The sequence below is a fragment of the Gavia stellata genome, chromosome 4 (assembly GCF_030936135.1).
Source record: "Gavia stellata isolate bGavSte3 chromosome 4, bGavSte3.hap2, whole genome shotgun sequence".
In the NCBI taxonomy this organism is placed as follows: Eukaryota; Metazoa; Chordata; class Aves; order Gaviiformes; family Gaviidae; genus Gavia; species Gavia stellata.
In genome coordinates this window covers 32302514-32374602 of record NC_082597.1, presented here as the reverse complement: position 1 = coordinate 32374602, position 72089 = coordinate 32302514, and the positions used below count along the sequence as shown (strand labels likewise).

General features: G+C 38.4%; 1 protein-coding gene across 1 annotated transcript; it reads right to left on the bottom strand.

Annotated features, from left to right (window-relative positions):
• Nucleotides 1–16381: 16381 nt before the first annotated feature.
• PNPLA8 (patatin like phospholipase domain containing 8) lies at nt 16382–57561 on the bottom strand. Its single transcript, XM_059816555.1, has 10 exons — nt 57527–57561; nt 55581–56796; nt 54592–54741; nt 53207–53358; nt 51363–51457; nt 45839–46010; nt 41101–41158; nt 38683–38877; nt 19388–19583; nt 16382–17265 (listed from the first exon to the last, which is right to left on the bottom strand). The coding sequence occupies exons 2-10, from the start codon at nt 56703–56705 to the stop codon at nt 16991–16993; spliced, it is 2418 nt and encodes an 805-aa protein (XP_059672538.1). The 5' UTR covers nt 56706–56796; nt 57527–57561; the 3' UTR covers nt 16382–16990.
• Nucleotides 57562–72089: the final 14528 nt, after the last annotated feature.

The following is a 72089-nucleotide window of genomic DNA, read 5'->3' as shown; positions in this document are numbered from 1 at the left end:
GCTTGTTGGCATAAATAATGATAATCAGAAGTTGTGTGGCTGAAGGAATATTAGCTTTCAGAGTTCTTCTGTGCTGCCTTGTATCCTTTCTGCAGTCATCATACTACTTTTTGTAGCATTTCTCCTCACTTTGCCTGCTGCAATTATATCCATGGATGGGCAGTTCCAAACATAGTGGTTTAGTCTTCATGTTGCTTTAATATCAACCTTGATTCACTTAGCTATCTACCACCTTCTTCTTTGTTAATCTGTTATGTTTTTTTGTAGTCTTTGTTTAGGGAAGCATTGATCAGGTACACGACACATTTATTTGATACACAAAATTGATACACATACACATAATTACCGTATTGTGACACAGGAAAAGCTATCAAAAACTTGTCTGTGATGGGTATCAGTCATGACTGGAACATTTGAAAAGTGCTTTTAGGAAGAGGTTGTCAAAATATTCAGAAGGCTGATACATTGGAAAAGGCTAGTTTTAGCTGAAAAGAATTCTTTGATATTTTGTCCCTACGCCAGACTTTTTTAAGGGATATGGAAAGACATCTTGGGTTGTTCATCTCACCTAACTTTAGATGTCTACTATGTGAACATCTGCGTCTGAGCTAGTCACTCTCTCCACTGAGTATAAAGGGAACCAGAAATAGGCACTTTTAGTGCATGATTCATCTAACCTATTTTAGATGTCTACATCAGGATAAGCTTAGTTGCATCCTAGAAATGCCTCTCCATTGACTGTAACAGGACCAGCGTGTGTCTCGTTCAGCTGCAAATGTCTACATCATATGAGTCTGCATTTACTCAGCTGAATGCCACCCATGTGATTTTAACATGAGTTATCCCACTGTCCCACTGTTCCACGTGTTTTGAGGTCTTACAGTGGTGAATGGAGCACGGTATAGCATGCAAAGTACTTTACACAAAGTAAAACAGTGAGGAATACACCACTGAATATATTGGAAGTCAATAAAATTTAGGCTAATAGTATTCAGTAGGTTATGGGGCCCTCCCCAGCAAAAACTGAACAACTTTTCAGATTAATTTTAATCTAATTTATTTATTGGCATTTCAAATTTCTTTTGGAGAATCTTCTGATACCATAATAGTAAAGTAAATGCACTTACTGCTGGATTAATACTTTTCAGAAGCTAGTGTTTATTTACTATAGCAGCATACAATGTGACTATTTCTAAGCAGAAGAGACCAAAGGCAAGACCAAAAGCTTAAGTGATAATGTCTAATGTTAAAAGCTGCGCTGCTTGGTATAGAGTAACAGAATCAGCTTTCACAGAGAACCAGGCAGAGGATGTGTTTTGATGTAAAATATATTAAGAACTAGGCTAGCAAGAGAATCGTACAGCTAGGTACTGCCATGCCTCATATATAAGCTATCACCTAAGCTCCCCTTACAAGAACTCAGAGTTCTTCTAGCACCTAAGAGGGCTAGCAGCCTAAGCAAAGAGCCAGTTAGTAACAGCCACACGGAAATGCTGTGGTTTTAATCTTGCCTTTTTAGGACTTTAGAGATTCCAAGCTGCTGGGAGACACTGCCAGAGATTCACAGGGTTGAAACTTCCTTCAGGAATTAGGTGCTTGAATGCAAAATGGAAGGAGAGGATCCTGTTCTTCAAGGAGCAGCTGGAGAGGAGGAGCTGCTGGTGCTATCACCTGTCTCATCTTCCATTAGCTTGATCATCAGAGTGCTGAGAAAGGAAGTAGGAGGTCTGGGTTCAGTTGTTTCCTTTGCTTAATGAACTTCAACTTCTCAGGGCACAAACCTTACAACAACATCTAGGAAAATCTGAGTTTTCAATCCACCTTATTGATGCTCTTCCACCTGTACAAGGATAGTTAAACACTGAGAGAAAGTAAGATTACACACGTAAAATACATCTCACAAACACACAGAAACTCTGTAATTGATATATTTGCATATGTATGGGGAAACTTGAGTTCTAACCCTATGCCTGCACATATTTCACTGCTTTTTTGTGTGTTTTTTTTTTTTTAATTAGATTTGTACCTGGCCTCCCTTCTCCCCAATAGCTTGACTACCCAGACTAATGATTAGAGCATTCTCTCTTGTGCCTATGAGTATTTAATAATACCATGTAAAGTGAAATGCCTTTGGAAGGAGAGATGACAGCACCATTTTATTTTGGAATACTCCATTTCTTAGCTGCTAGGTAGCAAAGGCTGAAAAAGGAGTTAAACATACGTCTCGCACACCCTGGACAATTCTAATCACAAGAAGATACTACCATCAGCTTGGTTTTGTGTCAGGCTTTATCAATCAGATGGATGTGCTCTGAGAATGCTTAAGAGATCAAGTTTTTCAGGTAAAAGAGAGAGGTGAACTTTTTAAAACATCCACAGATGCCATAGTACGCAGACCATAGTACTTTTGGCCATGGTCAGACAGTCATCTCAAGGAACATAAAGGACCCTTGGAACTTGTCAGAAACCTGAGACAGAAGGATTATATAAAATATGTATTTAATATGATCTGTGGCATATTACAGAAACTACATCCATTTTTGACAGCTATATTCAGCATGGTGAAATGGCTCAAGTCAATGGAAATTTGATAATGATTTCAACAGGACCAATGTTTTATCCGCTATATAAATAAAGGAAGGAAGTCCTTCACACATAGCAGATTAAACTGTCTGCAAACACCAAACAGGTTTTGTGTGCATGATTAGAGTTCACATTTTTCCATTAGAAGAGATTGGCTGAGACAGTTAAAAACCTCTTACAAGCGTAATTCATGGTTCAAGGTTCTTGCAAAACTGCTCCAAGAAGATCAAAAGTCTACAGACACCAGGCAGTTTATCCAAAGGACTTCTAAAGTGCTGAATACTAAGCAGCTCTATTTTCAAAACTGGAGCTTAAAGTCAAGCTTGACCTTATGATTTAACCTGTTAACATCTTTCAGGTCGGTGTTTCACAGGTTACGAGTTTGTCTTTAGTGGGGAGTTTTCCATTATGGAAATGAGCTAGGAAGTAACTCCAAGATTCTGGAAAATGCTGTAACTCTTGCTTTAGTGAAACTTTATTCCAACCCACCAAATGTTCATGCACTTTTTTGTTTTGCATATGTGTAATGTGAATGATCTTAATGATTCACACACAAAAAAATTAAGCACGTACTTAAGTCTTTTCAGATGACAGAGAAAAAGAGCAAAGTTGGTGAAAGCGTAAGGTCTGCTCCCTTTCCCAACACATGAATATGAATTTTGATCACATGTAGTAAGGCTTAGAATGAAGGAAAGGCTTTGCCTAGGAAACTGAGAAGAAGGAGAGGAAAACTGTGGGGAAAAATTACATCAGTTAAGTCCTTTTGAAGTTATCCTTTAGTCTTGAACTAGAAAAATGCCCAAAGGGCTTTTCTAGTCTGCTTGCTTAGATACACCTTGTTCTCTAAGTCTGTTGGACCTTCTAAGGATGAGATTAGTTTTAAATTGCAGAGAATTGCCCTAATGGCTTATGTTTGTATTTCTTGAAGCAGTTTAAGTGAGAAAATCTCTGGATAAATTGACTGGCTCTACTAGGTTCCCAGAGGAGAGACGTCAGTTCATGGTCCTTGTAGCTTTCTGAAGCAGATGACAGTGAAAAATCATCAGCTTTATTTTTTTCTGCATAACCAAACATATTTCCATGATTGTCTTGTATTGGTCACCGTATCGGGATAATTATGTATTTTTAAAGGTCCATAAAACTATAATTACGTTAAGTGAAAGGTTTCACACTTCTTTATTTTTTTTATGTTAGTCCAAAATACCAAAGACCCTGAAAATGTACAGTTCACATAGGCAAAACACCCAGGACAGGAGGAAAAGCAATAACTGCGCAGCCCATCACCTCAATAACAACACATACTCTAATGCGGTATGTGAGTATTCTCAGCTTTAACTGACAGTGAGGTTAGTTAATAATTCATAGGGTCTGTCATAGTCCAAGCACCAAATGGTGTTTAGAAGATGTGATTGATGATCACCGCAATAGCTAATCACTAATCCTTGGGGAAGCCTGGAAGAGGAGCTGAGATCCCCTGGGAATGATCTAGTTGTGATGACCTCTAGGTATGAATTAGGAATTTAGAAGAATTCAAGAAATCTGCCCCAGATGAATCAAATACTTTGGAGGACTCAGAAAAAAAATTACTGAAAATGTTTAATGTGGAACACAACAAATGAATTAAAACCAATGCATTCATGCATCACAAGGAAAGTAATATATACATATTTAACAAAAGAAAGGAATTTTAAAATGAAAATATGCTGAGATGTTCCAAATGCTGACAGGTGACATCGTGTTGGAAATAATTTTCCCCATGCTTTTGAGATTAAATTGAGGTGCAGCAAATTTGCAAAGGTCCTGTTGCATGTGCAGGTGGGAGTCTCAGCATAAACGGAAGGAATACCTTTCTTTTATTTTCTCATTCCTAATAGAAAGTTCCACTGATACATAAACAGCAAGCAGATCTATTTAGTTTTACCATTCTGTCTCTAGCAGATGAGCTTCTGCCTGTGTTTTTGTATTTTGTTTGATCATTTTCATTCATGGTATACCAGCATAGCACTTCTCTGTAAAGCAACTGAACACTTCACTATGTCCTCTTCTGCTTGATCTCCCCTAACCCCCTGCCCTTTGCTGCATAGTCCCTGTGCTTCATTATTTTTCCATTCTTTTCTGGCAAGAGCATATAATTTTCCTTTCACAAACTGAAGGGAAGTGACACAATTTCTGAGAAGAATAATGGAAATGAGTCTTCTCCATCTCATTATTTATGCTTTACTGAAAGAGCTCATATCACATACAGCAATTATCATGACGTTTGTGTATCTTCCATCTATGTGCTCTATCTCACTAAAATAAATGAAAAACCTTAGTTAATGGTGTATGATCTCTGGTGTTCATACTTTCCTCTCACTGGAAGTGAGCCCTTTTCCAGTTCACGTTTAAGATTGTCGGTCTTTCATTCTGTAACTACCCTTGCTCCTTCCAAAATGCTCAGGCAGGGCTCACGTTTAAAGGATAATCACTCACCTCCTCCGGTGCTGGAACCCACTTCTCTGCTTGCTGTGATGCTGACTGCTACACGAGTCCAGCAGTTTCCTCAGCTCAGGAGTTCCCTTCAATATTTTGAAAATACTATAGTTATTAGCTATATGCCCTCAAATCGGATGGCTGAAATGACACACAGAGACTATGCGATATTTGCACCACCAACAGTGGTGCAAAGAAGTTTTCCTCGTTTACTCAACTGACTAATACCAAGTGAATTTTTCATTTCTTTAATAATAAAGGCAGAGTGGAAGCAAATCTAAAAGGGTAAAGCATGCAGTTTTATTCCTCGTTGGTGCTGTAAATCCCAACTGGTGACAAGCAATGTGGTCCTTAAACTGGTGCTAGCCCTCAGAGATGTAGCTGGTGGACTCTGATGCTCACAGCTGGAGGCAAGGTGGGTCAACCATCCTTAGGAGAAGTGGTGGAAACCTCTGGATCTAAGGGACTGATCCACTGATGTTTTAATCTAATACGGTCCCTAAAATGGAGCCAGGAGAATGCCTATGCTCCTTACAGGGAACTTCTAACTGGATGTGGATACATCCAGGTTTTGTCTGTGTGTGTGCACACACCTGTTCACTATTTTCCACTACTATGGATCAAAGAAACAGCTTTAAGTCTGAGTTCCCTCAGATATTTAAATACACTAAATAACCATTTTATTTAGCACATTCAATAATAAATTGCATACTTGATATAGGAATATCTGCAATCAATATACAGATGAAGTTGTGGCTTACTGTTTCAATCTGTGCCTTCAAGCCGAATCGATTAAACTGTCGTCTAGACTTCTTTTCAAAAACATGGTGTATATATATTACCTTTGACATAAAACTTTGGTTTTTGTGCTAACCTCCACTTATTTTCTGAAGTTATTTTTTGTTGTTGTAATTAGGGAGGAACCTTCTACCATACCCCAAATTAATCCTTAGGCACCGTCTATGATCTTCTGTTATTTTAGCTATGTAATAATGATTTTTTTCATTTCTCCAATCATCTGTTGTTCTGAGAAGCATTTGTGCTCTGCTCAAAGGTTTAGAAATGCTGTAACACTGACATTTTTAAGCAGGAGAGACAAGGCTATTGCTTTTTTTGCTGTAACACTTCTATCATTCTTTGTTTGATGGCACAAATTCAAGAAGTAACATGAAGAGAGTACACTCTTGTCCAGAAAAAAACAGAGAAATAGATAAGCACAAAGACTGTTCTATAAGCCATTTAACAATTGTTTGTAACAGCAGCATTAGGTTTCAAAATTAGGCATGTGATCAATAAAGACAGTACTTTAAAACACAGCATTAGACGTACAGGGGTGTCAGAGGTCAAACTAGACATAGACAGGTCCACAGGGCAGAGCTAAAAAAAATTAGTTCTTCAGAATGAGGAACAATGACACAGAAAAAATTGATCTTTTCTGGGAAAGAGAAAGGGAAGATGTTGAAGCAGTACCAGGTAGGAACTTATGTAGAAATGCTATCATAACTTTTGTCCCCGAGGAAGTAAATCTAGACCTTAATTCACAACAGCTATTGTTCTAGACCTTGAAAGCAAGGTGAGAATAAGGCAAGACGACTTGTCTGAGAAAGCCTATGAAATCCTAGATATCTTCACAGAGATGTGGGAGAGTAGATGCAGCTGAGTGCACAGCTGACTACTTGCCACCATCTACTGCAACATCTTGTTTTAGTAACGATAGAGACATACGTGTAGAGATCAGAGATACACAGCTCTGACACATACACCTGAATAAAAGCTCAAAGATGTGAGATACCAACATTGAGCCTTCTGTGATCTGATTTGTTGACCTTCACAGTAGGTGACTGCAGACAAGAGGTTAACACTAAAATATAGACTAGCTGTAGCAGGTATTGTTTAATTCAAGCTAAATGAAGGCTGCAGTGCTATATCTCTATAAAGCTATTTGAGCATGTCTGTATCAGATGATTAGAAAATGAACTACATTCAATCATTTTCTAATCTGCTGTTTACTGTTGTGGTGAAGGGGTTTATGAGATTCAATGTGTTTGTTTTTACAAATACAGTCTGACAGGGTGACTTACCTTCTGAAGAAGCTCTTTATTCTTGTTTCTTTTTAGGTAACTAGCGAAGAAAAGCTGTCCAGGAACTGTCATGACAAACAAAGTACATACTTCTGAGCACCTAATTAGAAGCTCTGTTTGCTACATTGTACAGGCTTTGGGTCTGCTTTGCGCAGTTTCAGATTCTTTCGTTGTCATCCCTTAGCGTGCCTCTGGCAGCACCCGTAATGCTTTGGGGCCCTGGAGAAAGACTCAGCTGATGTCCAGGGACCATGATCCTCAAGGAACAGGACTCTTACGCTACCATTCAGATCACCTCCTCACATGGTCTGCGGTGAGACTGCCAGCACATATTCCGTGCCATCTCCATGGTGCATGCTTTTGCCTACATAGATAGCACATCTCTGCAAAAGCTTGGCACCACAGACACATATTGGGACCAATTATGTTTTTCCACCACCAACAGGAGAGTGCCCTCTCACTTGACATTTGGAATAGCAGCATGCCCATCCCCATGTCACCCCATGATGACAACAAAAATCATAGAAGTGGCTTGGAGGGTTAGCAAAGCAGCACCCTTGCTTATCCTTTTGCTTGCTGAGGAAAGATGCTCCCTTCCTCACACACCTGAAAACCTGCTTTAACACCCCTCAGCCCAACACTGAATCTAGCCTGGGAACTTTGTTGTCTCATTGCATAGTAGATTTCTCTGGGACAGAAGGTTGGCACAGGAGTCTTCTTTCAAGGAACTGTCCTGGGCAGAAAGGAGAAGGCTTGGCACCAGCTCTGTGCTAAGAATAACTTTGCCCATTTCACAAACATCCCTACATGTCAGCTGGGCACTTGATACCAGGTCTGTCAGGTATGGTCTTGATAGAAAAGGTTGTCAGAGCAAAGTACCTACTTTGCTATCATAACTTTTGTCCCTAAGGAAGTAAATCTAGATCTTGATTCACAACAGCTATTGTTCTAGACCTTGAAAGGTCTAGAAACTCTAGCTGGAGTTTATTTGTTCTGGGGACTCCACACCTCTGAAGTGCTTTTGCAATGGGGAACTTACCATGGGAACCTTCTGCAGAAGGACGTCTTGACTCTGCTAGTCTTTCACAATGCCTTTAGGGTTTGGTAGTCTAAGCCCAACTGGAAATCAGACATTTAAAAGTATTTTGGGGACCTGAGAAATAGTCCTTTCCAGTGCTTTTAGTGACTTTGAGCTGACTGTGTGCTATTGTGACCATGGAATATTGTTTTCTGAGGCCTGGCTGCAAGAGCTGCTTCTTTATAAGTAGCTATTGTGAGGGAGGAAAGCAAAGGCATTGTCCTGGACAGTAATAATGATCTAAGTCTTCTTCTTCATTATCTCCAGAAGGAAAGAGAAGTATCTTTTTCTGCGTGGTTTGATTTTGTAAAGGCCTGACTGGTCAGAGTGTCTACTAATAATGAAGTGGCTACAACTCTAATGTGACGCAGGAGAATATCTGCTGAATAACTGATTGCTGCCTGTGTACAGCTGCTGCAGTCTCCTGTGCCAGCAGGGCCATTTGCAGAGTGACCGAGTGACCATGCAGCAGAAACTGCATGGAAGTAATGCTGCTTTCTAGTACCTTCCAACCTTTACAGTATCTTTCAACCAACTCATACCAGCTGCTGACAAAAGACAGTAGCAACCCCTCAGTTTTGATCTAACACATGCTGGATATATTCGGTTCTGGAAACGAGTCTCTTTTTTAATAGTATTTGTTTTAATATGATGTGCCTTCTGTAAATGTATTGGTTTGAAAAGAGATGATGTTTACCTGAGAGGCTGCAGTGTGCTGAGCCCTGAATAATAGATGAGAAAACACTTTGCTTTTCTCAAAAACAGTCTGAAGTGAATGCGCTCTACAGGCCAGACAAAATACATAAGAACAGCATCATGCTGGAAATATTTTGTCTTGTCTTTTTCTTTACTATCTCTAATATATACAACCATTTTTATATATATAGATATGAACCCATGCAATAAACAGCTGTCCAGAGCACACTTGCTTCCTGATGATCTCATCTATGCTTTCCTTACTGATCTGTAGCTCTTCCCAAGGATTTATGACATATCTAGTGCAAATTATTTAAAACTCAGTCTGCTATAGAAATATTGCCGTCTTTCCTGCTGTATTCGTACTCAGATTTGTCTAAGCATTGTTCAGACCTTCTTGGTGATGGTTTTAAATCTAAGCAAGAAATAAACCAGCTCACAGTGCTCAAGTTTTGAGGTTATGACATGCTTATGTCTTAGTAGATTTTGTAAAGTAATGCTTTGAAGTCAGATTTAGCAGTGCCAATGGTTTTGTCCTTTGACTCCACACTTCAAGCAGTACCTGAGATGTCTGCCTTTCCTTGTAGAAGGATAGCAATATTCCCTACTCGGCTTTTAAACTCTCAAACATTTCTGCTTTTTTCCTCTACAGTATACGTCTCGTCATTTCATTGTTAGAAGCACTCCACAACTGCCTGACTTGCCTGACTGAAAATGTACTCTAATGAGGTGTGCAGAAGGACAGGACAGGACAGGACAGGACCATCTTTCTGAGGAAGCATGGAAGAGCAGTTTTGCTGAAATTATGCCCCAAAGTGAACACAGACCAGGTTTTTAAGAAATTACCTCTGGGAGTTTGCTACCAAAATTTTGAGACGTTCTGGAAGACTGTTTCCCTATAATACTTTCTGTGATGATTATTATCTCATTCAATTATAAAATAATGGTGTGAGCACAAAAAGCTGTTCCTTTTCCGGTTTACAAGGTTTTGAAAATGAAAAAAAAGCTTTTAAATGCTAAAATCGCAAGTTTGCTGAACTCAGCACTGCACTTTAATGGTATTAACAATCTGTCCAGGTTGTCTCTCTGGTTTTACATGAAAATACTATATTACAGCTTCTTCCAGAAAGGTAAAGATTTCAAAATGCTGCTGTGTATTTTTTATGCTATTGCAACTATATGGTAAAATAGCCATTGATTATATTGTTATGAGAAACCAATAAATTAAATGAAATTTTAAATAAAAAGCAAAATTGCATTGCTACTAAAGATTAAACATGCATTACCAGGGATGTAGGTACTGGAGTGTTTTAGTACTTGTTTCATTTTAATATTATGCTGAAAATTGCTAATGGTTCCCCCTTACTAAATTCTGCCAGTTTTATTAAAATAAATAATAGAATTGTCCTTGTTAAATCTTGAAGAAAGAACAACCAAAAAAAATTGGCTTTGCTATGTAAGTAGCTGCAAACAGCGAAGGACATCAGCAAAGTATGGAACCAGGTGGCGCACTGGTATTAACTGGTACGTACCAGGAGCATAGGTGACTGCAGGTATGGGAATGAGGAGGCCAGGAGTGAGGAGGCTGAGCAGCTAACAGGGGAATCAGGGGACAGCAGCACCTTGAGTTCACACCTCAGTGATGTGGGGCTGGAGCAAGGAAAGAGCCTACTCATCTTGTTCCTTATTTTTCTTTGTAAATGGATATGATTACAGTAAGAATATACCTTACTTTTAGCACCGAACTGTCCATCAGATGGAACAGTTCTGCAAGGTCTGAAAATTTGACTCACTTTTTAGGCCAACAGTGCAAAAAAAGAAAGTGCTTTTGCCTTCTTGCCTTATGTAGTTGAGTGTAAAAGACTGCATACAGGTTTATACCACAGCTGTGCCTTTGAGCGCAGTCCTTAAGCAGAAACAGGAAGCCTTAACACAGCCTCTCCTGCAAAAGATTATGTCTGTATTTAATAGTTGTGATTTTGACAACAGTCTTTTAATGGAAGAAAATCAGCACTATTTGTTGACCCAGCAGCATATAAGTATTTTAATCTCTGATGAAAAATTGATGGTGCTAATGAGTAGTAAGCACACGCCTCATTTTTCCTTCACCTGTCATGTGTCTTGTATTACTTCAGCCCCTGTTAGGTCCCTTTACCAGCTAGGCAAGGAAAGCAAAATAAATGAAATGCTCTGTAAGTGATGGATCGAAGACAAGACATAATACTTATATATTAGGCCTAATGAGAAGGAGCTGTTAGAAGCTTCCATAAGCCTATGGATTCTGTTATATATAAGGGGTTAACAAGTTCTCACCTGCTGCATAGGTTAGAAGGGATTCAGTTGGCCGTGGAGACTGTAGCCATTCTCATAGTGCATTATTGAACCCCATTCATGAGCTCAGGTTCTAAAACTTACACTAAACCAGGTTCTTTTGCTCTGTTAATTCTCTGTATAGCTTTCTGTAATCTTGCTCTTTGGGGCTTTAGCACCTTTTTACTTTCTGGCTAAATTTATTTCTGGTCAGTTTAGCACCTTTGGTTTTATTCAAGTGTTGCCCTTTAGCTTAGTATCTTTTCCTTCTTGAAGTATTTTTAAACAGCAGCATGTACCCGCCTTCCAGCCTTGTTTTGTTAGATGAAACAAACCATGCTCTCTTAAATCTTCCCTTTGGCAGCCCTTCTTTGCATCTGTTTTAGTCTGAATATCTCTTTCGCTAATAGCAGTGACCAAAACTATAATTATATTCAACTGCTGCTGCCTGCGCCTTGTGCAATAAAATTGGTATCTTCATATCACTGCTGGAATGGACACTGACAGGAAATACCCTAAAATCAGGGATCACATTTGAAAGTTTTAGTTTCTTTCCTTTGGTAATGAAACCTCCTTCAATTAAGATCTCTGTCTGCATAGATAAGTAGAAACTAAGAGATGGTTTTTTCTCTTTCGGACTTTGCATAAAGGGAGATTATTTTATGTCTATGCCTTTTAATTTCCTGGTTTGGACTCTTTCTTCCTGCATTTCAAAATCAGAGCAAGGGCTTTATGTCAATTTTGCAAAGATTTGACATTATCACTGTATTGGGTCTGGCTGAGATGGAGTTAATTTTCCCCACAGCAGCCCTCATAGTGCTGTGCTTTGCATTGGTAGCTAGAAAGGTGTTGATAACACACCAGTGTTTTGGCTACTGCTGAGCAGTGCTCGCACAGCATCAAGGCTGTCTCCCCAACATTCCTCTCTCACCAGTGGGCTGGGAGTGGGCAAGATCTTGGGAGGGGATGTAGCCAGGACAGTTGACCCAAACTGACCAAAGGGATATTCCATACCATATGACATCTGTTCAGTCATAAAAGCAAGACAAGGCAGGGGGGGCATTTGTTATTATGACATTTGTCTTCCAGAGCAACCACTATGCATACTGAAGCCCTACTTCCTGGGAAGTGGCTGGACGTCGCCAGCTGATGGGAAGTAGAGAATAAATCTTTTGTATTCCTTTGCTTCCGTGCATGGTCTTTGCTTTTGCTTTATTAACAAACTGCCTTTATCTTGACCCACGAGTTTTTTCCTATCTTATTTTCTCCCCCCGCTGTCCTGCTAAGGAGGGGCATGATAAAGCAGCTTGGTGACACCTAGCATCCAGCCAGGGTCAGCCCACCACAATCACTTTCAAAACTAAAGCATGAACTTCCTCATTTTCTTTCCAGGATGCAAACCTGGCACATTTCAAATGGAAATGCTCATCTGGGCAGGTAAACCTTGTTGGCTTCTCTGACTTCATGAGTAACCTGGAATGGTTGTCTACTATCTTCTTGTGATTTCTTATTCTAGATTCCAAATTCACATTGATACCTCATTTTTTTCAGGTTTGCTCACATTTTTCTGGACAAGGAATTTTCTGGTGCATTGATACACATCCTTATTTTTGTAGCTGTGACTGCTGACTCAATTTCAGTTTGATAATTGGATAACCGTACAGCATTCCCAAGGGTACTTCTTCAAAGAAGGATTCCTTTAATGTGATGTTCTGCATTAGATTATTCCTTCTCCCATTGCTAATTTTACATTTTCATTCTTCAGAAGCGCTTTTTTCATTCTAGCCTATTTTATTCTCAAATTCATGCTGCACTGAAATCCCGTTGTTCAAAATGTTCATGCTCTGTCCTAGATTCACCTATGAATTATCATGTTCTTCAATCCATCCAAATGATGTTAAAATATGCTAGTATTTGACCCAGCACTAATCCCTCTGCTCCCTATCAATAAACCCTAATCTAAAATTCTTTTTACTTATTTAGCCAGTTCTGATTCCTCAACAGTTCTCCTTATTCCATTTTCTTCTATTGAAGTATCATGTGGGATTCCACATCTAATGCCTCAATAAACTTCCCGAAAACAGTTTTACTCTATACGCAGTGCTGTAGGAACACATCCACAATAGCTGGGATTCCTTGCAAACTGCTAACATTTTTTTTGAAGTAACTAAAAACTAATTACAGCTAGAGTGATAAAACTGTTGCGCCTGCACATTTTAAAGTGGTTTAGAGGGAAGAGCAAACTCCTCAGTAGTGCCTGATAGACAGTGCAGCACTTGCAACACTGAGGATCAAAGAGTGCCGTTTGAAAGGATTCAATACATTTTTCTTCTGAATTTATACACACAGTGGCCTAAACCAGTCTGAATTAATTATTCTATAGCTCAACTCAATGCCATACTTTTAAAAACCACACCTAAGGAAAAATAGTTACTACAACAAAGAAGAGGAAAAAGTGTGAATGAAGGTAAGATAGTAGCTTCCAGCAAAAAGCGTAATCACAAATCCAGATCTTGCCCTAACTGAAATAAACTTCTCCCTCCCTCTCAAGACAGCAATATGTAAAAAATCAGCAATACTTTTAAACTGAATCAGAATCTTTTCAAGGAATGAACCAATTTAAATACAGCCTTTTCTTCTTGCTCTTTATATGTAGCCTTGACCTCATCGGTTTAAGAGCTATATTTTTACACTCTGCAGTCACGAGTGAACCAGTGTTTCATGAGACATTTACCTAGTGTTGCTGCTATCACTTATCTTTGCATGCATGTGCTCTATCTCAAATATTACTATTTATGCAACTCAGAACCAGACTTCCTTTAGTGCAAACCAAAGATTAATATCAAGCTCTACAGAGGTCTAACATGAAGCCCATGCTCTTCTCATGTCCTAGTTTGCGGGCTGAAGCAACACACACTGGGATTTTGCAGAGAAAGCAACCAGCTGCAAGTACCATTTTGCAAGTACCCTTTTGAAGGCAAAACAGTACTTGCCTTCACTCCCGTGAGCTGATTAAATGCATTCATGCATATCCACTTGGAAAAGCCATCTCAAGTAACATGGAGACAACGTAGATGTCTTCGCAAGTATATTGTAATTTCTTAAATACGGGATCTAAAAAGTCAGCCAAAGAGCCGCACCCATCAGCCTAGAATATGTTCGATGTAGCCTTCTGGAAGGCAGATTAGAAAAGCCAAGGCTCCATACAAAATGACTGTTTTTTCAACAGAGCTGTAGTGGAAGCTTTGTAGGCAGCGCATAAAGAACTAGAAAAAACCCTGATATTTAAACAAAGCTAATTTGAGATATTCTGTAATCATTCAAAAGACGGGTAGCTTTCCTGGTTTACATTCTCTAATCAATTCCTAGTATAATGCTAAATTTACCCATGAGAAGAGTACAGAGTACTTGGAGAACTACTCAATGACAGCAAACAGGAATGACATTCCACCTGCAAAGCCCTGTTCAGTGTATGCACTTACCCCACCATCTGAACATTAGTAACTTACAGGTTTTATTTGTATAAAAATTAAGAGGAAATGTTTTCACTTTGTTCACTAAGTAAATGCTTATCCCAAAAAGCTATGACTGTAAACTTACGAATTCAGAATAATGCCTTTGACAGCCTTATGAATCATGCCATGACTTTGCTCTTCGCCAGGGGAAGAAGTAGCGTGTTACATATGTTGTTACATGAAAGTATCCTATATTGTCTATTTTGATTTAGGATGCTGGTAACACAGCTTAACTCTATACAAGCTGCTTTGATCAGAATAATGTCAACATTTCTTTTTTATATGCTTAAACTATCTCACACCACTGGGAAAGGCTTGATCTCGTTATTCTTTTACTCAGTTCTTAGTAACTGGAATGAAGAAGGGAAGTTGTATGAAGTACAATTGCACCAAAATCGTAAAACTTTTTTTTTAGTAGTTCCTATTCAAGGAACTACTTCTGGTGTTCATAGTTTTAAAAAAAAAAAAGGGGGGGAGAATGAACAACATACATCGTTTCACTTATCTTTAAATTGCTGTAGCTTTTTACCTTTTCTTTCTCTCTGTTCCTCCTCATTTCCCTTCCTCACATACTGAATGGCAAAGGTTTCTTTAGTCCTTATGCACCTAGAATTTGTTTGCATTGGGAACAATTTAAAAAACGTGAAGGCTACAGCTTAGGCACTAATGACATTTACTAGCTTCACTGGCAAAAACAAGCCAGAGAACTGAGGGAGCACCAGAAAAGTATAGGTATCTGAGTAAAATGACATAGGTAAAAATTAAAAATACATCAGATTAAAAAAGGAACAGCCCAAATCAAATGTTTTCTTGCACAGTCACAGAATACTATGTAACAACTCCTAAGATAACAAAGGATTCTCAGCTTCTTCCTCAAAGTTCCTTTCCTAAAGGCAGCCTAATAACATTTTCAATGTTTTAAGATGACAAGTACAGAAGGTGACTATCAAAGTAAATGTTATTTTTAGTAGATAATGCAATGGCAGGTGATTAGTCCCAAAAGGCAAAGTGACAAATGCACTGTTTTTTGGTGAAACTGGACATTTCATCTACTGCATAAAACACACATTTTATCTAGTAAATATTTTCATGTACTGTTGCTGTCTACTGAGGCAAAAACTCACCCAGAAACCTGTCAAGCAATCTTATTAGTGGGTACGTGCCTAGTGTGTGACAGCAGCTGTGTCTAACTCAAATTTCACTGCAGTCACACTGTTTCGAAGAACTCATGTGTACCTTCCTGTTGTTGAAAACCTTTCATTGATGTACTGTATTGTCATAGCTTACTGCACCACCCTTCTTGACATGAGCAGAAAGTTGCAAAGGAATGAGCAGTAAGATTGTAGTAAGCTCTAAATGTTAACTTCACAACTCTAAGGTAATTTCAAGAGGCTAGAGAAAGTTACAAGACAAAAGGAAATGCATAATTTATTATTTCAACTGATAATTTTCTTCTTGACTAGAGACAGCTGAAGATTGGCATCCAAAACTGAAGCTTCTACAGTAAGCTTCTCACTCGTGAACTATTTCAAGATTGTATTTCCTTTATCATGTGACAGGAATAGCTGCTCAAGTGAAGTTTTGGGGCTTGGGATTATTTTCAAAAAATGAATGAATCGATCTGAAGTTATTCCAATAAAAACAATAAGCAGCAAGTCCTAAAAATATCAGTTAGTTTTCATAATTTAATATGCCATTTATAGTCATCCAAACATCTTACTCAATACTGTTACATACAAAACCCACTGAAAATAAAAAAAAAATTAAATGTTATCTTTCAAATGTAAAAGTGCAATTAACACAGGCAAAGTTTTTGTAACAACGTTACATTTCTGCTGAAGTCACTGGCTACATAAAAGCCTAACAGGTATATTGCCTACACTAAAGTGAAAGAGGATTTTATTTTTTATTAATTTTGAATAAGCCTGGTAGTTGATAAAGTTTTACTGCCACCATAAATATGGTACATACATCCAAAAATGCATAGCACAATTGTTTTCATAATTTTCAGTTTTACTGACTTAAGGAACTTAAGTAGAACAACAGTAAGATCCGTAAAGTTCACAAAATAATTAACACCGTAAAACCTTGTATCAAGTAAGTGTGCACAAAACAGCCATCCTGAATTGCTTTCTCCAGAATTCTGATAGCTTTCCAAAGATGTTCTTTAGCCCCAATAAACATTCTTCCTTTACAGTACTGAATAGATTTTCTGGAACAAGATTTACATTTATGATCTTTCATGCATTACATATTCACAATTTGGAAAGAAATGGAAGGCCTTCATACATGTCAGCCTTTAATCTTATCCAGTCCTGAAGTCTCTGAAAAGTTGTTTTTTCTTGTGTTAATATTTTTGCAGCTTTTCTCAGTTTTTCTTCATTTCGTTCTAAATAACGAATTCCATCTGTCTGCAGCTGACTGAGTTTCTCTTTACGACTTTCATCCAGAGGTATGTCTTCATTCATAAGAGGGTTAAATCTGAAATAAGTATCTGGAGGTAACAGCGCATCCAGCATGGTGTGAACTTCTGTATTGAAAACAAATGAAGGAAACAGTTGTATTTACATGAGACAGACAAAGAGTCCTACAGTCTCTGAACAAGTGCTCTGGAGTGACACAGTAAGTGTAAATATGTGCTGCTTTGCTGAGTAAACGTTTTTTCCCCGCTATTGCCTTATCAAAAACCCTTTCTCATTAGAAGGTTTGCAAATGACCCTCTAGCTCTGTTTACTCTGGAAAAGCTTCATCTTTTATTCTAAGACAACTTCACTGGTACGACAATTAAGAAGGCTTTGCAGCTCTCCAGATTTGTAATTACATGTACATTCCATTCCTTTACAAGTGAGAGTGCATTCTGAAGAGCAGGAATGTAACTTACATATTCCCATTCAGGATACCCATGATTTGTCACACTCAGTACTAACAGGAGTGGGTATTATGAAAATGACAGCTATATGTTTTTCTCTAATCTCAAAAGACTGCAGTGAAAAGTATGTAGGTTTAAAGCTTTCTGTTGTTTGCAACTAATTCATTTTTATATATATTATTACAGATTTTGGGTTTGAATTCAACGTTCATTTAATTTAAAATGTTCAAGTTAAATTGTAACAGTTCAGTTAACTAGCAGAATAATAAACTGGCTATGTAAAGTATTTGTATGTTCCTGTCTTCTCTTCCTTTTACAACTTATTTTCTCTCTTCTTTTATATCTCTCTTCTCTTTGTTGGCTCCATTAAATTCCATTTCCATGACTTCATCTTTCATTCTGTTTCCATCTTCTTTGTATTCTTACCACTCTCCTCCATTCTTTTAAACATCTACTGTTATATAAAAATTGTAAAGTGAAAAAAATACCACGGGTAAGACTACAGCAAAAGATTCTTGTTAACTTGAAATCTTCCCTATTTGGTCCCTCCTCCTCGTAAATTACTCAGCTATGTCTCTGTTCTTTCTCACCACATCCAGTCTTTCTTGCCCTGTTTTATACTCTCCCCTTTTTCCTTCATAACATAACTTATCATTTGCTCAAATCTACTCTCCCCTCTTTCCATTCCCTCTCCTTTGGTCTCCACAATGAACTTTCCTTTCATCCTCTTCCCCACCAAATTTCTTGCCCGATTTTTCAGCTGCAATGGAACTTCTTCTTCCCTTGATAGAAAGTGGACAACACATCTCTCCTTCCCACAATTCCCACTGTCTTTCCATGCTTGTGCAAAAACCAAAGGCAGCCCAAAATCTAGCTGCTTCTTACTAATGACAGTCAGTTGACAGAGATCATGCAGCAAGGGATCTAGACCGTAAAAGTATTTCTTCTTCCCTAGCTTTTTACAGTATCAGTTTCCTTTGTAAGGGGCGAGGGAATTATCTGCATCTCAGTATTTCCTGTTTATAAAAACAAAACAGATGTAAACTGCTAGTGATAGAGTTCCAGTGTACCCCCATCCTAGGAACAGAGTTTATTTTGGAAAACACATGCTTGGCTTCTCCTGACAGCAATGGAAGTCATGACCATTGGCAGATACAGTCTAGTCCTTGGAAAAGCACATGTATAAAAGCATGCATAGAAAAGAACAGAACTAAAATGCTTTTTCTGAAGCTGTTGAAAACCAATCAATGTTCTATATTAACTATTAAGCACTTCTGTTAATAGGAAAAACAAACCAAATATATGAAAATACGATTTTTCTACTGAAATGAATTCCTGAGTATGCCTTTATCCTGAAGCAACAGTAAAAACATACCACTTCGTATAAATCCTGTTGGATTATCATTGTTATTCTGATAAAAGATACCTTAAAATTTATCTTTAGTATACCTATGTCATCAACCTCATTAACAGTTGAGAACTCATAAACTAAAAGAGCTTAGCAACAACATAGTGAAGCTGAAGATTCACAGTTCACAGAGATAAGGCTAAGAAACGCATTCATTTTATTATCTCCAAAAAACCTGTAATACTGATACTAAAACATCAACTATACATAATGAGTTACGAAGAGACATGTTTCAAGTAGCTTCAATGGGGCAGGTAGAGCAGAGAAGGGGAAAGACAAAAGGTTGCAGATTGCTCTCTGAATTGGAACCATTAATTCTAAGAAACATAAAAAACTGAAAACAGTCACAATACAACTGTATCTTAAGACACCAACCTTCTGTATCAGTTGCGCTGCTGATAACATTTGTGAGTTTGGCTTTCAAACTGGTGTATGTGACATTGGTCTTTCCCTCGCTTTCGTATCGACCAGTGCCCAAAGATATTAGACACTGCAATGGAACATTTGGCCAAAGACACTTGCACTCATGAACTGCCAGTGCTGAAGGATTATTTAGAAGCAGACCTCCGTCCTGTAAATTAAAAATAAATACAAATGTTAGTACTGTATGTAACATACAGTCATAAAAGAAACTGCAACTATAAACTAAACTAGCATAGCACTAATATACAAAATCAATTACATCAAGCAAGCATTATTTTCCATCTTTTGTGCAACTGTTCTGTTTGTGCTATGCAGCAGCTGCGGAGCTAGGCTTCCTGGGCTTATGGACACTGCCAGAGCAGCTCCTGGGTCTGTGGTCAGGTCTGCTGTTGTGAGTATTGTATAGAAGAGGTAGGCTGAAAGAGCAGCATTCACTGGAATATCTGCAAAAGTTATGACTTCATCTTCTGAAGACCTTTTAGGTAAGACAGATATGCATATTGACAATTTCTTACACAATCAAAAAGTCAGCACCTCAAAATGCTTATTACTGGCAATACAACGATATATTCTATAACAAAATCCAAATCACTACCTGCAGATTACAAAATTAAAAAAAAAAAAACCCACACACAAGAGCTAAGCTTGGCCAAAGCTGCTTTATAAGCACAGTCATTACACAGGATGCCATAAACCTGGATTTAAAACTTGGAAAATCACAGAATCATTTAGGTTGGAAGGGACCTATTGAGCTCATCTGGTCCAACCCCCCTGCTCAAGCAGGGCCTGCTAGAGCATGTTGCCCAAGGCCATGTCCAGTTGGGTTTTGAGTATCTCCACAAATGGAGACTCCAAAACCTCTCTGGGCAACATGTTCCAGTCTTTGACCACCCTCAAAGTAAAAAAATTTTCTTGTGTTCCAATGGAATTTCATGTGTTTTCACTTACACCATTGTCTTTTGTCCTGTCAGTGGGCACTACTGGGAAGAGTACAGCTCCCTCATCTTAATTCCCTCCCATCCTTTATTTGTACACATTGGTAAGATACCCCGAGCCTTCTCTTCGCTGAACAGTCCCAGCTTTCTCAGTCTCTCCTCATACGAGAGATGCTCCAGCCTCTTAATCATCTTTGTGGCCCTGCATGGGACTTGTTCCGGTATGCTCGTGTCTCTCTTGTACTGGGCAACTGGACACAGTACTCCAGATGTGGCCTCAGCAGTGCAGAGAAGAGGGATCATCTTCCTTGACCTGCTGGCAACACTGTTCTTAATGCAGGCCGGGATGCTGTTGGCCTTTTTTGCCACAAGGGTGCATTGCTGGCTCATGTTCAATTTGTTGTCCACTAGGACCCCAAGGTCCTTCTCTGCCAAGCTGCTTTACAACCAGCCAGTCCCCAGTGTGGGTTGGTGCATGGGGTTATTCCTCCCCAGATGCAGGACTCTGCCTTTCCCCTTGTTGAAATTCGTGAGAATTCTCCAGTGGTGGCCCAACCATCTGGTGTACCAGCCATTCCTCCCAGGTTTGTACCATCTGCGAACTTCCTGCAGGTACACCCTGTCTCATCAACCCGGTCGTTACTGAAGATGTTAAATAGTATTGGCCCCAGTACTGATCCCTGGGGTACACCTCTAGTGACTTGCTTCCAACTAGACTTTGTGACACTGATCCCAACCCTCTGGGCCTGGTCATTCAGTTTGCAATCCACCTCACTATCTACTTATCTAACCCACACTTTGTCAGCTTGTCTATGATGTTATGGGAGATAAATGTCAAAGGCTTTACTAAAGTTGAGGTGAACAACATCTCATCATTGCAGAAGGCTACCAGGTTGGTCAATCATGAGCTCCTCTTTGTAAATCCATGCTGACTACTCATGATCACCTTGCCCTTCATGACTCTGGAAATCATTTCCAGGAGGATTTCCTCCATCACCTCCTGAGGGATTGGGCTGAGGCCAACTAGCCTGTAGCTTCCCAGAGCTTTCTTCTTGCCCTTCCTGAAGATCGGAATGATATTTGCTCTCCCAACCTCTCCTAATCACCATGATCATTTAAAGATAATCAAGAGTCACCTCGCAATGCCATCAGCCAGCTCCATCAGCCAGCTCCATCAGCACTCGTGGGCGCAACCCATCAGGCCCTATGAATTTACGTATGTCCAGTTTGTCTAACTGCCACCTAACCTGTTTTTCCTCCACCAAGTGTAAGTCCTCCTTGCACCAGACTCTCCCTCTAGCTTCAGGAGCCTGGGATCACTGAAAGCCATTTTTACTGGTGAAGACTGAGACAAAAGGCAGCATTAAGCATCTTGGCCTTTTCCATGTCATTTGTCAGCAGCTCCCCTGCCCATTCAGTAGTGGGCTCACGTTTTCCCTAGTCTTCCTTTTGCTGTTTATGTACTTGTAGAATACTTTGTTGCTGCCCTTCACATCCCTCTCCAGATTCAACTCCAGGCCAGCTTTTGGTTTCCTAATCCCATCTCTGCAAGACTGGACAGGAGCTTTATACTCCTCCTGAGTCACCTGCCCCTGCTTCCGCCTTTTGTACTCTTCCTTTTTTTGTCCGAGTTCAGTTAGGACCTCCTTGCTCATCCATGCCTGCCACCTTTGCACGTGACAACTACTTGATTGGGATGGTCCTTTCTTGAGCTTGGAGGAAGTGATCACTGAGCATCAGCCAGCTCTCCTGGACCCCTCCTCTCTTCAAGGCCATAACCCATGGGATTCTTCCAAGCAGAGCTCTGAAGAGGATGAAGTCTGCTCTCCTGAAATCCAGGACTGTAGTCCTGCTTTTCTCCCTGCTCCCTTCTCTTAGGATCTTGAACTCCATCATCTCATGGTCACTGCAGCCAAGCCTTTCTTGAACTTTCATGTCCCTGACTAGTTCTTTATTCTTCATAAGCATCAGGTCCAGCACAGCACCCTTCCTCATTGGCTTCCCCATCAACTGTGCCAGGAAGTTGTCATCAATGCACTTGAGAAAACTCTTAGGTTGCTTGAGCTCTTCTGATTGTCCTTTCATCAGGTATCAGGATGATTCAAGCCACCCCTGAGGACCAGGCTGTGGGAATGTGAGGCTTCTTCAAGTTGTCTGAAGATCAGAATTATGCCCAAGACTAATAGGAACAAAGGCTACACTTGTAACTCTGGAAGTGAGGAGAGACGTCTTTTGCTAGCAACATATCAAAAGCGTAGGTGAAGAGGCTGGGGTAAAATACTTCAGGACTAATAAGAATCAGTATGACTGACAAAAAGTCTGACAGGCATTCAAAGAGATTTTGATCCAGCAAAACTCAAAAAGTATGTTCAGCACTTCTTGTGAACCAACTAAGATACAGACTACTTCGGACTTTGAATTCAATAGGACTTTCTATATTGGGAATGTATTAATAAACAGTTATAAAGGCATAACTTAGGCTGAAAACATTATCAATAGCAGAGACAAAGATCTTTATAGCCATTCAAAATCTATTCAAAGAAAAAATAGAAAATATAAAAGAAACAGAATATTGACTACAATAAGGATTATGCAAAAGATCCCTATATCCTAAAGCTCCCTGATCTCCCCATATCCCACACCTGGCCATCTCATTACAAGAACAATAAAAAATGCAATCCAAATTTTCTGAAGAAAGCAAACCTCTACTCAGGAATAGCTTAGAATAAAAAATGTTTTGGAGTTTTTACAGAACATTTTACAGAAACTCCTTTTAACTACAGCTGTGCTAGATAAATAAGTAAAAAGATTACTGAGCTGTGTTTTTTGAGTTTTGGTTTTTTTCTAAGCTTTTATTTCAACCTACAAAAAGCTCTTTTAACAACTTCTGGATACTGTCCGCTTTGCTCAAAACACTGCTAAAATGAATGGTCTCTTCAGTACTTATTATCCTTTGCTTATGTTTAAATTAGCTTCTACATAGAAAACTAAACACAAGGACGTTTTTGTCCTTGATATAATTCCCCAAGAATCTTAAACTAAAATCTTAATAGTATCTTTGTGGTGCTTACTTTTTTTTAAATCCTAGATTAAAAACATGCTTACCAAATAATCTCTACTTATCTTGTTAATATAATTTAATTAAACATGATTGCTCCACCATGGGAAAATTAGTGTTATCAAAAGTTAGGGGGTATATAATACTACAATACAACAATATTTTTGTAATATTGACAAATAAAAGATCAAAGGAAGGTAAAGTACACATACCTACACATACCAAATCTGTATTGTGATAACTAACAGCTTTGTGCAATAATTTCCATATTTAAACATTTTCCAATTTAGGTTTATTGAAATGACAGTAAATATCCAATCCTAATAATTCTCAATTTAGACAACTTTAACATAACTTCTAGCATTTTTACAGATACATGTCACTTTTCGAAAGTTAGAAGTAGGACTCAATAAGGCAGGCAACTGATTTTCTTCTTTCCCTCCAAACAGATTACGGTTGATAATGACCACATCACGATCAATATTGTGCTTCAAATCAGCTTACTCTGTTAAACAAAGATGTTCATCATATTGCTCTTTTGTTTACAATGATCAGCTACTGAAGCAGTAAATAATGTTGTTAAATCAGAGTAGTAAGGACTCAATGAAGGAAATACTGCAATAATTTATTAAATTCTGCAGCTCCAGAAACCTTAGAGCTAATTATGTCAATGGCTGAAATTCCTGTGGAAAATTATTTCACAAGTTTTAAAATTAGTTGCAATGATTTCACATGTAAGTGAATTCTAAGAAAACTGTAAACAACAAAGAATTTTCCAGTTCTAAGATTAAAAATAGAAGCTAACCTTTTGGATTCTAAGTAATTCCTCTGTCTTCGTAAAACTGGACAAAAAGTCCTTACCAAGAAATATATTAAACTAGCCATACAGAAATATGAAAGCCAGATCTGAATTTTTAGAAAAGTAATTGTAAGAAATCATGACATATCCTTCTTCATGCTTGTCCTTGAGACACTGGAATACAATTCCAAGTAACTGACTCTGCAGTTTTGTACATAAGATACACTGAGATCACAAAAATATTCACTGATCCTTGCTCTGAATTCCTATGGATTTAGTTTGTCAATTTGTTTTGGAGAACTGCTAAATGTGGTGTCTTAATTTTTTTTTCTGATTCTGTTGAAGTTATTCTATAGTTATATAATATTATAAAAACTAATCTAAATTATTTCACAGAATCACAGAATCATTGATGTTGGAAAAGACCTATAAGATCAAGTCCAACCATTAACCCAACACCACCATGCCCACTAAACCTATTTATAACTTATATCACTTATTTTTATATATTTATAATACATATTTAATATATAGTAATATATTTATATATAATATATAGTATGTATTTTATATACTCTAGATATTATACACACACACTATTTATAACTTACCAAGTAAAATATTGTTGTTGTAAGCACTGAGCTTTTACAAAGATGTTTATAAAAATACATTAACCAAAATACATTAACCAAAATGCAATATAACCAAAAGACTGATCGATTGCTAGTAGTATGGAGTGTATTGGTGACTAACACAATAGCTTCCTCCTCTGTATTAGTTTCTGTGAGCTTTCTTGCCACTTTAAAGTTTCATGCAGTTAAATAACTGGAAGTAAACAAGGCCAATTTCTCTGATCTATGGGTACAGAGATGCCTCTGTTCTTGTTTGTCTGTTTTTTCAGAAGTCATTCATTTTATGAGTCCATTCAATTTCAAGTGTTCTGTTTTCTTGGTACAATCTCCTGTCTTTGAACCACCTCTCAATCTTAAATTTACATTTTTCAGGTAGTATGATGGTAGAATTAGGATCTTCCCAGCATGTTTCTGCAGGAGGGAAGAATGACAAACCAAGAATAGTAATCCAGAAGCAAAATGTTTAACCCAAGCAATTAAGTTTATTGATTCAGGCCATGGACTGAAAGACAGTCATGGCTGGGGAACAAACAAAAGCAAACACTAGTAAAATACTTTTTAGAAATACAGCAAAGTGGATAGTTGTGATGAGCTATGGAGAAAAATATGACAACTGCTGAAAAGATTAGGGAAATTAGGTATACTAGTGACAAGCTGCACTGCATACTCTACAGAATGACTGTGGGGAAGTTTCATCTGTGACTTTCTATGAATAAAATTGTATTTATACAACAATGCATTTTAGAATGATCATAAGTATAGTGATCAGCAAATGCCAACATCAGCAAGATGTGCAAAACACATTGACAGAATGCAGCCATTCTTCGTGCCCATTACCTATTTTATGTTCTGAAAATATATTCCATAATTTATAATTGAAAAGCATGTATTTCATGGACCCATACTAGCACAGCACAATTCTGATCTCCTAAAGCCTTCATATAAACAAAATAATGCAAACAAAATAGATCTTTATACCACATACAATGGTGTAAAAATCTTGTTCATAAAAATTGATATTCTAAATTACACTATAAACTTCAGATGCAATTCAAATTCTACAAAGCAATGCTGACTTTATGCATGGCCCTAAACTCTTTCAGTTCCTAGTAAGTTTATCAGTTCCTTTTTGACAGACTGGAATGTCTTTAAATGTCCCTCCTTTCATCTATATTATTAGATATATTGCTATGGTATGGTACTGTCTGTGTGCACACAGAAAAAGAGAGACAATATGAACAGTATATTAGATAAACTACTACATTATCAACATACACTTGGCCTAAAAGCAAAACCAGTAGGTCAACTGAAGTGATTATCCCCTTTTATTCAGTACTCATGAGATCAAACTGGGAATGCTGTGTACGACTTTGGACACCGAGTTACAAGGCACTGAAAAACTGGAATACGTACAGTAAAGAACGACTAAGATGGTTTGGGGGCTGAAGCACGTAACATATGAGAAGAGATGCAGGGAACTGGGTTTGCTTAACCTGGAAAAAGAGAAAGCCAAGGAGGAATCTAATCACAGTCTTCCACTACCTGAAGGGGGAGAAGACACAGCCAGACTCTTTCAAAAAGTACAGAATAAAAGCCAGAGAAGCTGTGGAATCTCCATCCTTGGATATTTTCAAAACTCAACGGGACAAGGCCTTGAGCAGCCTGACCTAACTTTGAGGTTTATCCTGCTCTGAACAGGAGGCTGGACCAGTTGACCCCCTGAGGCCCTGTCTTCTTCCAATTTTCCTAAGGTTCTACTCTATTTAAAGAAATATTATATGAATCATAGATACATGTTATTTTAGCTGTAAAATGAAATTACATTTTTAAAGCCATTCTTATTAGAAATTAAACTTTGTCAGTCCAGTTTAAGTCTTGTGGAAAATGAATGTTTGCATTTTCCATATGCAACTCATACCTTGGAATCTGTAATTGAAAGGGTAACTTACAGGAGCTCTTCAAATGACTAAACTGCTGACCAACATCCACAAAAATGTGCAATTGTCCCGAGTTCTGACTCAGGACTCAGTGTCGGGCAAACAGCCAGGGTAGACCCCTCATTCTCTCTGTTGTCGCATTCTTAGATTGTCTGGCCTTCCCTAGATTTCACCATCTCTTCTCATTTAGCTAGTTCTCAATCCAATTGCAAACTCTCTTCACTTCCCAAACATACATGAGTCACCCCTTCCCTTCTGCGTTTTTCTGTGCTGCTACAGTCAGTGCACTGGCAAGTACTAGACGTTTCTTCATATGCTGAACTTTGCAAAACCACTCCACTCTTGAGTCAACTTAATTTGCTGGCAGTACACTGAACACAAAGTGCCAGAGTAGGAAAGTTAATGCAAGTAAGTGCTGAAAAAGGGTGTACAATTCCTAATGTCATCATGCAGGTAAACAGTAGGGAAGAAGGCTTTTTTTAAAAATTTCTAATAAAAATAATGGAAGTAATCAAATAAATTAATCTTAAAATGGAGCTTAATACATATAAAACCAAGCTTGTTAGTGACAGCAAAGCAGTGAACTCAGGGACTGGGACATTACTTTCAGTCTTTTGCCACAGGCTTTCCAAGTGGTAAACATTCAATTGTTACGTTTTGTTTAATATTTTATCAGCTAATTCCTGAGTGAACTCAATGAAATTTTTTTCATACAGATTTTTCCAAAAGATTCCCCATGCAATTGTAACCATATTTTTAGGGCTTGCTGGTCGTTAGCCAGAAGTCTAAAGCTGTAGCTAATGTTTTCTATAAGTTTTTTGATAGTCACAAAATAGTCAGGGAAGGGTCCCTCATGATTTGACTACCAGATCGTAAATTATTTAAAGCAGAAAAAATGCACCTTTTGTAGGCATATGCTCCAATGAAAACTCTCTGATGAAGATACCCTGCTTGCTCAGTTCTAGGGATAAAGAAAGGCCTGGTTAAACATTATGAAACAGATAGGCGCAAATTCTAAAATCAGAAGGAAAATACATCAGCAAGTCTCAAAGACAGTGCTCTAGACCACTTCGGAGCTTGGTAGCACAGGACCTTCTGAAAATCTTGTCCCATTTAAATAATTATAATGAACGCGCATAAAGTCACCGCTCACATATTAAGTAAATACTTTGGAAACAGTTATTTAAAATTAAGATATTCAAATAAAAAAATCAGTTTGAACCATACTTTACCATGGGCAGTTGTTTCTAACAAGTTTACAATACACTGTACATTCATAGGCTATCATTGCATTTCCTAATTTTGTCAGACTCAAGTTGTGCCTTCTAATTGTTCTGTCTAATGTCCTGTGTGCTGCACAGTTTCACTTAAATGATGCTAAACTTTGTGAAGAAAATAATCTAGCACTGGATGAAGGATATATAACTTAAGAAAGCCAAGCCTGATATTTGGAAGCCGAGTTTGTCAGCTCCATAGTAACCACTTCACCTCACTGCCTATGCAGACATGCTTTGCATTTCAGTTCACTTTTACAGACTTGCTCTGTTGTTTACTTTCATTGTCCTCGTGAAAAAGTGGAGACAGAATTAGTACAAAGCTATTGCAGGCTAGGACAAGACATGCTAAGATTCTGAATGGACTTTTGAAAAGTATTTTTTAAATTCTATGTTTAAAGTCAAAATAAATATAATAAATATGCAGATTAAGGATAAGGCTTATTGCTTCAAATGTTTGAAGAGTTGCTGCACTATAACAAGGGGCTACTAATTAGAAAAATTAAAATAACTACTCTAAAAACCATGTACTATAGTTTCCGTAAGTTAAATGAGTATGCCTTGCACAATCATTCTATAAAATCAGCTCAATACATTTACTTAAGTAGCAGCAAATGCCCTCAGAGTAGAAGACAGGAATGAGAAAAAGGAGTTATTTTACTACCTGGAACATCTACTCATACAGATTAACTTCAAGATTCACATCCTGACCTAGTACTCTCATTGTACTGGGCACCCAGTGCCATTACAAGAATGTTAGTATATTCACATATAAAGCTTTAAGGCTTACTCTAACATCCCAGGGCTACGAAATTACAGTTTTTAATATATGCTTTGTGAAAAAGGAATCTATACATTCAGATTTAACTGTGCAATAAACTAGTCCCTACAGTGTTCAGCTCAGATATACTCTCCTCAATACAAAAGGTTACACAATCTGCCGGTTCTGCTAAATATATACAAAAATGTTTGAAGTATTACATTAATCACAGCTCTCCTCCTCTGAGTAACCAGTCTGGTCACAGTACTACTGAGGATGCAACTGTTGAAGAGGAGCTTCCAGCAAGTACAGGAAATCTTTATGTCCCTTCACAAACTATTTTGACCCCATAAAACATATAATGCTTTATAAACATGAAACAGTACAGAAGTGGAATTGTTTCCTCTTTATCTTGGTGACAAGCAATGGACGGCAATGCCAACATTTCTAACAAATCTGTCTAAAATGTACAGTGCACTAGAACAATTTGTTTTAGCTTCATTCTAATGGTGGGTCTGATCTACTTTGCTGAATGAGAGATAAGTGATAAAAGATTTTTTAATAAATTAAGTAATTTTCTATAAAGCATACAATGACCTACAGTTATCTCTTTTTACAATTATTTAATGCGATTTATTTAGATAGATTCACCCTTGCTTCATAATCATGCTAACAGGGATGCTATGGGGTCAACTACATACAATTTATGATGTATTCTGCACTATGCTGACTCCCAACAGAGGCCTTAATTTGTGACAGATATTAATGCAATCCTCCTATACACCAAATTTCTAACAATTTCCGAATGAACTGATTCCATTACTTAAGGAGAGGGAGAGATGCTTCTTTAAATTCCTGAAATAAACGTCTTGTGCTCATTACTTTGTAAGGCTATCACAAAGTTACAATTTCTCTTCAGACAGTAAAAAACCAAACACTCTAGAACTGTGACAAGCGACAGCTCAAGTGTACTCTGAAAAAGGGATTTCCCTTGAACTGGCTAATGGAAAAATTCTTCAGAAAATGTACAGAAAATGAAAATTAAATGCGTTTGTATTTATATTATTGAATGACACTGGTATTAAAACTTCCATTACTGCTGTTTTCGACAGTTTAAAAAAAAAAAAAATCAGAAGGTACATTAGCTACACTTGTACTTCTACTACACCAGTTGCAAAGAGAGATCAATTTACACTGAGATCACATTACATAAAGTAAAAAAAAGAATAACTAATAAAGTTTGAAAGTTTACTGAAAAGCTTCCTTTTCAGTACAACTGTTCTCCCATACAGTATTTATAATTTTTTCCTAAAAATTAGCAACACCGTAATACACTGTTTGCATACACACAAATGTTATGCTAAATGCTTCTGAGTGTTATCAATACTATTGCTATTATAAGCTATACATTTAATAATCTATTTTACATTATTTTACCCCACATTAGCCATGTTTGTTCTTAACATTTGTTTAGAATGAATAGTCCGCTGAAGTAGACTGCTGGGTGATTATCCTAAATTATTAGTTCATCCCAGCAAGTCATTAATTCACAGAAAATGACCAGCTGTCTGAAGACATCAGTGGTTTTATGTCAGATACAGAAAACATACTCTTACACTGTACTGAAGAAGATTTGCTAAGTATTAGCAGACATCGTGAAAGAAAGAAATACGGGCAATAAAATATATTGTCATTAAAAGCACAAGCTTTTAATGCTTGTGAGAGCTTCATGCTCTCAATTCAAGACCATATTCACCCATTAATCACATACGTGATTTTATAATTGATCAGAACCCCCAAAATTTCCTTACTTTGGCTAAAAACTATTTTGATGATTCTAATGATTCACAGGGATTAGAACAGCATTACTGGAATCTGAGGAACATACATGCCCAGCGTGTCAAACAGATGTTTCTCCTGACGCTTTAATCGCCAACCAGTTCCTACACAAGGGAACACGATGACTTTTACGTAAACTGTTTGTAGCTGTATCTACAGTGGGGGGGGTGGGGGAAGAGGGAGAAAGAACTAAAGGAAGAGTTCTGCATTTTCATGAGTCCTCTAAATGAAGAAGTACATGCCTAGATGTCAAAATACAAGATGGGTTTATCAAAGGCAGATAGAAATGGAAACAGAAGTTTTTAGATGAATAATGTCTGGATTTATAAAGCACCTTACATACCAGGCCACTGGAAGTGGTCCAAGAGTCTTCAGTGGATAAAGAACTGGCTGATCAGATGGGACAACAGTCTATATTGAATGGGGAACTCTTTGGCTGGGACTGTTTTCTATCAGAGTTACTCAACAGCTGGTTTGGGGCTCATCCTCTTTATTATTATTTTCTCAAAAGCATGCAACTGCTAACGAAACCTGTTACTATGAAGTTACAGGCTTTGCAAATACAAAAGCCTTACTGTAAATACAGAACGACTCTAAGGTCTATGGAAACCCAAAGGAGACTACATACAGCCAAGCAAAGTGCTCATAAACACAAAGCTATGCTTTTCAGAACTAAGTTGAAATCAGACCAACCATGGGAAAGATCTGAGTAGAGCACTATTGCAGAATGATTTAACAACCTATATATGAAGTAGCTGTTGAAAGGCAACTGTAATTCTAAGTTGTACCTTCCTCTGAAATAGGAAATACATGGCACAGTTAAGATATCACTGAGAATACAGTGTTCCAGCCTGATCAAATTAACTCCTCTGAATTTTGCTTCTAATTTAGAAATGCTAATTTTGAATCTGGTATATCATTCAACTTTGCACAATGTGTATTGGGTCATGCCAAAAGACGCTGAATAGTCCAGTTTCAAGAAAGATTACTCAAACTGCAGCAGGTGCAATGAAGGACCATTAGGATGATCAAGAGAACACAGAGCCTATTTTGCCAGATTGAGACAGACTGGCATATTTAGACTAAAAAATAAGAAAGGGTATGAGTGCTTTCTAGATACACATCAGAAGAGTAAATACTACAAGAAGAAAAGTTAAACTAGAAAACATTACTGGCACAAGGACAATTTGTATCCATTAGCTACAAACAGACTTAAGAATGAAAATCAGAAATTTTCTAGCCATGAGAATAATGAAGAAATATCTTCTTGAAATAACCTTCTACAAAGGTAGCAACAGCAAAGACAGCTTTACATGTTTATGAACCACAGTCTATGATGCAGTTGGCAACCACGACAGAGGACTGAATTTGACCCAAGGGAAACTGTTTTGTTCTATATTCCCTTATCTATTTTTCCTAAGGAAATGCCAGCTGAAATAATTCTAAATTCGGTAGAAAAAACCTGAAATACCTCTGCTACTAAAAACAGCAGTGTAAATATACTCCCAGTAAAAGAAAAATTGCAAGGTAAAGAATCTTTGAAGAGATTGCCAACTGATTTGAGATTTGCAAAATTAACACTATCGATTAATCCTTGTATTGGAAGAGAAGCTCAGTACAGGAAATGGGGCTTAGACATTGTGCCCTATTCGACTAATGGAACGCACTGGGTATTGAGCTAAGTGACTTTACGCACATTTTGCGTACATGGTGAAAATTATTCCTGTCACAGTACTAAAACCTGTATCCACGACAAGAAGGCGGCAGTTTCTTAAACTACAATACAGAAGGCAAATTAGAGGCTGGATGGTGGCTGACAAAGCATGAAGTGATTGTTCGCATTAAGCACCAGACCACCATGTATCAGTAACAAGCCTTCCTTAAGGGAAGAGGTAACAGTATATCAATAGTCCCACTACTTTCTTAGGCTATTATTTGCAATGAATATCACAAGGCTATTTCATATGGAAATATGGCCCCATTCAAGTCAGTATTAGATAGATATACAACCTGGGAAAGTAAAAATTACAAGCTGTCAAGAATTGACAGTAAATTGTTCTTTTTGATCTAAGAAATGGTGGACGGTAATATCAGAACTTGAGAGCAGCAACCTAGATTGTCTGTACAAAGATTACTGAATTGACTTAGTTCTTAATTTTTCACTACACCAGCCTCCTCTGATTTTACAAGATTTGTTCCATAGCAAGTATTAGCTGGTAAACGGTGTAACTAAAGATATATGGACTCAGAAGACTAAGCAAAAAAATAGTTAAATGTAATACAGCTCTTTTGGGAGTGAGGTTTGCTTTTTTTTTTAAAAAAAAAATAAGCACTTTGAAAATTATATTGGCAAAACATCACTCAATCACTGGAGGTAAAAATTATAATACTTCCAAGTTAAATACCTAAACGAAATACACTCTCCATTTCATTTCACTAAACAAATCTTTCAATAACACCTCACTTTGCAAGTCCCTGCAGGGAATCTCGCAAGCGGTCTGCTCTGCAAAATACTACTGGTGCTGTAACCACAGCAATTTCATGAAGGCTGGTAGACTGCATCATATGTGTCCACCTTAAGAGCTGCTAACCAAACCTCTAGAATCCGTAAGAGAAAAAGAAATGCACATATCCATGTAGCTAACACATTCCAGTAAATTCCCTCTTCCTTAAACAGTAGGCAACACTGCCTCCAAGGCTGTAGGAAAATGTGTATGGCAACAAGTAGACAGAGAAACAAAGAAATATTTGTTTCTATCATTGTGAGAACAAGATACACCTATTAAACTGCAGTCTGTATAAGCTCTTGTGCATACTGATCACCATGGCATATCCTAAGAATGAAAAGAACTTCAATGTGACCTATATTCTATGTCTTCTTAGAGCCTGGGAAGCACCCTTGAATCTAATTTTAAAAGCTACCGTGCAAAACCAATTAGGGTAGGATCTACTAAGCGAATCACTTTTGAAGGTCTCTCCTGTAACAAGCTACAAAGATGAAATGGCTTTACAGATTTATGGCCTAATAAAAGGAAGGCAAAAGTTTGAAAAATACAAAGAAACTGTGTATTATCTTTTTTAATGAAGGTGACACTTGAAATTTTAGTTACATCATATTATTGTACTATACATATTTTTTATTTCTAGGTTGTATTCTCACCACACATCCTGTTACACCTGCATTATTAAAACTCCACTAACAGAATAGCTTCCAATTTAACCACTTTAGTATCTGATATTGCTCAAAGAAAATATTATTTGAACACTACTATAAGTCAATACCAGCATTTTAATAAATGGAATTGTAATGCAGCAATGAAATCATGGGAAGCTATCAAGAAAAAGGTGATCAAGTCCTTTGTATTAAATTGAGCATATTTTATTTTGAGAAAAATCTGTGGCTTTGTTAAACTCATGACCAGCACCACACACACAACCCCTGCTGCCCTTTTAATTAATCCTGTGGGACAAATTTAGTTTTTACTGTAAAACCTAGTAAATGAAGTGTGCATAATGATTTTGTTAAATCTTAAATTGTTCTTTTAATTAATTGGCAATTTCCTCAGCATACTGTACTGTCTACTGAAGTGACATTACAAGTACCCCAAATGCTTTTCACACTACAGGAAAAAAAAAAAAAAGAGGAATACACCCCTCTGTGGGAAGTAGGGAAAAAAAAAATCATTGGTTGTAACAGGACTGTGGAGAGGTTAAGAGACCCTCAGTGCTTCATGAATAGATTTTAATATAAAAAAGCTGACATATGTGCCAATACAGCTTCTATATTGTAACATCATGACTTGGTCTCTCTTGACTTGCACAGTTCCTAGAGAAGCATGTTACAGGGATTAAATCCCTTTGAATGTTAATGTGTTCCTCTTTTGAACCACAAAGAACATTAATCCTCCTCCCCTCATCTACCAACAGCTGCACTGTGTCTTTCTACTTGACAGAGTGGAACCAGATAGCATGGCATGATTGACCTGAATGTAAATATTGCTATTTGTTTTTGAACTGCTTACTTTTCAGAGAAACTTAACAAACCTGGCATCAGCTTATCTGCAGCACAAATGAAAATAAGTGTTCAGGCACCTAGAAATCTCTTTCTAAACAATTACATCGGAAGAACTGTAAAAATAATTTATTACCTTATTAATAAATTAACACACTTTACAACCCCCTCAAACATTTACAGTGACTAGTACAGTAAGTCAGACTGGAATGTTCCTAGAGAAAGGCCATGCATGTGTGTACACAAATTCACATGCACATGTAAATATATTTATGTATGTTATGGAAAAGTGAGGGTTAAAGCGAACAGTTCAGTTCAGGCATGATTCCAGCATATACGTCTAGAGTCATACATAGAATCTTTATGAATTAATCTCAACCCTACACATAACTCTCATTCAACTACTTCATACAGTTTGCGAAAGGACTCCAACAAAAGCTAGATCACGTAAGACAAGAATATGCAGACTGACCATAAAACAAATCCACTGAATTTCAATTATCATAATAAATATTTTCACACATTTGAAGATTCCTAAGACCGATCAACTGCCAGAGTGCTTTTCATTCAGATTTAAAATGTACAACTGACTGATAAGCCAGCACAAAACCTGGTGTCCATATATAATTCTTTAGAGTCCCAAACTTCAAAGCCAGGAAACAAATACCCTTGTATTTACTATCCTGAATTTTCACAGATGTTTTACAACCATTTTCACATTTTGGCCATCTCTATTCTTTGAATTATTTAGAAATATCAGATTATATATAAGTTAATAAGAAACTAGCATGGTTTGTGTTCATATGCTAGATGTTGATTAAATAATGGAAGTTTCCAGTCCATCAAAAAAATCCTCAGAAGACCATAATCTTTCTGACACTCTACCAGAATATTGAAGCCTTTGGCATCAATTATTATTTACAATTAATGCGCACTGTGCTGATGCACTTTACAAAAATCATGGTACTATTGAGAATGTCTAACAATGTTATGCTTCATTTATTTCTGTAGTTCAAAAGCAGCCCAACCTGTTAGATAGTGTATAGGCTTAAAGTGTAAGATAGAAAACAGCAAGTATTTCCACATAAACTACAAATGTTAGTATCATACATGACCTGGTCGATGAACTTAACATAACAACTGCAGTGCACTTTTAGAATAAAGGCGCTTAACAAAAATTTACTATATCGTATTTATGATATGAGCTATAACTAAGGACTAAGAGTTATTAACATACTTTAAAAATAATCACAAAGCTGTTTTAAACAGAAATGTGACTGCATTTAGGATTCTACTTATTTAAAAATGTGTTTCTACATAGGTATTCTTTTCAATTAATCTTGGATACTTTAACAGAGATAAAACTCCTTATTACCTTGCATTTTCCACTGAGGTACCATTACACCCAGAAACATAAAGGTAATAGTCTGCTACATGCATGGAGGCTCTTACCCCAGGGTTAAAGCAACTTAATTCAAGGTAGCTTGAGTGTGCAGTGGTAGATTTATAATCTGAGATAGAAAACTGCATGAAGACAGTTATGTAGCATTTGCCATATAGCACCTTGCTAGCCAGCTGTCCATAAAAAACCAAGCACATCCCACAGAAAATAGATAATTATGGAAATAGAGATGTGGTAAGAAAAGTGTGATCTGGGGAAACAAAAGCATGAAAGACGTGAAAGATGACAACCTTTGGATTCTACAAGAATTCAAAAGTGTTTAAATATCATGCCCGGGTAGAAGAGAGATTTTAAGATAATATGAAAGTTTAAGTCAGAAAATTTAGCATCTAGTTCTACTACAATAAAAAGTTTTAGTACTGAAAGCATATTTAGTTCTTTATGGCTTACAAAGGTGAATCACATCCTAAGCCCTTGCTTTCTAGTAATTAAAATATGTCAAATAGAAAAGAATGGTGAGTTTTTGAAACAGTGTTGGTAAGATCATATGGAAGGGCTTTGTCCCAAGAGCCTGGAATATGTAAAAATGAACTAGACTTCATTCTAGCTCTGTGTGTCTGAGACTACTGGATCTGATATCTATTAACACTAAACATACATTCTCTAGTCTGGTAAATTGGACTTAAAAGTGAATATAGATGAAATGAATATCCACCTTACTGCATTTCACATAAGTCTGCCAATTCAGAAATGGTATTAAGATAAATAATTGTCTAAGCACTATGTAGAAGTTAAAAATCATTTTGTTGTTGTTTATTTAGCTATTCTTCATACAGAAGCACAGACAGACTTTGATGTCCTCTCAATTCAAGGAAAGAGGGGGCAGAAAGGTGAGAAGAGGAAGAAAAGTGCTTCACATAGCTTAACAGTGACCCATTCAAGCAGTTAAGGAGCAGCTTGGAACAGCTCCAAAGACTAAAGCAGCTCCCTTTCCAGTTTTGCTTGGCCAGATGGAAGACAACCACGTTTCAGGATTTCAAGCAGTGCTTAGGCTTGGAAAATCTGATGTGTTACTCCATTTTTAGCTTAAAAAAACCCCCAAAACTTACTTGCTTATTTCAGGTAGTATTTGATCATAATGTTTTGGGGATAACAAGATGTACCATACTGGGGAGTTTGGGGGGTGGGGTAAGGGAGGGTGAAAAAAAAAAACGGATGCTAAACAAAAAAGGGAAACAGAATAAATTGGAAGAACTCTCAGAATCTGGTTGATGTAGTAGAACCATCCTGCCCTCCATGGGAACCCTTCCTCTTCATCCCCCCAACTTACACAGAGCTTTTATATAGCTGAATATAATTATTCCATCTCCTTATAAATGTTAATTCAAAATATGGAAGTATGCTGGGTTTTTCTGGATTAAATTCTAGCTGTTTCTCTGGATCAATGCTTCTGTTTATTACCTCTTAATCTAACTAATTCTTCACTATTTCATCTTATACTCCTTATTTACCTGTAAGTCTTTAAACTTCAGTATTATTTATGCACATTACAATGCTAATGAGATTACACAGCCTTTTAATGGACACCATGAGAAATTCTGTATGTGATCCAGGTACAAGTTGTTACTCAAAATATGATATTTTTGCTTTCTAGTAGTTAAGGCTAATGCCACCATATGAATTAATATGATGGAAATGTAATAAATGCTTTCTTTAAATGTAAGTGATAGAATCCTATGAACCAGAGACCTTCAACAAAGACAGCAGTCACCCTTTGGAGTCCTTTCTGCCACAGATCTGCAACAGATCTTTTTAAAAATAAATACTAATAGTTTTAAATTAATATGTATTGTAAAAAGGATTCTTTTAAAACTTGGAGAATTGCAGAACAATAAAGGAGCACTGGAGGACAAAACCACAATGGTTAAAAAACTACTAAAGAAATTAACTTGCCTTGCTCTTTACTAACCAGGGTCACCAACAGAAGCTATAATACAATAAAATAGCATACACTGTTGATAGGAGACATTGCTTTATCCTCAACGGAATTTCTTTTGCAGTTGTCCTCTGAGTTTAATCTTACTGCTATGGCATCTCTTATTCTTTTTACTAGCTCAGAACTAGGGTAGAGCTTAATAAGCTATCAATGGAAAGAATTAAAAGTAGACTGTAAACTGAAATTATGCACTAATAAAAGGAACACTGAAATGCATAACTTGATTTTTTTCACACTTCAAATCTAACAATACTGTAAAAGTTATACCATCTGTTTAGTGAAATAATGCTCGATGAAATACCAGTTGTAAGCAGGAAGTCAGAAGCAATTTACAACTCATATAAGGTTTCCTTCCAGGCAGAGAAGAAAAGAACAGCAGAAGAGCTTAAGTTTGTATTGAGAAGGCTAAGATTTTTAAGCCTATACCCTTTCTAGTTCTATAAGGGCTATACAAGCTCAAAATTTCCTTTTCTACCCCTATACATCCAAGATTTCCCTTCTGCCGCCAACTTATTTAGTTAGTTCTGATTCAGAAATAGAGACTACTTTTTTCTCAGGTATAATATTGGAAAGTATTTACTAAACCAGAAGATTTCAACTTACCTGATGAAGATCATTGCCCAAAACATACTCCTGAAAGTAACCTGGTGCAGCAGATGATGCTCTAATGGCTTGCCACAGTTTATACTGACAGCCTCCAATATAATGAGACTTAACACCAGGGAAGTGATTGTAGTTTCTAAAAACAAATGCTTTCAGTGGTGTTCCTCTGTTTACAATGGTGCTTACTGCAGCTACCTAGTGAGTTATAGGAGGAACAAAAAAATTATATGTAATAACAACAATAATTTCCCACAATATGAAGTTCAATTTATACAGTAAATGCATCTCTGGAATCCCACTTGGTTCATTATTTATTTACTTTTTTTTTTTTATAATGCCTATCTGAATCTTAAAAAGCGAAAGTAAAAAAAAGCCAAACCAAAAAACAAACTCCCTAAAGAAAATGTGATTTTTAACCTGAAATTAATTGTTTCCAGTGGCTATTCTGTTTCTACCAATATTTATCCACTGATATTTAAACAAAAAGCTGGTGTCATCTACATGATTTTAAAATGTTTCACCTTTATGAATAGTAGTTCGTTCTCTAAAGTCTGTAACCAGCAATGCAACAATGCCATTACATAGAAATGTTACAAATGTCAACCAAATTCTTTCTCCAAGAAAATGATTACTTAATATTGCAACCCGAGTTAAAGAATTTTGCAGGAAGAATCTCTCCCAACAAAAAAAACCAAAAGAATCAAACATAAATCTTTCAAGGTTTTTCATAAGGACACTAAGTGTCATTAACAAAAAGTCACGTACATAAAACTAAGTGAAAAGCCGAAATGGTACTTCCATAAAACAAAACACATGACTGGGGGGGGGGGGTGGGGTGGAAAAATCACATCTTACAGATATAATCACACAAGGCGAGAGCACCTATAGTTATGGGTGAGCCTTAGCACGTGCAAGACCTTTTAGTGATGATGCAGCCAGCCTGGCTGGCACTGTTCAGAACATACTCTAGCAGACAAGTGGGTGTTCAATTCTATTTTGTTTACTATGTTACAGAGTACAGTGTTTTTGGGAAACATTACTCAACCACACCAGCAGCTGATGCTGTGGTATCACTGTATTCATTTCCATTCTTCAGCTACATAAGTTAAATCATTTAATTCACAGCAAGTCCATCCTTACAAAAAAGAAAACAAGAAAAGTATAACTTCCACGTGACAATGCAGAAGCAAAACACATGCATGATTCGTACTCCATCATTTGATGCAGGAAAAGTTTCCCGTTTTTGTCAAAAGGAAGGTTTTGTTCTAAGCACTACTAGACATAGTAAGAAAATGAAGTTTGGAAAATTTAATAGAAAACTTATCAAACTGATGCTTGAATTTATTTTTGGTAATACCCATATACACTTCCACTTCATGATACAGTCTAAGTTGTGAAGTGCTGAGCACCTTCTGGAAAAATCCATCTCGCCATGAATTTAATAGCAGCAGAGCACACAACTGCGTGTTTTATTTTGATTTTGCTGTGCCTTGTAAAGAGTGTCACCACTGCCAACACTACAAAGCGATTACTGGGAATAGCTAGTTTCAACTCTATTTATATTCACATTTTATTACTGAAGAACATGGAAGAAAGCCAAAGATCCCAGTTCAAAGATAACTTTCAAGTCAACGTAGGATAGCGTCTCTCTCAGAAAGCAACATACCACTCCAGCCTTTTCATGTCCTTGTTTTAGACATGGACTAGGAATGCAGTCAGTCAAGCACATGTTTCTATGTTTAGAAAAATGTGAGTATCTTCCATTTAGCAGTAAAGCATTGAATATAGTGCTATGACACCAAAACACCTGTTAATTACAGATTGTTCTGAAATACATGCTATTATATTTCTCTTCTTTCTTCGTACCCTATCCTTCACCAAAAATAAAATACTCGTGCTTTCTCATCTTTCACTCTTGTGCTGCTGCTCCGATTAACTGGTGCCCTTTAGATCATACAGGAAGATTAGAGATCTCTGGACCTATGAATGTGACTGGAGAAAACCTGGTAATCCAGATAAAGTGAGGAGAAACCCTGTTCTCTCACTACACGGTAACACAGATCACAGCTGACATGACAGGATCTCCAGATACTGTAATTCTCTTATATGAAAAAACAAACTTTGCACAACTTCAAGTAGTTGACCTAGTATTTCTCTGCTTACAAGCCTTTTAACATCTCTGAAACATATTCTAACTTGAAGTATTAACCAAAATATGAGAAATCGCTGCAGAAATTTAAGAATCTAATGAATTTTTATTCTTTAAAAGCATGCATTATCTCATATGGAAGCTTGGAGAGTGTATCAACACTCATGCTGTTTATCCAATATTCTTCTAGGGATAGTACTCTTACTCAGAACTCTTAAAAGTACTTGTGGAATACACAATTAGTATTTACATTAGAAAAATGTACTTACCTTTGGACACTTGGAATTTCTTGCAGTTTCAATCATAAGATTTGAGCCCATTTTTTCTCTACAAGTAAGTGTAAAAAATTGAAAACAATCCATCAGTTTAGCATGAACAGAAGACATAGATTTTTATCATCCTTACTTCTGAGAACTTTGCATTTAAAAGAACCAATACTTGGATTTCACTTTAATAATTGGATTTCTATGGTTGACTTCAATGGACCAGTATTTCAAACCTTCTAGGCTGTTGGAAATAAATCTGAAGAGCGATTGAGGTCTTGATTCAGTTACTCAGTTCACCACATAATTAACCATAAATCATCACGATTACTCAACCACTTTGTGAGAGGAAAACAAAGTACTTTGCTACATTTAAGCATTGTAATTTATCATCACATCAGCATTAGGGTCAGTATTCTGATTGCTAACTAGAAGGTAGCCCTCCTGCATAGTGCAGGAGACTGGAGGATATCATTATGCTAGCCAATAATCTCCTGTCAGCATCTATTTCAACTTCGATTTGCTTACAGTAAAGGTATAAAACTCTACAGAGCAGATGCTCATCCACAATGATTCTGAACAAGCTTTCACTTAAATCAGCAAGTTTTCTTCCTCCTCTTGAACACGGCCCACACAAACACAGGTGGTGCATCTACCTTATTCTGCAAAGACGGTTTTCAGTATTGCCACACTTTAAGAAAGGTGATCCCATATGTTGTTAAGAGATCATCCATCTATAGCTTGCGCTACTGTGACAGTAGGTAGTAGCGCTTCCACTGTTAAAAACACCACCTTTATCAATCTAGTCAGGTCAGAAGATAAAAGAAGCTTTAAATGCTACAATAGCAGTAGTCCTCAATGTAGACAGTAAACTTATTTGGAGGTAGGACAATTTACTGTTCCACCAGTGGATATCTGTGCTTGAAGGATGGCTGTGTCCTTGAGAGGGAAGAAGGAAGGTGAACAGCTTCTAGTCCTATGATCAAAAACTGCTGCTGACACAATTCTTACATCAATAGCACTGTTTTATTTTTTTCCAATAAATGCATTAATTCCAGTCTCACAGTCACCAACCAGAAGGAGAAGAGTGCCATCTGCACTCACTAACTGATTACAGAAGGAGACGAAGGCACACAGAACCATGAGGCAGGAATATTCAGAAATAAAAGATGAGATTGACAGAAGCAAGATATGAAAGACATCTACTGATTTAGGAGGAAGTAGATAAAAACGATGCAAATATCTGTATTAGATATTTTTTCCCAAACCCTGAATGCAGAGATTAAAAAACTGCATAAGCAATATGCACTGCTTAATTACAGGAACTGTCAAACCGAGTAATTATTTTCTCACATCATGTTTCTTAGGAAGGCCAGGAACTGATGTCTTCAGAGTAGGTACAAGAAAACCCTTAAACTACTATACAACTTTAAACATTAAGGTCTACAGATAGAAGTTTAATATCACCTCCAAATTTATTTTAGTTTCGTTGCTAACATTAGTACTGTAATTTTGTACTATATAAATGTTTTTGTCAAGCCTCACTGTTCAATTATTTTCTTTCCTGAAGTCACAACACAATTAATTCCAGTTTATTCACATGCTGTGTTAAAAGAGAAAGTCTCCTAATTTTAATTTTATTGAATAGTCTCTTGTTCTTGAGTAAAAGATGAGAATGGTAATTCTCAAGATTACTATCTCAAATTACCACTTTAACTTGTTTGCTTTTTTTAACAATAAAGAGTTCCTATTCCTTTGTGTGATTTGTCTTTAGGTCACTGGCTACTTTTCACCAATCCTGCAAAAGAAACATTCTCTAAAATGGTGTAAGTGGGACTGTAAACAGTATTTTAAATGAAACTGTATTATGGATTAATAGAACAGCATTATAATATGTTCTGCATTTTCAGTCCCAGCCATCACACACTGAATCATCTTGTTTGACCACAAGTATACAGATGTTTCATTAACTGTCCATAACAACACCCAAATCACTTTGATATTAAAGTTTGTAAAATACTTACAGGATTTAAACTTTTTTCCACTCATGGGTTATTACTTTACTCATAATTTCATTTGCATCCTATTTTTCCATTTATCTGCTTTTTTTGCGTCTGTCTGTGACCTATGTCCTCTAGACATGACTCACCTAAGCAACAAGTCTCCTTTACAAATGTTGCTCTTTCATTGCTTCGAGTCACTAATATTACAACACTTATTTCAATAATGCCTTGAAGAACATATTGCCAACCATATGCTTAAAGAAACATTCTAATGGGCTACAGCCAGGGTGCAATCAAATAGTCTGGAGAACAAGCATTCAATTTGAAAGGCAAAACTGTAAGTTTTACTCCCCTCTAACAACAACAACAAAAGTATCTTTACCAAACCTACAGTAGACTTTTATTGCATGTTCCATAAAGATACAGAACACCTCACTGATAAGGCTGTGAAATCTGTTAACTATGTCTGGAGTAACTAACTGGTACAGAATGTGTTGCCCGTCTAGTCACTGGAGAGCAGTCTCAATTTATACTTCAATTTGCATAACAAATATTGATTTGAAGTATTATTACTTGTAATCCCAAACACGTGCATTATCCATTTTCCTACCAAGAGAAGACACGTAACTTTTACCCTACCCTCTATACAGTGCTTGATTGCTTCTCAATATTACAAATTCCCAGTATGGGATTTTAGTTAGCTCGTGAAAACGCTAACTGCTCACCAAATTTCTCCAGTAGTTTCTGAAAACAGTATGAAAGAAGAAAATTCTATATGTAAACAACAGTCAAAAGAAAACAGGCAGCTTTGAACTATAAGCCAGGTTTTTCTTACAAATGCAATTCAATATAGCATTACATAGACTAATGTACGGTAAGTATAATTTTTGCACAAAGTAATAAAAGCAACTGATTAAAACCAGTCCTCAAACTGTAATCCAAGGAATACATGAGAAGAGTTAAAATAAACATATATGTAAGACAAAATCAATTCCCTACAGCACTCAGAATAAAAAGTTAGATAACCAAAATTAGTTGTGATTTTCTGAAATGGAATTTATAATATGCCTCATGAATGCATGAAACATTAGCTTAATGCAACATTAGCTTAATTATTTTCAGCAAGAATACTTTCTGACAGAAAATAATACCATCGATATTGTGGTAGGGCTAAATGTATATTGCATGCCTGTATATTATAAACAGATACTCTCTATTTCAAGCAAGGCTGACAAATCCACTACCATTTAAACAAGAAAATCCCACCCAGCACAGGTAAGGCTTTTAAATTTAAAACAAAACATAAAGCAGTTTTCCCATGTAATGACTGAAAGTTAGACCTAACCTTCTTATTGCCATAAGTGATGCTATATAACCTTTCAATTCCCTTTTTAGTTCTAGGCTTCCACATCACAAAGAAGCCTACAGGAATCCCTACTGTTTCAATAAAATGTTGTGTAGGCATAGCATCTCCCCTAAACATTGCAGAATGAGGTCAACAAAAAGTCATTTGTTGATCAGTAAATTTAGTTTTTAATTTAATCTATGGACAATACAATAATTGCCTGGCTTCTATCCATTGCACAGGAGCAGAGTGCTTTACCTCCCTCATGTGTTACATGTAGCTGCAAAGAATAACAACATTTTAATTAAAGGCATGTAAAACACTTTCACATGAGGTAATTCTGATTTTCACAAGGCTTCTTTTAGTTCAGCAGGGGACGAAAAAAGGGAAGGCAGAAAAAAAATCTCTTTTCTAAAAAAAGAAGGACTCCAGATATCTGAGAAGAAAAAATCACAATATTCATTTGATAAACACATTCAGTTCTAAAAATATGCAAAAGTACAGAGAAAAAGTGCTTGGAAGCCTCTCTCTCCATTTCAGCAAAGAAGTGAAATGATTAAAACTCAGGCAGCACAGGTATTCCCACTATAATGTCTAGAAAAATCTCTTTCAATCCCATAAAGCACATTAATCATGTTCCCAAAGGAACTTATCATTACTTATGCAAAGCTTTTTACCATTTTACATTTGCTCTCAGAGAAGGTTGTTTCAGCTCTTTCAGTAGCAGTACCAGCTTACACTGTTTAGGAAACTATGACATTAGTTTGCTAAAAATTATAAACAATGGAACTATCAATACAAATACAGATGAATAAAGCTAAGTAATAAAACTTGCAATAAATATTACTAATTTCTTCCAGTGACTTTTCCTGAATAGCCATTAATGCATTTGTAAACGTATCTATGAACAAATGCCATTTCACTGGCAACTCTGACACAGCAGGTATTTTTTTCACTGCAATCCTTACAGCTCATTTCCCTTTTCAAAGAAAGGGGAAATGGGCAAAACTGCTCAATATAGCAGCTAAGATCAAAAATCCCTACTACAGCACTTGATTTCATTTCTCACCATATCGCCTATAAGAAAAAAGGCACAGCAGGCGGCTAGCAAAATTTGTAGCAGATCTATAATGAGTCAGATAAAGCAGAGCTGACAAGCAGACAGGAATATAATCAGAAATCAGTGCACTAAAGCTTACTTTACTCCCCAGAAACAGAAAACATTAAAGGCTTTCAATGTTTTGGTAAATATGAAAACAGCTCTTTCAAAAGAATGAGAGTATATGCTAATCCTTTCTAGTTATTTTAAGTATTTGCTTACCAGTGAAACAATAACAAAACCAAAGGCTCTCAGACATTATGCTAATTATTTTTCACCTGATCATTTTCTACTTACTTGAGCATTTTTTCCCAGATATCACTATCATAAAAGGCGTGGCTCCAACCCATTTTGACTGTTCCAACAATGACATTCTGCTTGAAAACATCTGATCCTAACTTGTGATACAGTTCTTCACAATCATCCAGAGGGATATGGAACAATCCCAACATAAAAGCTAATATAGCCCCTGAAAAAGAAATATTTTGAAATGTAAAATATAGGCTGGAGTAAGATTATAAAGATGGATTACTATTTAATGTAGTTCATAGGTTAGCAGAATATCTATCTTGAAAAGGGAAGATCAATTGACATTTGTATTACTAAATTCCTGTTCAAAGATCACAAACTATGTTTTAAAGGACATGCATAAGACAGGAAGAGTCTACTTTCAAAAACAGAACTATGAGAAGTTGACGAATGGCATCATTTCATTTTGCAGATTTCATCTCTGCAAACACATATATGGCAGAAATCAAATTAAATCCACTGCTTTATTTGGAAAGAGAAATGAGTAAGAGAAATCTATGCTGTGGTATTAAAAATACATTTGCAGCATTACTTGCTATCTAGCAAACTCTGAGTTTCTAGGAAAATTCTGCAAAAAGAAGGAGCTTTGACTAGTTTGGAATACATTTGGTTGCACCATTTATAATTAGTCATTCATACATGCTGCCATCTAGTGTGTGCCTAAAAAAATTACGACCTACCCTTGTAGGAACAAAACAACAGTATCCAAAAAGCATGGTTGCAGAACACCATTAAAGAGACTGTGGAAAAATACAATTAATGCATCACTACAATTCTCAGATATATTAAACTGAAAGGGACATATACAACCTTTAAATCTAATTGTGCAATACTGCGAGGACATGTAATTAAGCATTAGGAATAACTGGGACACATGATTTTTCCAATTTGGAAATTAATGTAATAGGTTTGAATAAAATTAATTTAAAAAGGAGTAAATTCTTGAAACAGAGTAAGAATAAAACACATATGCAGAAAGAACTACATAAAGAAAGTTACAGATGGCTTTAAAGGAAACATGACTTCTTTTGCTCTCAAAAATCCCACGGCCATGACAGCTGAGTGTCAGTGGATTGATGGTCTCAATTTTTTAAAATGTAGCACACATGCTTAATATAACCTGGGCCTACCTGACACAAAGTCTCATCAAGAGAAACTTACTCAACTGCCAAATCACCAAATGCCTGTATTCAACACAGCTGAACACCTAGCAGTAGCAAAACACCATTTTCCTGAATCATGCAAATCCTCCGCTACCTTCTTTTCCTCTTAAAACTCTCCAGCATCAATCCTATAATATCATGCATTTGCTATTTTAGTGAATAGTTTCAAAGCCAAAGAGCCAAAATTCATACCAAATGCAAACTCATTTTCACTTCACCTCCTGAGAAACCACACCAAAAACTGCAGTCCGCATCAGCACACCAGTGGCAGTAGGTAATATCAGGGTCAAGGTATACATTAAAGGGCTTTGCTGAAAACTGCTGGATAGTAAGAAGACACCCACAGGAGAGTAAGGTCAAAATCCAAGGTATAGTGCAAGCTCTATCACACGGTCCAGTGAAAAAAAGCTTCTGCCGCTTCCATCACATGCTGCTCTGTATCACAGACTCCTATACTCCAGCCACGATCTCAGCCTTGACAGCCAACAATTCAGAGGGAAAAAATACCTAAATAAAACCTGGGATGCTAAGGAGCATATCTTGAAGAACACAGGGATACAGTTGGCTAATAAGACACAAGAAAGGCGAGAATATAACCTGAAAGACAAAAGTATTCCTTCCTTATTCAGTACTAGTAAGAGTTCAGCTGAAGTGCCATACCTGGACCTGAATGACATTCTTCAAAAAAAGATATGGACCAACTGAAAAGAAAAACCACACAAAAGAGTCCCCCAAAACCAATCAGAAGTCTAGGAAATAAGTCTGTAAGGAAAGCCTGAGTAAACAGGCTATGACAAAAGCCTTTAAATGCACAGAAGGCTGCTGCAAAGAAAAGAAAGAATCGGTTATCCATGTTCCTGGGGAGTCAGGACAAGAGGAAACAAATTTGATCTACAACAGGAAGATCCACGTAAGACATTTGGAATTTTTTTTCCCAATTATAAAACAGTGGAGCACTAGCACAGGTTTTCTGAAGAGGTCTGATTCAAAATCTTAGAAAATTGTCAATAGTGAAACACACACAGCTGATCCTTCCCTTGGGAAATGAGATCACCTCCCAAGGATGCTTCCAGCTCTATAATACCATGGCTTGACTTATTCATGATTTCTCCTGAAAAAATACTTCTTCTGTCAGAAAGGTTTTCAAAATGCATTTCAAAACTGGAAAGACATCACGGGCAAAAAAAAAAAAAAAAAAAATCATGAACACAGAGAGATGCCAGCTTTGTTTAAGGAGGCTCCTCATCTGCCAATCACTGAAGGCTGGGAGAATACATGGAGGCACTAGCCCTGTGCTGTTCTTAACTTGGGAGGAATATTTTGGAAGACTATCCTTATGTGAAGTCCTTATGCAACCTTCATATAGATCCAAAACTGATGATCAAAGAGACCAGTACAATTCAGATGTCTCTGTAGTAAAATGCACTGGAAAACAATATGCTTAGAGAACCTTTGATCACAGCACGTCAATGATTGAACCCCTCATACAATGCATCTGAATGCCGCTAATTATTACACCAATATAGAAATTTAGGAAAAAAGTGTATTTTTAAAATTTTTGGAGCAGGCCAGCACATTTGAGAATGCAGTAGCATGCACTTTGCTTGATCACATACTCTTGATGTTATAATTCAGTCTGAGGGAGCAGTTTATAAGTGCACCACTATTGAGAAGTATCTTTGGTATACTGGGAGACCACATGCGCAGTGAAAAGAACATACAAGCCACAACCACAGCATACCTGCAGGTAAGTTGTCCTCAATGGGTTAAGTGCTCTGTGCATCTATGAAAGCATGTCATACCCTGTAGAACAGTGATAATCAACCTCACTTACAGAATTCCCAGCAGCTCAGTTCATGGGGCAATGGCACTTCTTCCTCTCAACTACCTTGTTTTCATCTTTGGATTTTTGCACAGAACAGGCACAAACTCCACACACAATTTACATTACCTTGGTTCCCCGTAAAATAAGTTCAGTGGCTATCACTGCATTGCATGTACTTGCAGATTTTCTGATGCTTCCATGCCCAGATACCGGGCTCAGCAATACTCAGGTGACCTAAGTATGCAGGGCCCATTACAGCATCATTACAGTGATCTTTCTGTGTGACTGCCTGCATTTATGCTGTATGACCACCAGTGAAGTACAGGGAAGCTAACTACAAAGACAGACTCTGTGATGCTGAATTCACGAACTGATTATTTCTAAACCTCAAAGGCAAAACAGCTAAATGATATTAAGAGATATGAAAAGCACGGCAGAAAAAAAAAAAATCACACAACTCTAATGCACAAGAGGCATCCTTCCTATCATTTAATACACCACTCTTGTAAACAACAATTCATCCAGCTGCAAGTTTCTGCAAATCCTATTGGCATATGTACCATCAACACAAACTGAAATGGTAAAGTACACTGCTAACACATGATGACAGACATGTACAACCTCTCCCAGCCACGTCTTGTCACCTATTATTGCAAGCTGGACTACTGCAGACAAAAGCTTGATAGTATAAACAAAGCTTAAAAGAACACATTAAGTACTTCCTAGCAGTTACAAACCCCAAAATTTGGTGAAGAATTAAGAATAAAGTTAGTTCTAATCAGAGTAGTGGGATCAAATTAAGAACACCAGGCCTCTCTATCAAATAAAAAACACCTTTATTATGATTGAAGGAGACATTAGAGAAGTGTTTTGTACTGAAACTATCGTCCAAACAAACAAACACTTACTACTAAATTAACTAACAAAGGATTTTTTTTCAAAGACTATTAAAAATGTAAAGCAGGGAACTATACTGTGCCTACAAACAAATTCTGTCTAGTAAATCTACACATTCTCCTCTTCTCTACTATTTTGAGCCTATTAAGCAAATCTCTGGGAATACAAACATTGTATCTACTCATGGTAATCTGCATTTAATGTTATTTCTGAATTAAACTGTACGGAAGATAAGTATAGTGCAATAAAATTGGAGAATGTGGGTTTCTAAAGGGAACTGAGCTATTGAACTACATCGTAACTCTTATGTTAGAAATCAGCATTATGCTGCTACTGGTCTAGCATAATTTCTGAAAGAGATGACTGTCTTTTTAAAAGAAACTTACACTTTAAATTTTCCTACTTCCTAGGAAGGAGTAACTTATCATTGAGTCACAGGAGTAATTAAGGCTGGGAGGGACTCTAGAGGTCATCTAGTCCAACCTCCTGTTCGAACAGGTTCAATTAGAACAGGTTACTCAGGACTTGTTCAGACGAGTTTTGAGTATCTCCGAGGATGGAGATTCTACAGCCTGTGCGGGCAACTCCTTCCAGTGTCTGACCATCCCTGCAAGGAAAACACGATTCCTTATACCTGACTGTAACTTCCCATATTCCAGCTTGTCTGTTGGCTTTTCGCCTATCACTACACACCTTCAAGAAGAGTCTAGCTCTATCTTCTCTGTATCTTCCCATTGTTAAGTAATAGCAGCAATAAGGCCTCCCCTTAGCCTTCTCTTCTTAAGGCTGAATAAATCCAGTTCTTGCACTCTCTCCCTGTATGTCATGACCTCCAGTCCCCTGACCATCTACTTGGCCCTCTGCTAGACTCACTCAGTATGTACAAGAACCTACCCAACAGATTAAGGGTTTACTTAGGAGCCCCAAATTAGACATACAGTGGCCAAACAGAGACCCTTACTCTGTTGGATATGTTCTTGTGCATACAACTCAATATGTAGTCCGCTTTCTTTGCTGCAAGGGTACACCGAAGAGTCACCTTCAACTTGTTCCAACAAGACAGGGTCTTTTTCTGCAAAGCTGGTTTCTAGCCAGTCAGCCCACCTCAGATGGACGGCTTGGTACTTGGCTTTATTGAACCTTAAGTGGTTCCTGTCAAGCCATTTCTCCAGCCTGTAACAGGCCAATCTGAACAGAGGGCATCACTGTACTGACCACTTCCTCTAATTTAATATAATCCAAGATTTTGCTACAGGCATACTCTGTCCCGCTGTGCAGGTCATTAATAAAGACAGGAAACACTATTGGCCCACTATCAGTCCCTGAGGAACGGTACTTTAGCTGTCTGTAAAGCCCCATAAACATCTAAGATATTTGTATCCGTGCACAAAATGAAGGCTTCGCATTCATTGAAAAAATGAGAAATCAGTTTGAAGTTACAAGTGTATCATGAATCACCCAAAGTTCTTATTCAGAAGAAAAAAGAAAGACTTTAGAAATCACACCTGTACTTTCCCAACTTACACTCAAAGTCAGAAACCGCTAAGTTCTGCAAAATCTACATTTATTCTCAGATGTTCCTTTACTATATTCATAGCAAAATTCCAACTTGCGGCTTAACAATTACCTGTGCTTACACCACAAATGTAGTCAAAAAGTTGATGAACCGGCTTTCCAGTTAGTTCTTCTAGTTTCCGTAGAGTCTGAAGCGCAACTAAACCCCTGAAACACAGAAAAACCCCTTCACATACAATGGTAGTTTTATCTTACATAGCTCTAATTAAGCCCACCTTTACTTAATTACAACCGAATAACTACAACAGTAAGAATCCTGAATATTTCAGGGAATGAAAGAGTATCAGAACACAATTAAAATGGAATGATGAATACTAAATACAGATGACATACTCAGGCATACCAAAACAGTACACAACAGCTACAGCCATATTGTTTTGTAGCAAAGGCTCAGAGATGATCATCTTCCATGGATATAGACTCAGGATAGATTTTAGCTGCATCCACAACACAAGCACTTAAAGTTTGGTCTTAACAGGGTAATGTAATGCCCCTTGGGAAATAGCATTTTTCTGTCTGTGGTTTTTTTTGGCCTCTATTCAATGTGTCAGAAATAATGGGAGACATGCATTCCAGACCATCAGACTTGTGCTTCTATAGCATGAAACACAGTATCTGGCATGTTAAGGTGCTAACTCTGCTGGGCTAGAGCTAGAGAACTGTGTATGGGAGAAGGAGCACCAAACCAAGTACCATCTTGTCAACACATCCTGCTGAGAATGGCACCTCCTGCATGCTGCCCCCAAATCTGTCCTGGCTTGTGCCGAAGAGCACTACCCAACCCAGTCCAAAGCTATAACCAGCTGAACACCACCAATTAAGTGGCACAACAGTCAGCAGTCAGTCCTCAGGCTCACCCTCTGGACTTGTTTCATTTAGTGTTACAGATGTAGGTACTGCTTTCTAAAGATAGGGTGTCTTCCAATGTCACTCCCCTAGAAATCTAACAGAAAAATTAACACACTTTATTTATACATATAGCATCCTTCTTTCTACTTTGTAAAATCTTTATCATTTACAATGAACTTTTGGAAACACCAGTGTTGAAGTTGTGACATACACTTACTCGTTACTGAAGACAACTGATTTTGATGCAAGTAAAAGAAATACTACGGGGAAACAAAAAGTTTGTGAAACTGTATTTCTGCAATGGCTTCATACCTCACTTTCTACCAATAAAGATTTGTGAATCAGTAAATGTTTGCCAACAAGATTTCTTCCAATATGCCTGAAAACACAGTTTTTAGTAAACATCGGACTTGAAATTTAATGAACATGCTTCTGCTACTATTCTTTACAAACTGTGGTAGGTAAGTTCACGCAGAACTACAGCACACATAACTAAGGACATGTGGTGCATAAATTAAAAAAAAAAAAAAAAGAGGTTCACTGTAGAAGAAATATAAGTCAACAGCATGGCTAAAATAGCTTTCACCACTAGCCTATTCATTCTTTCATATGAGACCAGTCCTGCTAAGGCAGGTCACCCTCCAGACAAGAACATTTTTGGTATTACTAAGTCAACACAATCATAAGAGTATAAACTACTTCTAGCATTTCACACCGATTTTGTATTTCTGAGATTAGACCCGTGAGCAGACTAACTCAAATAACCATTTAATTTACTTCCAAAAGGAGAAAGAGCCAATCCAAGCACTGAAGTGTGTAGCCAACTTTAAATGGGTAAGTAATTTCAGTATCATAGGACTACTAATGCATGGAATTTAAGCACAAATGCATACAGAAATAATACCCATCACTTGAATAGTCAAATGTAACAGAAATGTAAATCATAAATTTCATCTTTGGGCACAAACTTATCAAAGAGAAACTGAAATTTTATTTCCAGTTACAGTATGAAAAAGGCTACAAGTATATAAAAACTCAGAGGTTTACCTTGTTCCTCCTCCATCAATAGCGAGGACTCGAATTCCCCAGCCTTTCACAGGGTCTGTATATCCAATTATAGCTAAAGTCTCTCTAACAGCAGCCTGAAGACTTTCGTCATTTGCCTGTCTCAGTCGCAGTAGGCATGGGATTAATTTTTCCTATTCATAAATACAAAGATATTTCATTCTAACTATATGTTTATACCAAAAGAACCCATGCTTAAATTTACTAGCTTGGCATTTAAGTATAAAAGTAATATATTAGCTAAACTCAGAGGAAAACTTCTTTAAATCTGTATTTACCCATCTCTCTTTCTAACGTGGGAAAAAAAGGACTCCAATATTATGTCGTACACACCTTGTTGCTAACTACCCATCAGAATTAAACAATCAAGGTGACTGTATATCTTTCAAATAGCTAGAAAAGCTATATTTACCAGCAGCTTAGTTTTACTGACTTGAATGTCACATTGGCCAAATATAAACTCAAGTAAGGAGAAGACCAAGTACAGCTAAAAGCCCAGATTTTGCTGAATAAGTATCACATTGCTTTAAAACAGGAAATGTCTTCTAAGTACACTAATAATAAAACAAAACAAAACCAAAATTCTTCCTCATACTGAGTAATTTTTAAATGTACAATTATTATCACAAAGATATAGAGTATTATAATCAAAGTGGGAGTAGTGAATGCACTCTTTCATAATAAAGTAATTCACATCTATTCATGTGGATGCCTGACCTGTATCCTGCCTGGATGATTCATCTGGCCTGCACTCCATTCCCAAAGATCTCTTTTCCAGCAATTCTACAATCTATGTCAGACATCCGTCACATTTTGTGGAAAAAGGCATGAGACTGACAAATGCTGTGATTTGGCTAGTGCTGCTAGAATAGTCTACCACCCACCTCCTGTCCTCTCACTGCAGGGAAGAGAATGAGTAGGACTAGATTACGTTAACTTATTTGATGGTTATACTCCAATCGTCACCTCTCTCCGAAGGAAGCATGTAAACAAGCATAAAAACTGTTGTGCATATGCAGATCAACTGTACCGTACATTCCCGTCTGGTCAATTGCAACAGAGTACACAGTGTACGACCTTCGTCTACCACTAGAATAAGCTTTACTATCTATCCACATGACAATGCTGTATGCTTCTAAATTAAACATTGCAATCTTAAGAACCTTTAGCTAAACTACCGATAGTTTGCATATGAATCTGCTTGAACCAGCTAAAAAAATAGCTATAAAAAGAGACATTCACATTGTAATCTTTACAAATAGAAAACATGACTAGCCCACAAAAGCACAGAAGAAAGTTTTATGTTATTCTATGTCTTTCACCTGTCAGATATTTATTTTTGGTCTAAGCATAAAGACTATTTGCACCTTAATTGCAACTCCTCTGCTCTCTGGAAATTCTAGAAGATGATAGGTCAGTTCTTCAACCCTGCTGATACAGACTCTTCGATTAGAGGATCTTCGTAGGGCTTGAACTAAAGCTCGAGTCCTGTTATCAATACTCACTCTTGCAATAATCTAAAAAAAGATAAAGTTATTTGTATATCATAAAACTACTCTAAGAAATGTGTAAGATTTGTCAAGACTAATTCCAAACTGTTATTTTAAGATTTCTCAGAAGTAATGGACAGCATGTTGTACTAGAGATCTGCTACAGGCTCTGAGTAAGCATTGCTTAAACATAAAGAGGCAACCTTTTGATTCATTGTTTACTAGAAAAATAAAAGCAGCTCACAGCAACAATACACCAAACAAACGTGTCAGCATGTACTCAGATGTATTTTCAGGGCAACTCTGAAATCATAGTATTTGGACCATGAAGGAGTGTAAGATTACTATAACTACAATAAAAAAAGCAAGTAGATCTATCCGTATTTATGTAGTCTCTCTCCACATATATATGAACTAAATATATGTATATGTTATGCACAGGTATGTGTATATACATATAAACTTAGATATACATGCTTATATAAAAAGTATATACAGATTTTATGTAAGTATACATACATATATATACTTAGAAATAAGTACATACATGTATATGTAAGTTTACATATAACATACATATAGTATGTATATTTAAAAGTTTATATAGTTTTAATACATTCATATACACATATACTTATAGAAATACATATGTATATACACATAAATGTGTACATATATATGTATGTAAGCACATACATATATATGTATGTATGTAAGCACATACATAGGTATACACTTATCTAAGTATATAGGTGTATATGTAAGTTTACATATATGTATACACACATGTGTATACATACACTTGTATAAAATGCACATATACATAGAAATAATATATAAAGAAATAACACTAAACAAAGACTTGCCTTTTCTCTCTGAAGGGACAGATGCTTTTCCCTCTCTTCTGCAGTCTTAGCCTCTTTTGCTTTGTCCTCCTCATCTTTCTCAGACACTTCTTGTTCTGGCTGTTTACTCTTTTCTTGTGAAATAACTTTTGTATCAGATCTTAACTTGGGAACCAACCCACCAATGTAACTGTCTACAAAAGCTTGTACACTGTTACTGGGATATGAAAGAAAGTTTGCAATACTTTTTTTAGCAGAAACTGGGAGAGCAGTACTTGTCTTTTCAGCATCCAGAGTCTCTGCTTCAGGAGCTGAAGTAGCTGCTGAAGCCACTGTCTTTTCTTCACTCATTAGAGTATTTTCTGATGAATCAAGCTTATTCTTCTCTTCACTTCTAGAGCCCTGTAACAAAGCATTCCTTTTTTTCTCTTGATCCATAACGGAATTATTATTAAAGTACCAGTTGATATGATCAGCTACGAAGTTGTAAGTCTCTCCAAAATTTGTAGAAAAGTAGCTTATATGAAAAAGGTGGGTTTTAGTAGATGCTGAATCTTCTGGAGTATCTTGATAAATGCCACTTGAACGTACTAACATAGACTCTGAGTTTTCATTTGCACAAGCGGATTTCTTTGCAGCTGGGCCTCTGTTGCAATCCTCCTGAGTTCTGGCATCTGTGACTTGTTTATCATTTTCTAGATTTGCATTGATGTTATCTGCATCTGCATTACTTTTATTTGCTTTTCCCAAAGTACCTGAGTGTGACTTTAATCGAGCTATCCGTGAAACCAGTTCACTGTGAGTGCCAGATACTGCCTTTGAAACAGATTCTATAGTATTCTTAATTCGTGACATGCGATTGTTCACTTTTGTAAGTCCTTTGGAAGAAGAAGTTAAAAGTTTAGAAACTCTGTAGTATAAAAAGTCGTAGCTGTAAATGTATTTGTTACACCAAAATGTTCTGCTTCTGGCCCATTTACACCGAGGCTCGCTTGTATGAAAAACTCTTAGGTGAATGGCATGATTTATCCTCCAGCAGACTTTAGGTCTATACAAATACAGGTATTTGTCTCTTTGCTTCCACCAAAGACTTTTTGGGTTAATCACAAAGAACAAATATGCGTCTAAAGATAAATGAACTGTCATTACTTATAAATAATTACACCTTTTCTGTGTTGCTTGTCTACTTCATTCCAGAAAATATATTTCAATAAATAACTCTTGTATCACAGTGTATCTGAAAAAGAAAAAAGAAAAAAAAACAATGGAAACCCAAACCCAGTAACAAGTTAAACTAAAATCAGAGTTGTTTAAAGCACATGCAGCTTATTTTTCTTTCAGTAAAGACAGATAAAGATTCAAATCACATAATCTCATGGGGATATCTACTGCTCAGGACATTTGGTAGCGTCATCCCAACATTTTAATTTCAACACGTTACTCCTTAAAGGCCCATTTAAGTCCATCTTGAGCAATACCAACACTTGTCGAAAGCATTTAGTGACATATAGAAAACTGCTTGCCAGTCTTCCCAATAAAAGGAAATTTGTACCTCTTTAGTAAATTATCTTGTGCAGGGACCAAATTTCAAATGAAACCATCAGTATATTACCACCCCTTTGCAGAATTCCTCCCAGGGAGAAAGGACACAGATTCTTCGAGCAAAGCTTCAGAGCAAAGCCAGAAGTTCAACAAAACGTTCCTGTCCTAAGAGCTAAGGAGTATATAAGCCTTACTCTACAAGGAAAACACAGATCTTTCTGAGGTGGATCAGAGTTTTACACGGTATGCAACAGTTGCGCTGAAACCACAGGAGCAAATCCATTATTTGCCTAAACGGCAAGCTCAGACTTCTCTAGCTCCTGTGACAAGCGCCAGAGGAGGTCAGGCAGGCTAACACCCGGGCAGGCCTACGCCGAGGTAACAGCAGAGGCGATACCACCGCAGGCAGGAGCGTCCTTACTTACAGTTTCCTCAGCGGCTGCCCGAACCTACGCTGTGCCCGTCCCACACCTGCCAGCCCTCCTGCTCGGTCACCGACGCCGCCGTGCAGCCGTGCTCCAGGCTACGACCGCGGGCGGGCGGCGGGCGTGATTATATATGGAGACACACGGGCGCCTCCTGCCCCGGGAGGGGGAGCGGGTTCTGCTTCTACCTTGCGCCATTTCGCAGAAACGATTTCGAGAGCGGCCGCGTAAACAAGCGGCGCGTCCCGTCCTGTCGTGTCCCCCCCGCCCCCAGCCGTGCCCGGCGGTGGCGGCCCCACGTCACGCGTCCACACCCACCCCTGCGTCACGCACGCGAGTCCCGCGTGCCTGGCACGCGCTCGCCGCTCCCCCTTACACCCCCCGGGGCGACGCGGCCCACTCCGCCGGCGGCGGATACCTGCTGGGCAACGGCTCCCGCCTCCCCCCGCGCCCCACGCCGCCGCCGAGCGCCAGGCAGAGCCTGCCGCCCCTCACGAGCAGGGCGGCCGCTGGGGCCACGGCCCGCGCGATGCCACCTCGGCGGAGCGGGCTAGGCGGCGGCGGTAGCAACAGCAACGACAGCGGCGCAGGCCAGCGAGCTGCGCCCCGCTTCTGCGCCTGCGCCGCGCCCAGCACGCCGGAAACAGCTGAGACACGCGCCGTCTCACCGGCCGCGGAGGGCGGGGCGGGGGGCGGGCAGTGTGACGCAGGGCGGCCGCGCGCCTCATGCGGCAGCCCGTGGGGCGGAGCTAGGCGGGGCAAGGTCATGGCCGTGTCGGCGGCGGCGGCTGTTGCGCCTGCGCGCGAGTTACGGCCGGCGAGGGCGGGGCGGGGATGTGCGGCGCGGCACGCGGGGGTGGGACCGGGCCGCTGGGGCCCGCCTGGCGTTATCGCCGCTGGGGAGCGGGCGGTGGCGGCTGGTGTCCCATCGGTGACAGCGGAGCTGGTCCTGCCTGACGCTGCCGGCGGTGCCGGGCTCTTCGTGCCGCCCCCCCGCCCCCCCCCCGGAGGCGCTGGGGGTGAGGGAGCCGTGAGGAGGAGGACGGCCCTTACCCGGCCTAGCTCCTCCCCGGCCGCTCGGTGGCGGCGCCCCGGGCGTATCCGCCCGCATTTCCCGCTCAGTACTTGGAGAAAGATCGCAAACACTGTGTTTTTCATAGGCTTGACAGGTTTGGGGGGCACCTTGGTATTGCCCAGCCAGGCTGAAGAGCAGCAGCAGGCCTGTGAGCTTCCCGCCTAGGCGGCCTCACTGAAATACAATTTTCATGAACTTGCCTGAACTTACAGTGGTGATGGTGGAGGACGGTGAACGCACCGCATGCCTCGGTAGACTGAGGAACGCCTTGCCTTGAGCGTTACAAGGATAGTGTTTCATTGGTAGTTTCGGATTCCAGTCATCTGCTTCTGTTCTTTCTCACAAATTAAAAAGTAAAATTTAATTTTCTTACCTGTTGTTTTCTTCCCCCAAGGAAAATTTATATCCATTGCATGTTGTAATTGCTATCACGAGGGGTTTTTTTTTTATAAACTGAACAGATTGAACTTTCTGTGTCTCCCAGTGCAAGACATTCTCCAGCTCTTGAATATTTTATGAATATTAACTGAATAATTTGTAATTCCTTTTTTGCCTCCTGTCCATGTGGTGGGTTGACCCTGACTGGTCGCCAGGTGCCCGCCAAAGCCGCTCTGTCACTCCCTCTCCATCAATAGTACAGGGGGAGAAAATACAATGAAAAGCTCATGCATCAAGATAAGGACAGGTAGATCACTTACCAATAACCATCATGGGCAAAACAGACTCAACTTAGGGAAATTAAAATTTATTGCCAATTAATAACAGAGTAGGATAGTGAGAAATAAAATAAAATCTTAAAACACCTTCCCCCCACCCCTCCCTTCTTCCTGGGCTCAACTTCACTGCCGATTTTCTCTACCTCCTCCCTCGCAGCGATGGAGGGGGATGAGGAATGGGGGTTGTGGTCAGTTCATCACATGTCTCTGCCACTCCTTCCTCCTCAACGGGAGGACTCCTGACACTCCTCCGCTGTTCCAGCATGAGGTCCCTCCCACGGGAGGACAGTCCTCTATGAACTTCTCCAATGTGAGTCCTTCCCACCGGCTGCAGTTCTTCACAAACTGCTCCAGTGTGTGTCCTTTCCACGGGGTGCAGTCCTTCAGGAACAGACTGCTCCAGTGTGGGTGCCCCACAGGGTCCCAAGTCCTGCCAGCAAAACTGCTCCAGTGTGGGCTCCTCTGTCCACAGGTCCACAGGTCCTGCCAGGAGCCTGCTCCAGCACTGGCTTCCCATGGGGTCACAGTCTCCTTTGGGCATCCGCCTGCTCTGGTGTGGGGTCCTCCATGGGCTGCAGGTGGATATCTGCTCCGCCGTGGACCTCCATGGTCTGCAGGGGACAGCCTGCCTCACCATGGTCTTCACCACGGGCTGCAGGGGAAGGTGCCTGGAGCACCTCCTACCCCTCCTTCTTCACTGACCTTGGTGTCTGGAGGGCTGTTTCACTCACATATCCTTACACCTCTCTCCCAGCTGCTGTTGTGCAGCCATTTTTACCCTTTCTTAGATATGTTATCACAGGGGCGCTACCAACGTCACTGATGGACTCAGCTTTGGCCAGTGGTGGGACCATCTTGGAGCCAGCTGGCATTGGCTCTGTCCAATACGGGGGCAACTTCTGGTGTCTCCTCACAGCAGCCACCCCTGTAGCCCCCCTGCTACCAAAACCTTGTTGTGTAAACGCAACACAATCAAATTCTTGCACTCTTAAGAGAGTATCAAGGCAAGACCTAAAGGCAGTATTCCAGTATCACTTCCTCAGTGAAGTACTCAGTGACCACAAACATCTCATGAGCCACGTATTACCTAGGATCCTTTTGGCACAGGACAGTGACAGTTCACACCCAAGTGCTCATCTGTTCCCTCCTAGATGCTTTCAAAGTTGCTGCTTTCCGGATTACGGTGGCTTGTTCTGCAGGTATGGTCTGCCTGCCTTGTCCGTAGATGACTACGCATCTGCTTGTATTATCTAGTGATGGTTTACTCCTGGCAACTGTTTACAAAGACTTGCGTGGCATTCTTTAATTTATTGTGGGTTTTCATTATATATGGCTAAGTTCATTTTTAAACCAAATAGCTGAAACTGTAGTGGTGTCTGCCCTAAGTGCCAGATGTAGCTAAGCAGGGAGGTGTTGTTGCCTGTTGTTTTACGAGTTTCTTTAGATAAAGGCCACTTACTATTATGAGAGCAACACAGTACTGATACCTTTTAGACTGTGGTAGCAGCTTGCCCAGCTGTGCCTGCCCTTGTGCAAGCCCCAGGACTCTTGTTTGCTTGCCAGCATGGTGAACTGAATTGGATCTCACCAGATGGCTTAAGAAGCAGTGGCCCTTCTGAAGCCACAGCCTGAGCTGGCTTTAAACAGGCTAACTTCTTACAACAGCAAAGGATTAGGCAAAACAAGACCTACAACTTCATTAAGAAGGAAGTTTGGCCGCATGAAGCGTCATGCTGCCAGCACACATCCTGCCTCTCTTTGACTGGCAAATAAGGTGTTGGAGGTAGGTGGCAGCTGATCCCTTTTATCTGCACATAGCTCCTTCCTAAACAGTCACACTTTCTCCCATAATCTCATTGTAAAATTCTCTTCTGTGCCTGCTTAGGGATTCGTCTCACCACTGGGATATGTACAACTGGTACGTCGAGTCATACCTTTGCTAAGAAAAGGATTCAGGGATTTCCTATTTCAGGTCTAATTGCAAACCCACGTGTTCTTGCCATACAGCTCTCCCCGAGAATGAACGGGCCTGTCTGATCTGACATGTTCAGAGGCCCATGATTCGTCAGCTTCCCAAAACAGCCACTCAACTCCAAAAGAACTAAAATCACTGGATGAAAAAAGATAAATTTATGTATTCCCAGGCACAAATTCTGCATCCGCACCTTCTCAAGCATTTTGCCAATTTAGCCTTCTCTTTACTGTGGTCATGACATTAAGAAAAAAATATTTCAAATGTATTTATTTAAAAGATAGACACTCAACTAAGCTGATTTTGTAAGCTCTCTTAATAGTCAAAGGTGAGTTGATTCATCCCATTTGACTAAACACCTACTTGTTAGATAAAAGAGATGAATCCACCTGTGGTATTCAGAGGGTGGCTAACTCCAATTACAGTAGTTTTCACATAGTATGAAAATGATCCCATTTACCACATTTTTAGATACATTTTAATAGGATGTACATTACCTTTTAAAAATACTTTCATTTCAATACTTCCCATGGGAAGTCTCAAACAAGAATTTATTGTGATTATTGATGGGGTTTTTGCTGATCTCTATTAGGTTGCATGCCCTGCACTCAAGCTCTGTCTGAGTGGTCCCTTAAAACGTGGTAGTTTCAAGTTTAGGACAACACTGAAAGTAGTTTGATTTTAATGAGTGCTATCCCTGTAACTTAATTAAAAAAATCTAAGGCTTTCAAAACGTTTTTTCAAAATACATGTTCGTTCATGTTTTTGTAGGCAAGATGCAAACTTTGTAAATCAAGTTACAGCTCAAAAATTGTGGTAAATTTTCCTACTTTAATGAGAGTTCTTCTCTGGTGTACGTGATTTTTGTCGTATTATAGCCAAAGTATTGTTACGTCCATACTACAAGTGAGTTAACTGTGTTGATTTATACGTATGCTATACTTTTAAATGTCATTAATTATTTCTAACATTCCCATTTGTATGTTTGTCTTTCTCTGCTACTTGGGGAGAAAGTCATAATGTGTTATGAGGCAGTTTGATAAAAATTGGCTATTTACCATAATTAATTGTTCCAAAATTTGTCTTTCTAGGGGTCTCTCTCCCGTTCTATGAAATATGAAAGTTTTCTATTTTCTTACAGTCTCCTTCACTATAAAAGGTGGCGCAGATGCACTGAAATTAATTCATTCTGGAACTCCTTACAAAATTAAATCCTACACTTTATTGTTCCGTGACTTCAGCTTGTATGAATTAAACCTGAATAGAACAACTTCCAGGGGTGAGATATTAATTCTGAGAAAATATTTTTGCACATACTTTCACTATACATTTGATACAAAGGTATTATAAGTATGTATAATATTTCAGTATATACAGGCAGGGTTGTTTTTTTTCTTTACTTGCCATACCGATTATGGATGGTATCCTGGAAACACAGCACTGTCACCTAAGAGACACAAACAAATTAAAAATAGCCCAAGTATTTGAAAGCACTATGACAAATTAACATGCGTTGGTAGTGTAGTATTCTGCTAATAATGGTATTTGAGAAAATTGCTTAAATCTAAGTTCTTCAATTAAGCCTTAGCAAAAATGCTGTTTTCTATTTTCATCAATGTGGCATGACAGTCAGAAGCTGTGTAGCGCTCCCAAGCATTTTAAGGTTTGTAAATGCAGAACACAGGTATTCTGCCTCTTAACGCTAGATGGCAGACAAAAATGGGAAAACATCTTGTTTTCAGTGATAAAATATTGAGAAATTAATTTGCAACTTGAATGAACATTCACTGGAAGTTCTCAAAATAATAAGAATGAAGACCATTGGACACAGACACAAAATATCATGCTTATGATAGCATGGATACTTTCTGCAGCCTTTCATTTGGCTGCGGTTTCTGGCACAAATACTGCAAATAATCAACTGGAACATTTCTACATTACTTTCTTACTGCTTTTTTATCTCCATTACTTCCCTTCAATATTTTGCTCTTGTCAAAGAAGAACTAAAAAGTCTTGAAGCCTTAGAAAGGCTTAAACAACCCAAGTGGAAGAGAAACTTTCAGAGAAAACTGTCCTTGCCAGATAGTTGCATGGTTGTGGAATTGCCTTCTGTAATCCAAAAAGCAGGCAATATGAGATTTACATTGCAACTGCTTAGTATCTTTGTCTTACATCAGTTATCTAAAGTAATTAGGCTGCTTTGCTCCTTATTGTCATTGAACCTTAGGAAAAAATATGGAAATACCACATTTGCTAAAGAGGCAACTCATTTTCATAGAATATTCTAAATCGTTGTACTAAGTATTATGTAATCAGTTCAACTAGCAGCCAGTGAATATTTTGGGTTGTTACCCCATCCCTCTCCAAGGTACATCTTCCAAAAGAAGTGTAGCAGGAGGGTCAGAGTCCCCGAGGGTCCATCGACACTGAATCACACATTAAAATGTGAGTTCATCTAGCCACACTAATGTGACTGCTTGCAGGATTTGAACTACTGTCTGCACCGTGGACGAGGCACTTGCTCTTTGTGCATGCACAAGGTGCTGTTAGTTAACAAGACAGTCTGGGATTGCTATACGAAAACCTGCTTTGCATTGCTTGTTATGTATAGGTGTGTAGTTCATTTATGGGACTGATAACCAGCACAGGCTTCATTGCTATCAAGCTGTGATGTGCATATACAGTACTAGAACAGTAACAGGTTGCACTAAATCCCACCTGATCTTTCCCTGTCTGTGCTGCTACTGTGGCTGCACAGACTCCAAGCCAGCCCGGCTATCTTCAGTGCCGCATTGGGCAGTGTGGGCAGCCTTATGAACTGTAATCAGAAAGACCCAAGTTATTCCCATGGCGTCTTTCCTGTTGGGGTTGTTCCAAATGAGAAAAGCATGTGTACTGGAACAGAAGGGTAAGTGCAAAAGTAAATACGACTTTTCTTCTGCCCTATGGTTAGGAAGTCATCTGCAAGGATGACCATAGCTTCTGGTCTTGGTTCCTCAGATTATTCTCATTATGCAATAGCTTTTGGTATAAAATGCATATGTAGGAGCAAACGCCAGACTGTGGCATTCCTCTTCCTGTGTGAGTGCTTTAGTCACAAAGATACAACATTGTGACCCTTTTTCCAGGGTTTCTTCTTGGTTCTGTGAATCTTCCATTCTTTTCTGCATAGTCACCTAGTTTTAACAAGAGGAGAAAGCATTTTCCATTCTGCCTTGCCAATAAACTGGCGAACAGGAAATTCTCTTAGGGAATCAGAAATGTGTATTTAAACCTTCTCAGGCTGCAAATAGCACTGAATCTATTTTCTTTCATCAGCTGGACAAATATTCTATTCAGAATAGTGTTATATTAAATATTGTCAATGACTTTCTCTCTGTTCCTCTTCCCTCCTATTCCTGCTGTTCCTCCTCTCCTCTCCCTGCCCAGGGATCTCCATTTTCTCATCCCAGTTTAAAGAACTGGACAAGTCCCAGCCTGTTCCTTGAAGGAATGGTTTTACGGTGCCTTTAGAGTTACAGGCTCTTCATTTTGAATGGGTAAAGGTACCCGGCTCTCGTTCGGAGTTAAGACTAGATTAGAAACTGGATCTGGGATTTAGCTACGCCCCCCTCTGTTCGTTTTCCTGCTTTGCTAAATCCAAGCAGTTTCCTGCTTCCCACACAATGTAAAGGAGCTTGGATTCCTAAATCAGGGTTCTGGATTCTGCTCAAGGAATTGGTACCTGAAATCCTTTACACAGCTAGCCTTGATTTCCTGTGCCTCCACAGCTCATAGTCAATGGTCTCTGGCCTTGATCAGTGCTTTTGTGCATTCCAGAAATCTAGCTGCTAAAAACAAGGTCTGCTAATCAAATAATTATATAGTAATTGTGAATAAGGCAGTTGATTACTTAGAATTTGAAATTCAGACTCATGCTAGAGGTCATATTACAATTCCTTTTCAACCCCCTGTGATTACTTTAATAGTCATTCTGTTGTCGTTCAGCACTCAAGAACTGATAGAAGTAAATTTTCTTACTGCAGTGTCTGGTTGAGAGTATGATTGTGCAAGTGCCAGAGTTCTTGGCATGCATGGAAGGAGGTCAAAACGCGCAGTCTCTTTAGGTCCACTGGAATTAATTCACTGTCCTGATTGTTTGCAACTGCTTATTTAGTATCGTTGGAGAAACTGAGTCATTGCTATTTACTTTGTCTTTTAATTAAAACATTGAAATAGTCTGACCTTGGCACCAGACCTTGAGGTATTATTATAGAAGGTTCCATCTTAGTGTTTTTCCCTTTATTAAAAACTGTGTTTATAACTTCTCATCTGTAGAAAAAGTACTTTGTCATTCTTCTTCAGAAACAGTCCATCATAGTTCCTTCTCCTGAAGTTATCCATTATTTCTCCATCTTTGTTTGCTTTGACCAGCCTCGGTGAGGCTCCTTATCTGTCAGTTGTTTTCCATGGCCGTGGTGGCAGGTGAGCTGGCAGGCCATTTAGTGTCCTAATAGAGAATCCAGACTGTCTGGAATGCTGCAAATGAAAAAGATACTTTTTGGCAGAAGCCTACGTACCTGATTTATAATGATTTATTTCTATCTCAACGTGAAGTAGCCTGATGAAAGTTGTAGATGTAGCAGTAAAAGCTCAGTATTGTACAGGTAAACAATATTTATTAAAGTTGCACAAAATTTTACAGCAGCAATGGGAGAAAGGCGTTATTTGGAGAATGATTTACAAGTTGTGGAAGATAATTCTGCCACCATAATTCAAGCACATGAATTAAGCAGACCAGTTCCAGGCTTTGGGCTGAGTGGGACTCTCAGTCGCTGCTGTCTGTAATGTCTCTGAAATCAGAAACATGCCTAAAGAATGAGGTCAGCACTGGTGAATAATAAAGCTTTTACTGAAACAGGTTAAAAAGTTACTCTTTCGGACATAATCTCCTTAGGGATTAAAAAGAGGTGCGTAGTAATGTACATAGTTAGTGGTACTGTTTTATGATGAGTACCTGTGACATGCCTAGTTATGAGTCACAGGGGGCCCATACCCATTGTTTTTTCTGTGGCTTTAATGCCTGTGGCTAATTCCTGCTGAAGGATGCACTTAATTTAGGAAAGTCTTGTTCCAAGGTATTGCCTAACAGTAATGATAGTAGTTTGATGTGTTGCAGTCCTACATTTTAAGGGTATAAAGCTCGATTTGTTGTTATGTAGCTTTTAATCTTAGTAAAGTAACTTCCCCTTCCTTTAAATAGACAGTTAACCTAGTCATCTGGGAAATGAGCATAGTTTCAACGTCCTGTGTGTTTGCGTGTGTGTGTGTGTGTAGGGGAGCAGCTTTTGCACACACATACACACGCACACACGTACACAAAATATAGGCATGTGCACAACTGAGAGCTAGATCCGCTTTGAAGGGTTAAAATTCCACCTTTGGGATATAAACAGGGTTAGCAGGACAGAACATTGTCCCGTGTTCATTATAGTGTTAATTTGAAAAGTTAAGGGCAGTTTGCAGTGCCTTTGGACTGGAAACTGATGAGATTTTGGGTTGTCCTGACATTTTCTAATAGTCTTTTGGCTTCTCTAAAAGTTCTCCTTTCTGCCCAAAAAGGTTTTTGTCCAAATCAAAGCTTAACTCCTTCTGAGGAATGGAATTATTGACACTATTCATCATTTTGTGTCTTCTTATGTTGTGACAACAGCATTAGTAGCTGCCTACATTGCATGATTGTATATATGCTGTCTGCAATACTGTCTGCAGTGCATTTTTCTCTATCGTTTGTTGGCACATTGGCTTTAGCTGTTGAATTTGAGGCTGCTCTAGTTCCATAGACCCTCCCTTGTAACTTTGTAACTATATAGGGTTGGTAAGCCTGATCCGAAGAACCTTGTATGTTAATATAACTATTGAGTTACCGGTGGGATATTTTTTTAAGAAACTAGAACTGTAGGAGGTTGTACCGGTACAACAGCAAAAAGGTGTACATAATTTTAGTCCAGTAAAGATGACTTACAGTGAAGTAGTTTATCCACTGCATTCTGGAAATAAGCAATATTTTAATACTGAAAAATATGAATCTACCTTGCTGTAAATGCATCTGTGCTACAGGCTAAATCCTTGGAGAGTATTCATGTGTAACTTTCACTAATCTTCTATATGAAAGAATCCATTTGCTAGCCACTATACTGCTTCCAAAAGTTCTTGTTACTTTTCATGCTACTGGTATGTATTTACATTACTTAATACATCTCCTCAAATGTATTCTCTATCGCTAGGGCAATTTAAATGCAATACTATGTTAATTCTTTCTATCTACCCTAGAATATATTACTGAGTAAATGTTTTATATAAAAAATATATTAAGAAATAAATGTTTCTACCATCTTCTTGATAACTGAATCTTTTACTGCACACTCTAGTCCTTTCCACCCTAAAAGGTCTATGGTAGCTGGTTTTTATATTTTAATGTTTGAAAAGAAAGAGAATCACATCAGCACTAAGGAAGTAATTTTTGATTTCTCTAAAATCCTCCAGAGACGTAGCCAGCCATGTGAAAATTTGCTTTTCTTAATTAATTGGTTTTCATGACTTGACAAGTGCAGTAGCAATAATCTACTAGCTCTTCAGATCTACAGAATCTCACAGAGAAAAGAGGCAGACCTGGGTTTCTTAAATTAAAAGCAGACAGCAGTATTTTCCACTTGATCTTTTCTTAAATAGGAATTTTTTAGAACTTGTTTATGCATTCCAAAGTAAAAGAGTGCAAACTTACTATCTTCACAAGTTGTATTCAATAAATAATGTCTGTCATGAGATGAAACAGTTGCTGGTTTTTACAGGTTGGTGGGGGGCTTTAACACTAAAATGCACGTATTTCTGCTTCAGCATATATTCCTTGCCTGGCTTGGCAAAAAGCATCTGCAATGCACTGCAATCTATGCAGTTTTTGAAAGACAAAAATTGTTTAGTCTGGCAAAGAACTGGTTAAGGAGTAATCTAATACCAGCCTATAAGTACTTTAAGGGCAGCTGTGGAGTTGATGGAACCAAATTTTTCTCAGTGGTGGCAGGTGATCTAATAGGGGATAACAGCTACTGTGGGAGGTTCTGAAGGCACATTAGGAAGTAATTCTTCACAAAGAGCACTGGAACAGGCTGCCCAGAGAGGCAGAATTTCCATACTTGAAGGATTTAAAGACCAGGCTGGACACAGCTATGTCTGACCTGATGGTGATAGATCCACTTCAATAGGCAGTTACACTTTAGAGGAAGACCTCAAAATGTCCCTTCCAACCAATATTTCTATGACTCAGTGATTCTGTGATTAAGGTACTCAGTATAGTCAGTATTGTTGCCACAGGAGAAATTGTGGCTGAGATTTGCCTAAATCCTAGCTTTGAAAATATCTCCTTGAACAACAAAGGGGCTCAAAAAGTTTACCCAGCTACAGGTATGGAAAAAATGCTTACCTGATTCACATCTTGTATAGCCTCAGTAAATTCAGATGGATTACTTGACAGTACCACAGATTTAAAGTATCAAATACCAGAGGAAGGATGAAGGAATTATTATTTGGATAATGGAATTTTGCAAGTTGCAACAGTAACGACAATCTAGGCAGTATCTCATCTTCCAAGATAATATTTAAAAAATAATACACTGAGGAAACTACATGGAGAGATTTTAGAAAGTCAGATTGTTCCACAATCCTAACACAATGACAGGGTAAAGCCTATGCTAAATGAGTCTTGGGCCATCTCAGTATACCCTAGGGCAACTCAAACAGTATTCTGTACCAACGTTTAGGCACTGAACTGAAGCCTTGATTCCCTTTGGATGTGATGGGAGTTGACACACACAGCTCACACATAATCCATATGTCGAGGGAAGTGGTTATTCCCCTCTACTCAGCACTTGTTATACCAAATCTGGAATACTGCCTCCGTTTGTGGAGCCTCTGCACAGAAAAGGTGTGATGAGCTTGAGTGAGCTCAGCATAGGGCTGTGAAGATGATTGGAGGGCTGGAAGATGTAACCTGGTGCTGGAGGCTGGGTGAGCTGGGCTTGTTCTCTGCACCAGAGGGCTGCAACAATAAAGGGTGTGGTAAAATAGTTGTTTTCATAAGATAAGGTAAAACCAGAAATATAGATAGTGAGGAAATCTTAGGTCCCTTCCAATGCTGGGAACCCCACTTTTGTGCAGCATCGGAAAGATATCAGATGGAACTTCCCCCAGCACACTGCACAGATGCCATCTGTGGAGGGGTTCCTCTTCCCTCCCACACTGTGGAGCCTTGTTTGTGTAGCAAACAATCATATATCTTCTCCTGACAGGCTGGGACATTAGTTCTGTCATAACATTCATCAGCGCGAGCACAGGCTTTAAGTACAAGGCTCAGTAGAGCAGACATGTCCTGTTCAAGATCACTAACTCCTCAAATACAACATTTTCAGCAAGGCTCCCAATACAGCTTGTTCAGCCTGGAGGAGAGATGGTTTCAGGGAGCCTAACAGTGTCCCTCAGTACCCATGGAGAGGCTGGCAAGAGGTCTGAACCAGGCTCTTACTGAGGTCGTGGCAGAAGAACAAGAGAAGGTGGCCAGAATCAGGGGAGGGTCTGGTGACACATAAGGAAAGCTTTTTCACAATGAAAATAATAATTAAGCATTTGCAACTGGTTACCCAGGGAGGTTTTGGGGTCTAAGCTCTTGGAGGTTTTCAAGCCCTGACTGGGCAATCCCTAAGTGGTCTAAATTCAGTGTTGTCCCTGCCTTGAGCAGCTGTGTGATTCTGTAATTCTAAGCAGACAACTAAATTTAAGTCTTAATCCCTCCTTACTAGCCAACCAACAAACATGAGATGAGACCCCACACTGAGAAATTCAGCAGAAGTTAATTAAAATGTACCTTCCCACACTACTGAAAGGAAATAATTTAGGAAAAGAGTTTAACTTGGACAGATATGGTTTGGAATGAAGCAAAGCTGGGCAACAGGAGAACACCACTATTGGAATAAAAGAACAGCTAAGACTACTTAAACATTTTCATCTGTTATCTTGTTTTGCTTTTCTCAGTGAGTTATACTCCCAGAGTGGATTCAATTTCAATATAACATTATCCTGAATGTCTGCTAGCATGGATGAAAAAGATGGAAAGTGTACAATTATGAAGTTGTGAAACCACTAACATACATTGAACTGATTATATGCAAGATGGAGTAGAGTCTTACATCACTAGGACGATTTGTACAAGGAGGGCCACCTCCCTGTTTATAAACATGGCAAAGGCTACTTGTTGCACAGTGTGCTTGCCCTTTAACCTATGTCCACATGCTGGGTCTGACACCTATTATAGCATGTCTGCTGCCCAGACACCACGTGCTGTGTATATGTGTAGGCCTAGGAAGAGTTGCGTGTTCTCAGGGGTCTTGTTGAACTATTCTAGGTGTAGCTGATAAAACACATTTGCCTGAAATGTGTGTCTACCCATACATTATGCATCGTGAAAATAATACAAATATATACTTTTGGTACTATATTCCTGTTAGTCTTCCAATAGTATCCCAGAAGTGACTTGTGTTGCATATTCTGGTCTTTTTACATGTAATTTCTTCATCATGCTTCAGATCATGAAGCGTAAATTTATTTTTATCTTCCGTGCCTGACCCTGGGCTTAGTTTTCTATACAACATGTTCCTGTTTCCACCCACTTAGTCCTAGCTCTGCCTAGATGTACATGTTTTTACTCCGTATCCTGCTAGAAGAATAAAGATCCCACCTGGCTTTTTGTTAACTCATGGAGTGAGAATGGCCAAGGTAAATGATTTTGGAGGACACACCTGAAATTTTATCTCCATCTGAAGGCAGAACTGGAGATCAGCCAGCCTGCTCTACTGTGCAGTTTGCTATCTGCAGAATTGCAAGGGGTTCGTAGTCTGTGGTCAATTCAGTTACTCTTCTGCAAGTTGTTGGGTGAAGGGAGGGCGAGGGTAAAGGCAAACCCATTTGTTCCCATACGGTCTTGCCATGCTCTTTCCCACTAATTGAGATAGGTTCCAAACTGGAGGGAAAGCTAAAAAGAAACGACCTCAGGAATCCAAGTTTCGTACAAATAGGCTTCCATTTAGGAAAAAAATTATCAGGTATATTAGATTAAGTTATGGTGATTCATACTCTTTGCAACATGGTTATAGAGAAAAGCTGTCGTAGACTCAGGCAGCTGCAGTAGTGTTCAGCCAAATCTGGATTATGGATACTTAAGGCTGCTGGTGGTGGCAAAGTTTCCTGAGGTTATTCAGCTTGTCTGTTGTCTGTTCTCACAGTCTTACCCTTGCTTGAGATATTAACGTCAGTCCCGTGGTGGGGTGGAAGGGGGAAGAGGGAGAGAAAAGAGATCACACTGTTTTTCTAAACTGTTGTAGGTCTCTCTCAGCATCCTGTTTATGAATTTTGCCCTTCCCTTGTCTATTGAGACATGAAAACATTTAGTGCCAAAGAGATGGTAGTCTGTTTGTGAGATTCCTCAGCTGGTTTTACAACATAGTCGTGATCACAGCGATTAATCAGTGTAGGTGCAGTATTATGTACTATACATGCAGCATGGACATACTTTTAACCTTATCGATTTCCTCTTCAGAAAGACTTGAAATTACCAGTCTCCTGACTATAACCAAAAGGATATGAGTGCTCTAGCTTCAGACAAGATTGCATACAAATATGTGCTATCTTTCATATTAAATGAATTAATTTTATTAAATCCATCTTTTGTGATTAAGAGGGCAGACTGAGGGAGAAAAATTAAAATTAAATCAA

What these genes read in the sequence shown, in the direction of transcription:
- PNPLA8 (XM_059816555.1), bottom strand. Translation starts at nt 56,705, where the DNA reads ATGACAGTTCATTTATCTTTAGACGCATATTTGTTCTTTGTGATTAAC. An exon ending in GAAATTCCAAGTGTCCAAAG is followed by an intron (nt 38,878 to 41,100) that starts GTAAGTACATTT and finishes ATAACTCACTAG; the next exon opens with GTAGCTGCAGTAAGCACCAT. An exon ending in TGGGCAATGATCTTCATCAG is followed by an intron (nt 19,584 to 38,682) that starts GTAAGTTGAAAT and finishes TTTAATTTACAG; the next exon opens with GACGGAGGTCTGCTTCTAAA.